At 42.6% G+C, this 72,089-nt stretch overlaps 1 long non-coding RNA gene across 1 annotated transcript; it reads left to right on the top strand.

Annotated features, from left to right (window-relative positions):
• The first annotated feature begins 42,505 nt into the window (after positions 1–42,505).
• Positions 42,506–60,507, top strand: LOC134164743 (uncharacterized). The gene is made up of 3 exons (XR_009965231.1): positions 42,506–43,188; positions 58,441–58,637; positions 59,894–60,507. It is a non-coding gene; the product is annotated as an uncharacterized LOC134164743 (long non-coding RNA).
• The last annotated feature ends 11,582 nt before the right edge of the window (positions 60,508–72,089 follow it).

The following is a 72,089-nucleotide window of genomic DNA, read 5'->3' as shown; positions in this document are numbered from 1 at the left end:
TTAAGCCTAAGAAAAGACAAAGGGAAATATTTGTTGGTTGACCTCTGGCCCCAGTACAAAATACAGAGAGGAGAGTGATGAATCTCTGCAGCCAGCTGGCACAGTAAAGTGCTTGGTATTCCATGAAAAACCCATCATGTATTCCCTAAATAGTTCATTTTGTTTTCGAAAGTTGGGGAAAACTCGCTGGATTGAAATGCGTGTTGTTGCATCGATTTTTCTAAAATACACCCTGTTATCTTTTCTTTGGTAATTGGTGACTGGTAATGACTTGGGCAATTTAACATGTTCTTGCAGACACTTTCCCCATTCCCCCAGATAACTGAAGTCAAGAGAGAGGGCCTGTCTGTCAATCGCTGATGCCTGTCAACCTGCTTGATTGACGGCTTTTGGTCCCACAATAGAGACCATTCCTGCAGCTCCCATTCTGTTATTTTCTTCTTTCTTAATACTTGTGGGGGATGGTGTTTGCTTTATAATCTGTGTTTAAAATCCAACTTGGAATGAGGCCAGTTCCTCAGAAATTATCACAAAGTCTTCGTAGCTTTGCCTCAAGAAAACTCTCTGGAGAGTTTCTCATAAGCTGTGATTCCACCTTCTGAAATTACCTTTGCTCCTAACCTAAGCTTCATTGTTCCTCCAGAATCCCCTTCAAAACCCGACAAAGAGGCTGTGAGGCTGTGCCTGATGTGTTTTGCTATAAGAAAAATAATTTGTTCACACTTTACTTTATTTGGGAAGTTCTTGCTCATGGGATAACCGGCATAGAGGTTTTTTTGCATGTAGGGAATGTAGGTAAAATATGTGAGGCTGCGAGCAAGGAAGGAGAGGGGGAATTTGCATTATGAGGGAAAACTCTCAACCAGAAACCAAGGAAAATGCCTAGAGGGGAAAAATAAACATGTTTACTAGTTAAAAAGGCCAGTAGTGAATCTGTCATTGTTCATCCCCAAAATTCCATGTCCTTATAAGCATTTTAATCAACTTGGCATTAATTCATTTCACCGTGAATTAGGACTGTGGCCTGGGATTGTTCCTGATAGGAGTTGGGCTTAAAATTTAAGATTTTTTTTTCCTCAAAAGCTAATTGTTTTAATTTTAAAAATAAGAAACAATTCAAGTGCATGTAAAGTCAGCTGCTGCTGCCATGGAAGTAAATGTAACTAACCCCTGTGTCAGTTAACTGTAAAATCAACAGCATGGATGTCCTTTCACTCAGTATAACTTGGGCAGGACAAGAAAGGAAACAAGTGATGAAGAACTGTCATGTTGGAGTCTGAAATATCTGAAAGGAAATACCCTTACCAAATACACTTATAAAGATAGAACCCCAGAATGCCAAGGTTATTCTGATTAATCCCAATATAAGACGTACCTGTTCTCCAGTCTCAGTACGTGTGCATCCAGGGTCTGACCAGTGTGCTGAGCAAATGCTAGTGGATGTTTGGTGTTGCCCATTGATTTCACATTCACTGTTTAGAGGCTGAGGATCAGATCCAGGAGAGTGATGCTTTTTGCTGGGAGAGGACTGTTAAGGTTTGTTGCATGGTTCTTTCCACACACCCCCCCCCCCCGCCCCAGGTGCTTACTGAAATGTAGGCCAAAAAACCCACTACCACACTACAAAGGATGTATTTACTACAATGAAGATCCTTCTCCTTTGGTAGCTTTGTGTTTGTAACGTCTGAGTTTGAACATAAGCAACAGCTAAACTTTGAGTTACTGTTTCCTATAATAACAAATAAACTCATCAGTTCCCAGCTAGAGTCCAGTGAGCTGGCAGGGAAATAATACAGTGTGTGGATGTGTATATGAATACACCCTGTACATCTTGGGGCTGTGTAGTTGACTCTTTGGATGTTGCTGATGTCTATTTCCAAAGAGTTACAAGGCTAGTTCAGGATGAAAAATGAGCTCATTCCATACAGTGCTTTCTGCATAAAGTGGCCGCAAGCCACTATACAGGGGACTACAAGTAACATGTAGGAGTGACGATTTTATGGGAATAAGAGAAACCACATCTCCACTGTCTTTTCCTTTCCAGGGGGATTCTTTCCCTGCTGAACCGTTCAGAATGTGGAGTTGAGGGGAAGCTGTAATTTTCCAAGGTCTGGAATAGGGGGCAGTAGGGTCACAGCATTCCTTGAGCACTTTTTGTTCTGTTACTGCTGGAGCACATAGTGTTAAAAGGATTTAGAAGGACAACATCTTTGCTTTTGAATCCAGACTTACCTCTCATGCTATGGTGAGCTGACTGTTGCTAGATGTTATGCATTTGAAATAGATCCCACTGTACAAAGAATGGCAACAATCCAAGTGGTGCTTGCCCATTTGAACACAGAGGAGAAACATCATGTGGCTTCCTTGCAGTCATGGCAGCCTGAAGGAAGAGTCTTCTTTATGCTATCAGTGATTGCAGACTTGGTACCAGCCTGATGCACCAGGCCCATGGAGATCAGTCCTTACCCTTCTAGAGAAGGCTACAGCATATGCTTTCTACATCTGTGGCATTGCAGTGCCCTTTCCTACACTGAACAGGTAGAGTAGTTTATCTGTCTCAGATTTCTAGAGCAATCACTTGGCCTGCCATGGCCCTGGTCTCTGGGTTGGTTTGGAGTCATCACAATGTCACTGGTTCCACCAGCCCTTCATTTGGACATGTTTTTCTTTATCAATTGCAATATCTCTTGTGTTACGCCCTACTGAATTTTGTGTGCAATTTCTTTCATTCTCAACCCTCCTTTTTATTTTAGAGATTGCATTAAAGGTACCAGTTGCTTTTCAGATTTATTTACCACATTCTTGTATTCCCAGATGCAGTAAGTAGCAGCTCTTGTTTTACCCCTTATGCAGTTTGTTGTTTTGTATAACTGCATGAAATCTTCTTCCTTCTGTACTAAGCAGCCCTATTTCTAATTCTGCCTTGTAGTTAAATTCCTGCTGGCCTGGCACCAGTTTAGTGACCTGTTGTTGAATTCTTTCTCTTCCCGCTGTGTTGTTTCTGAGATAAAGCAAACAAAACTGAAACCTCTATTCTGGGCAAGGCCACACTGTTGTTGTAAACAGTGGCATTAATATTAGCACTGTTGGTTTCTATCTCATTCTGGATGGATCCCAACAATTGTTTTGCTTTTCTGATTGTGCTGCACTTCAGCAGGAGACCTTGTAGAGTTTCCCCACAATGATGTGCAAAGCTGTTGCTCTCAACTGATAACTCTGAAAGGTAGCCAGGGAAAGGTGAAGGTGTAATGTTAAGACTTTACAGAAATGGGCAGTAAGGAGCAGATACCCAAGAAAAGGATCTAATTACAGGCTTTTAAAGAGTTACAAGTCTAGAGAGTTATGAGAGTGATGAGAGCTATGAGGCTAGCACAGGTCCAAAGAATCTGGAAGAAAGAAGAATGAAAAATAGCTGGTAAGTAAAGATATTTATATGAGAAAGTGTGTGTCTGTACTCTGCATATAGTGGTTAGAGCTTCAGTATCTCACCTTGGAACGTGGTACTTGCTCTAATACTGGTATCTTGAGCAGTGTGTAGCAGCATGACCAGTGCACTGTGATGGGGCTTATCATGCCTGGATGTGTTTGTCCAGCTCTTAATCTACTGAGGTTTTACATAGGTAACCAGAAGCCTGCATGGAATTGCCCAAACTGACAGCCCTCTGAAATAACTTTGTAAATTATAGCAGTTTAAGTTAAATCAATATGTTTTATAAAATTTAGCCTGTGTTAGTTCATCACAACCTGAACTTCAGATGAACCTGCCCTGTGTATAGATGAAATGCCTGATCTCACTGTTAGTTTCCCACATAGCGTCTTCCTCCACTCAGGCTAGATGAATCTTACGTTCATTTCTTGCAGAAGGTGTATTTAACCTGATTGTCACTGTGTGGAATGTGATGATGGAAGCCCTGATTTTACACACAATGAATATGTTGATAGATTTATCTCATTTACTGTCCTTGTCTGTCATGTCTAAGGACACTAATGAGTTGTTTTCAGGGCCGAATGAGAACTGTAATGGCTAATGGATGTTTATGGCATTGCTGTGTTTTATCGTGATAATGTGAACACCAGCTTGGTTCCTTCAGGTCTTTAATTGGCACCATCAGAGACTTTAATTACATTTCATCAGACAGTAAAAATCTCAGGGAACTCAATGAGGAAGCAATGGGCACTTCCTTTGAATGCTACACACTTAAGTAATAAATTCCTATAAAAGCCCTTGGATAACTAATTTTAAGATAGACCCAACTCAAAGCCAGGTTTTTCTTATTTGCTCTTTGTTTCCCATTAATTCAGCTGTGAAAAGAAAAGGTGACACTGCCAAGCTTTTAATTCTTTTAGATATCTTAAAACTCTGTTTGTTTGTAAAATAGAAAATACTAACTGGAAAAAAATAGTATTTTCCTTGGTCATAATAGTAGAAAAGTTGAGTCATAGAACTGTAGAATCCCAGAATGGTTTGGGTTGGAAGGGACCTGAAAGCTCCTCCAGCTCCAACCCTGCCACGGGCAGGGACCCCTTCCACTGGAGCAGCTTGCTCCAAGCCCCTGTGTCCAACCTGGCCTTGAACACTGCCAGGGATGGGGCAGCCACAGCTTCTCTGGGCACCCTGTGCCAGCGCCTCAGCACCCTCGGAGGGAGGAGCTTCTTCCTAATACCAGTATACTTTGAATACTGATTTTGGTGGACTGTTCGATTATTTCAGTCTTTCTTCGTTCTGTGCTATCTGTAAGTTATTCCTTCATTTCTTGAGGAAAGGCCTCTTCTCTTGCTTGCGTAATAGGGAACAGTTCTTCTGGGCAGTTATCCATCTGTGAGTAAAATGAGGTAACAATGTGTTGTACTCTGCTTGATGAACTCTTTCCGTATTCTGGGAGATGCACTGGCCTAGTGGTGGTGTCGCACGGACTTTAGTTATTAGTAATCTGATGTTCATGCCCCTACCACCATCTTCAACACTGATTGGGGGCCAGAGTTCTCCTGATTTCAGTTGGATAATGAATGCAGCCGGTGAACAGTAACAGCTTTTTGCTTTGGATAGAAAGAGTTTACAATTCCAATACCTCACACAGTGCTCTTTTCCTTCCTCTCTCCTTCCTCCAATGTTTTTGAGTGTGCAGATGGTTCCTAGTTGGTTATTATTGAAGTGAGCAGCTTCTTGCTAACATGTTAATTAAAACTCGCTGTCCGGAATCTCTTGGTACAATTTGCAGTGTAATCTGTAGCCTCTAGTGCATCATTGTATCTCTATTAAAAGGAATTCTGTGTAATGATGCTGGGATTTAATTAGTTTCTTTGCCGGTGTTGTAAAACATAGTGATAAATGAGCTAACAGGTCCATGGATCATTATTCTACTAGAGATGAGCTTATTAGCTGATTATGAATCATTAACAAAGTCTACATGGGATTTGCTTATCTAATTCAACACAATTTTGAACATTCAATACTCTACTTTCATTTCTTTCAACTAACAACATTGTATTTAGATTGTAATCTTTACATCCTTTATTGGGGGAATTTTCTTCTTTAGTGTGAATGGTAATTGCATTGCAAGTGCTGCGAGAAGACCTTGTGTCCATCTGTGGTGAATGCAGGGCTGTGTTGTAAGGTTTTACAGACTTGCATGGTTTTTGGTTGGTTTTGAGTATGTCTGATTATTAATCATTTGGCATTGCAGGAAAGCAAGAAGCTCAGACTGTGCTCGACTTACATATCTTACATAATACATAAGGAGAGAAAAATGAAATGGACTGTATCTGCTAGAACTGAATCTCACGTTTTTCCACTTTTCATTGCGTACCTGCAGGTATTTAAAGGACATTCCTGCCTTGAACTCCCTGATGCTCACCTTTTTAGCCGAGTCAGGCTTGGTTAGATAGACTTCAGGCTACTTTTTTGCTCTGCGGTAAGGTCAACTTGAATCATCAAATCCCAGACTGGATGCTTAGGTGTGCCAGGTATAGCCAACAGCCATGTCTTTGGTTCTCAAGAGTTCCATCTGTCTGTGTGAAGCTGTGCTTTAGGTGGTGGTCTCCTGCCTTTGACCCACAGCTGGAGAGAAATGACTATTGAGCAACAGGTCTTTAGTCTCTCTGCCCAAGGTTTGAGTGCTACATAAGTACATTTGTGTGCTCTCAGAAACGTGGCTGTCATTGGAAATGGCCTCTGTGGAATCTGCCTTAGTTGCTTCCTCATGGGAGACAACAATCCTTCAGAAGAAATCCTGGCAATAGTGTATAAAGATGATGATGGTGATGGTGGAGGTGCTGCCATCATCCACTGCTCTGTAAATACGGAGTTAAAAAATCAGGATATTCCTCAAAACTTGGCAGCTGAAATTGGATACAATCTCCTTGCAATTCCAGCAGGATTCCTCTCTTATGAATATACTATTTACAGAGCCATTAGTTCTAATCCTTGCTGATCTTTTGTTTATCATGTCAGAGGTAAATATGAGTTGGTTTGTCCCTATGGGAGCAAAGAGCATACTATTTTTGTTTCTATGTTATTTTCTTTCACTGAGACAGCCTGTTATTTCTCCCTTTGAAAAAGATTTGTGAAATGACAGATGAATTTCCAGTAACAGGAATATTTCTTAATAGTTAAGGGAACAGGTTTGCGTCGCAAAGATGCAGCCGTGAAGAAAAACAGAATTAGAAAGGCACGGTTTAAAGTATAATGGGATATAACATCAAGTGAAATGCTACACATTTCCAGTATCCGTCATGGTGCGACTGGAAAGGGTGTGTAAATATAAGCCCTTTACCTCAGCTTCTGTTTCCATGAGCCTTTTCGGTCATGTGTTATCAGTGATCATGAATTAATATTATTAATAAGTGTTAATAAGTATTATTGAAATTATTATAAGTATTACTAATTACTGATGCTATTACTAGTAATAAGTATTATTAGCTGTACTCAAATTTTTATTTAATTGCATTTGATATTGTACAATTATTCATTCATTCTAAACCACTTAGTTTCTAAATAGAGATAATTTTATGACATAACTGCATCTGTTTGATTTGATTTTTTAATAAACAATAAATTGGACGCCACATCAGTATAAACCCATAAAAATTGTATTCTTTATATTTAGGATAAAATACATGCTCTCAAAATTATTTTACCAAAGCAATGTTAATTTTGAGCAAAATACTTGAATCCCAAGAATCCTTGTGATTGTCATTTTTCATAGCTCTCTGTACAGCTCTGGAAGCAGAGTGACTGTGTATTTTGTAGAGCACATGCTACTTTCCTAAGCAGTAGGATATGGACATTTAAATGTATTGAAACAAAGCAGGTTAATTATTCAGGGACCTCAGACTAAAATAAGTTAAGTCACAAATAATGCCTCATGTGCTCTCATTATAACCTGAACATCCCTCGATCTCTGTGAGTATTGCCCCTCGCTCTTAGCCCTGTGTTTTCTGTCTGATTAGAGGCTTCTTTTCCTTTTTAGTATCCATTTTGCTATTTTCAAAACCAGGCTCCCTTTTCTGATACCCATTAGTACCTCGACAGGGGTAAATCTGTGTTTCTGCTAACAGTGATTTCTGGTTTGTAAAGACTGCGTGAAACGCGATTAGGCAACATCATGCTTTGAAGATCATTATTACTACCTCTGTAAATGCGTGTAAGAGCCAATAGCAGAGAATATTAACTTTTAGAGCAACATTTACAAAGCTTTATATTCTCAAGGTGATGCCCTTTACTAGAGGACAATGCGTGGTTCTTAGTTCAGCAGTTCTGTCAAGTCTGAGGCAGTCATTTGATTTCACTTTTATACATCTGCTTAGGTGTTCAGAAAATTACTGTATGTAGAAGAGAAGTCCTGAATACTATAAGGCAGGGTCAACAGCAGGGAGGTGGATTTCCACATTCTTATTGTTGATGTTTTCAGTGATCTGACTTTATTCTGACTTTGACTTAACTTCAAAAACAACATGCATGGTTTGGATTCCGATTTTAAAGGATCTCATGCTTGCTAGGAGTTGTTCCTGTGCTGTAAGCAAAGCAGTAATGCTATATGGTTGCATTTTTGTCTCTTGCAAGAGGAAAAGGGCACTTTGTTTTCGCCCACTCTCCCAATGGGCTGAATAGAAGCAAACCCCACATATGATCTATTCTGCCTAATGACTCGCAGCAGGAAAAGGAGCCAGGCCCACAGCAGCTCAGAACTGATGAGCCCTGGGTTTCCTTGAGCAATACTGGCTGGGCTTCTCTCTGTGAATATGGGGAGAAAATAGGTCCCAGATTTCTTACGTTAAGTGCTCTGGGATTTAACATCCTTTTCTTACAGTGTTTACCTGTTCTGTGACCATGTATGTAGCTTTCCATGAAGAGAGGCTTTCAGAGCCAGAGCTGCCTCCAGCTTTTCCACTCCAGTTTTTTCATCCTTATGTTTCTGAATTCCAGAATTCCTCAGAAACTCTTGGGCCAGGATCACATTTCACAGATGCTGGGCCAAATCCCTGAAACTACTTAGACATTCCTCATGCAAAATACTCCACTAGTGAACTCGGGGAGGTATTTGCTTGATTCAAGAAAGGAGAATTTTGCTCAGTGTTTTCAAGACTCAACTGATGTCAGTCACAGCATGAGTTAAAGGAATTGGCAGCTTAAAGCTGTCCATGCTTTTTCATTTTTGCTTTCCATGTCCTGTTTTTACAATAAACATAAAGTGTTAGGGTCTGAAGCATCCTTCTGTCCTTACCTTAACCAAGAGCAGCTCAGTGCAATAGAAATAAGCAACTCGCTTCCAGGCTTCTTATTTTTGAACTGCAATGTGCTTTCCCCAGGAATGGTGGAATCCTACATATGGGTTTTAATTAACTTCAACAGGTATTTAATGGAGATTTAATAAGACAGTTATTGTATGTTAATTAAATGTCAACTGATTGCTAAGAGGTTTTTGCAGTTATTGAAGTTTACTAATTATCTGATAGATAAATCAATTCTCCATGTGAATAACTCACATCTATGTAAGCAATAAATATGCTGGTAGATAATGTTTTTTGTCATATTGAAATGAGAGATGAGTTGTGTTGAGTAAGCTTCTTCCATCTGTCCAGTATAGGCAGGAAGAAACCAGCTTGCTCCTCTAATCCTTGACAGTGATCTTTGCTGATTGCAGGCAGGTGTTAGTGCAGAAGATCCAGGTCCCAGGACCTGTGAGTGAGTATTAAGGTGCCACAAGTTTTCCCTGAAGCATCTGTAATGAAACCAGACAGGGAGCATGGAAGTAGCTCACATCTCTCCCCCTAAGGTTTAAAATGAAGATGGGTCCTGGAGGAACTAAGGTATTTCTTCTCCTTTCCAGCCAAAGACTCTGTTGGGGTGTAGATCAGTTGTCCTTTGTATTGCAAATGAGCACTTTGGAACAGGAGTTTTGTTTTCAGAAGCATTTTTGGCACCAAGCGTGTGTTCAGACCCATAGAAATGCGTCAGGACGTTCTGTGTGTTACCAAGTATTAATCAGTACTCTATGTATTAATGAAGAAAGTAACTGCAATCAGCTCTAATTTATGCCACTTAAATACAACCCTCAGACTCTTGGTCAGTAGCCAGGACACTTGCAGGTGCTGAAAGCATGGATGATGCTATTTGTTTGGGAAACATGTTCTTACTGCTAATAAAATAATGTATAGATCTTTGACGAGCTTCCCCCCGACAGTCCTGCTTAAGTCCTAATTCATTGAACAGAATACACACGCTAGGCAGCTTTTCCAGGTGGATAATGAATCAGACCACCCGAGAGATGCCAGCAATTGCCTTAGAACATAAAGGTTTGGATTTTAAAGTGGAACATTTGCTGTTACTGTGTAACGAACTGTGTAAGGGACTGCAGCACAGAAATGGGTCTGAGAAGTGCCGACGCAGAGGGGAGTTACTTAGGAGTTACATCAAAGCTAACAGTATTTGAAGACTCGTAGCAACAGCTAAAGCAGGTTCTTGTTGCATTTCAATCCCCTAACATACCTTTAGGTACTTCAGGTAAACTGCATGCTTTGTCCATTCTTAAAAATGGATTTGTTTGCCATAGTTTACCGTTAAAAACGCAGCGTAGCAAAATCACTTCTAAGTGCAACAAAAAGATGGAAGCAGGCTCTTGGAGTACCCAGTTGCTTCACCTCCTAAATCTTGCATTCCTCAAAATCAGGGAGAAATTGAAAGTATGTCCTCCTCAGTCAGTGCTATGAAAAGAGCAGACTCATCCTGCAGTAGAAAAGAATGATCATGAAAAGAATTACTACTCCCAGCCAATGCCAGATGAAATAACACCCATGACCTCGGATGTCAAAGGCAAAGGCACTGCTTTATTTGTACAGGAATCTTTCTGGAGCTCAGCTTGGGTGGCAGGCATGCTCTATCCCGCTCTGTTCAGGATTAGTGGATTAGCTCTGCTTCTCTCAGTGTAGGAATTGAGCCCAGCTGCCCTAGGCCCTTTGTCATGGAGACTTTTTATGTCTTTGGTATTCTCCAGTCCTGCCTCTCCCCAAAAGCCATTGTGCTGCTCGCTCATAGGAGACAATAGCTTTGAGGTGCACATGGACCCAGAGTCCTGATCAATAATATGGTGCACATGGGTGACACAGTGCTGTCGATGGCTAATCAATAAATTCTTCCTGCTGACTTCTGTGCAGCTGGCATGTTCACTAAATAAATCCAATCCTTCTGAAGATAATTTGGCCCCAGAGCTACATCAATTACCTTTGGTTTATGGCTTGACCAGAGAGAGATTTAAAGCAGAGTTTCAGCTGATTTCATCCTTCTATTATGCACAGTAGCTACAGGAATTGATAAAACATCCTTAAGACATTTGGTGTGGGATAGGCTACAAGATCCTTTCGTCCCACAGCATCCTACCTTGTGCATGGCAAGAAGCGATTACAGTGCAAGGTGGATGTACTTGATACAACTTTAGGCTGTCTAGCTCAGGCACCTACCATGATTTAGTTGCTGTAGTATAAAGCCCAGTCTGGATTGATCTTTCCTGATGGGATTTCAGTGGAGGTTAAATGCCTTAATTCAATGAATACCTTAATGTGTATCACATAGTAAAGGAAGGATATTGGGGAAGGGGTGGAAGAAGTCTTTGTAATGTGAGCTGCTGAAAAAACTAAGTATCACTTAAATATCTGAGCTCCAGTGAGACTGAAGTGGGCTTTTAAATCAATGTTCACCATAAGGGGACAGTTCTGCAGTGTCTTATCTTAATAAATTCAGTGCTTTTCAACAGCAGCTGTTTACTGTATTCAATTTCCTTACATTACATTCCTCCTTAGTTGGGGATGTTTCTTAGTGTAATGCAGTAGCAATTCCCCCTTGTCCAGAAAGAATACTGCCTGTAGGCTGATAGTTAAGGATATGTTGTTATGGTGTTCTCCTGTATTTGAGACATTAGTAAAATTCTCTTCATGATTCGAGCTGTTCAGTGCTGTGCTGCTGGATTTAAAAGGTATTTCAGACTGTTTAGTTGGAGGAGAAAGTGTTTGTAGCCTTGTGTAAGAGAAAAGTAAATCTTTTAGTATGGACTAATGCCTTTGAATATTGAGAGCACAGTTCAAAGCCAGGTTGGACGGGGCTTGGAGCAACCTGTTCTAGTTGAAGATGTCCCTGCCTGTGGCAGGGGGTTGCAACTGGATAAACTTTAAGGTCCCTTCCAACACAAACCAGGGTAGGATTTTATGGAGAATTTACACACACACACACACACACACACACACACACACACACACACACACAGAGGTCCATGCACACACATAGACATGTTTATTCAGAAACTCCTGCTTCTGTCCTTGCAGCCTCTGCGCGGAGAAGTTGTACCCCATTACAATCACAGTTATAAGGAACAGTGCAGGATAAATAACTGCATTAGGCTAAGACGCCTGTAAATGCGGCAGTGTTTCTGCTAGCAGTCACCACACAGCACTGGGCACACAATCCATCAGTGCCGTCTTCCCATCTTTTACTGTTTGCTCCAGTGTCGTCTTTATTGTTCACCAGTCAGGCTTTCTGTATGCTGAGCACAAAATAGCTAAATCAGGAACTTGAGGCTAAAGTGAGGGGATGAATTCTAACCTGCCTGTCCAAGCCAGCCCCCAGTGATTGGTGAACCGACTCTTTGATTCTGCTATATCATAGCTTTCTTTCCCTTTGACTAGGCCATTGTCATATTGCTGTTGACCTCTAACCCCACATACACAAACCTGAACTCTGGATTAGGCTTCCCAGGGAATAAACTATGGGCAAAGTTGAACTACGAGCTAGAATGAGGGGAAATGGTTCATGCTACCATAGTAACGTGACCTCGTACTGTCTGCCTGGAACAAAGATGGTTTTCTTGTCCTTTTTTCTGCCCCTGTGAGTGTTTAAGCCCTCCTGCTGTTTCTCCACTTGGGAGGGGGTGAATGCAGTGTAAAAAGAGTTCCTCTCCCCTGCTTAAAATAAGGCCGTCATGGAGGAAACTGGGAATTGGGTGACTAGAAACAAACCAAACCCCAGCCGACCAACCAAAAACAAGCACAAAAAATGCCCACAGCATCCCCAAACCCAGTTTGGGTTCGGAGGTTGAATTTCACACAATCATCCCAGATCCCAGGTGTTGCAGATTTTAACTCAGTCATATTTCTTCCTCATCCGGAACTCCTCATGTTGTGTGACATTAATTTAGCTAACTCTGGGAAGCTTTAATGCACATTAGTCTTATGGAGAGAGATGGAGACTTAAGTGAGAAAACTGGGATGAGAGTTTATTCTGGAATGGGAGAAGAGAACCAAGATCCCTTTCATTTAAACTGGTCTGCTCACATTCACTTCCCTGTTTTCCTGCTGTTTTGGAACACCCGGTACATTCTTCATCATGATAGTTAATATTCTTACACCCCTCTCTTTCACCATGTAGAGATTGTAATCTTCCAACATAACGGCGTAACATGTTAGAAAGAGGCAGTGCTAAGAAAGGAGAGGAACAGCTTCAAAACCTCATTTGAAGAGTTTTCTATTTGTTTTTTTCCCAAAAGAGTAGCTGGACTCCTTCCCTGCTTTGAGCATGGCCCTCACTTGGCACTTCCCCCACTCCTATCTCATGTTCTTGTGCAATGTTTTGTGTGAAGCAAGGCCTATACCAGTGCCATGCTTCCTTCAGTGGTGAGCTGGGTGAAGGGAGGAGCTGTAAAGAGATATGTCTAATTTCACTGAGACTTACTTTGGGGAGCCAGAGAAGATTCCCTTTAGGGACTCTCCTGATGACCTGGTCCATTTTCTGTCTTTGTCTCAGCTTTTGTTCTATCACATTGTCACTTCCCATTCCTCTTTAAAGTGTGTGATAAGACGGAGCATTGAATCCTTCACCATCCTGCAGCAATGGAAAATCTCCTCTGGGGTACTCAGAAGAGCAGCTTCAAATTATCCTCTCATTAGTGATGATACGTCCCTTTTGAACACTGTGCCATTCCACCGTACGGTTTCAGCCTTGAACATTAGGAGATAACTGCCTGCACAACATATGTCATTACTCATTAAGGGACCCTTCCAGGATTATGGCTGAGGTTTAATGTCTTGTTAAAGATGTTTAACACTTAGAGTTTTGTTTTTAATTTAGGAAGCAGCATGATCAAAGTGTGCCCTGAGAATTTCACTCTGATTTTGTGAAATTTGCAGGTTGGCCTGTTCGGAGGAGGTGATCCTTAAATTGAATTGCAGCCCTCCAAGGCGTGTTTGGATGTCAAGCACTGCCATGATCTGACATGTTAATGGCTTTGAGAAAACAATGTGTTTCAGAGGTAATTGCTGAAGCACTGAGTTCCCAGCAATATTTTATTTAAAAGAAATGCGTTGCTTCTCCACTGCGAAGACTGGGTGAAGACTGGAACAATGCCACTGAGCAACCAAGTGATACAAATCTCTGCTTGCCTTTTAGTGGTCATTAAATTCTTCTAATAGACTGGAGCAGGACCTTTATCCCATCCATTGTTTGGAGCTGAGGATAGCATTAGAATCAGACATGAGGGTGTTGTTGTAACTGGACTTCAGCATTTATTTTATTAAAGCAAGAAATAGTTGAAACTCGGAGCATAAACCTGAAAAGAACTCCCTAAATGAAAACGTCTCCATTTGGCTCTTCCACTGAGGGGAAACCTCACTTTTACCAAGGTGAACTCAAGGAGGAACCAAAAATGGAAACAGTGTTTTCAGGAAGGCTGCAACGTGTTGAAATCACTGTGAAGCCCACGGAATTCATTAGCAAATAGATTCTTCTGTACAAAATCACTTTACATGACTTGTTAACGCTTCGTATTAAATGTATTGAAATGCTGATTTGGTTTTATACTTCCCCCCCCCCCCCCCCCCCCCCCCCCCCCCGAGTTTCAGCAATTGGGTAGGAATTCAGTTACCTACTCTTGCTTTTTGGGAACGTGTCTGTCTTTTCTGGTTCTTTTGAAGTCCGTGCATTCCAAGATGTGATCAATCTGCACTCTAGATGCAAGTGAGGGTGGCGGAGCCAGTGCTTCATTTAGCAAGACTTCCTTTTGATCATGTATGTGTGTCGGTACACGAGTATGTATTAAGAAGTTGGAGAATGTAGCTCCCTCTACCTTGATTTAATACCATTAAACGTGTCATTTGACTTCAGTGATTTCTTAGTAGAGGGACAAGTGCCAAAACCATGTCGCCAAGTGTCAGAATTACAGTACTTGTGAGTGTGACTGGGACTGTTCTGCATGGAACCTGGTATCTGAACTAAGGTGGCAAACTCCCATAGTGCCCCTGAGGAGTAATTTCAAGGTCAGTCATTAAAAAGTGAGATGGATTGTTCTAAAACTAGAGACTGGAAGCAAGATTATTGCTGGTCTTTAACGATACATGCAGTAAGGTTGGAGTCTAATCTCAGTGTTGCTCTTAGGAATTCATCTGTCTTTACAGAAAGAATGGTTTGGGAAGCTGTCAGTGAGAGCATGTGTGTGGCATTGGAAAAGAGGTTCGCTGGGTTAAGCGCAAACCTTAGATCTTGCAGTCTAAGGGAAAGAAAATGAGGATTTGGGAGTTGGTAGGGAAAGTGTGGGATAATAGCAGCAAGGGTGGCCCAGCGTGAGAAAGGGGAGGATCAAAGGAGGAAGGAAGGACTTGTCCCCTCAGAGTGCTCTAAGCCCAGGACTGGGGGTTGATGCCATCATACACATGATCTCTGCAAACCAAGTGAAACACACTTTATTAGACCCTAAGCAATTTACTCTTCTGCAACATGGAGCTACATTCTGCTTTTTCCTCACTCCTTAAACATGAGTATCACCTCTTGTGCCCTCCAGTGCACATTTGTGCCAATTAATGCCACTGCCACAGGACACTAAACTATAAATGCAAAGAGTTTTAGTAGGAGCTCACATTAAGCAGTATCTGGTAAGTCCTAGAGAATCTGCCTTGCCAACAGTTGGGATTTGACAACTTACCTCTACGTATTTCCTCTGGTCAGCAAAAGTTGTTTTGTTACAATGCTCTTCTTATCCTCATTTCTTAATGCGATGGAGCAAGAGACTCAAAATTATGATGATACAAGTAAAACAACAGTAAGAAGTACTGAGGGAGAAGGCAGTGCTTCCCCTGAGTAACTTTCCTGTATTGCTAGCCTTTAATAAGGAAGTAGTTTAGAACTGAGAGAGACAGATCCTGTTCTTGTGCTCTTGTCTGTTTTGGCAGCCATCACTCCCGGCGCACAGTATTGCAAGGGTAATCAGATTTTTTTGGACCAAAATTGGCTTTAACATTATGCATTGGATAAGAAAATGAGAAGATTTTCTGGGAATAGGTGTATTTTAAAAATACAACAGATTTAGATACCTTGTTTGCTTTCTGGTTTCTGAACTGCCCATATTTACCCCCATTGATTTTCGTTGTTTTCATGTGTGCATGTAAGAAACTTTATCTTTTAAGGAATATTACTTCGTGTAATAATCTGGTCCCAGTATTTATGCTTAAACAAAGCACAGGACATCAGAAATCGTGTGATAAAACCTGGTGCAGCTACTGCTGAAACTCACCTGTATGTGAAGTCAGCATCGATCTCTCACTTTGGTGCAAAGCAAATCTGACATCTCTGCTTTGTTTGATACTTGCATTGGCTTCCACCAATTTCAAATTTGATTTCAAGGCCTGTCTTTGCGTTTCCTGACCGGCTGGGATCAGGTTATTTCCTCTCATTAGCTTTGGGCCAGACGTTCTGTGCTCTCAGCAGCTCTCTGCACAGCATATTTTAAAAGCCTCTTTTTTTCTGTTGTTCCCTCTGAATGACACACCTGCAAAGTGCTGCTTCTGGTGCAGTTTGACTGCTTAAGAGGCAAAGCTGCTGCTTGATTCCCATCCTGACCTGTCATCTGACAGCCGCAGAATGATTAAGCGCAGCAGACTGAGTTCTTGCCTTCTCTCAGTCTAACTTTTATTATCTCTTTTCTTTGAGCTGCCTGAGGAAGAAGAGTGAAGAGATCTCTTGTAGCTTCAGCTGGACAGGGTGCTGGGACATCAAGTCCAGGTCATGCTTTGCCTAGAAAGGTTGGAGCAGCTGATCCTTGAGGTCCCTTCCAACCTGGGATTCCATGATTCTGTGATGTGTCTGCCCTCTTGTCTCTGGGAGAGGAGTGAGCACAAGGTTTCAGGATTTATTGCTTTGTAGGTGATAAACCCTTCTAAATCTCCTGTCTGTGAAGCTGTGGCTGAATTTTATGGAGACTGTTGTGTCTGTGCTGGTACTTTTCTGGAGGGTGGATAAACTTTGTAAGATTCCCTTTATTCTTTGAGTGCCCCAAGTTCACTTTAGAAGCCTGCACTAGTTATTTGGGGTGCAGGAAATCACAAGTCCAGTGCGTGCCTGTGTGCCATGGGAACGCAAAGGAGCTGAAGATTCTCAGTTTTGAGCGTGTTTGGGATGAACACTTGCAAAAGGGTTAAACCAGCAGCACCGAAACAATTCATTGCAAGTTCTTCAAAGCAAATCAGATTTTTTAATTATATCAAATTAAGGTTATTAAAAGTTAAGTTCTGAACTGCGAGCATTTTCCAATGAAAGGTGCTGCAACATCATTATTTCTCCCCAAAATGCACTTACTGTACATTTCTCAAAGCCATCAGCCTTGATTGAAAGCTAATGAAAAAGCTGTCCTGCGTCAGTTTATTCCTTGTATCCATTAAGAATAATTACGGCTGAACAATTTTTGATGCCTGTAACCTTAGCAAGTGTTGCTAATGGCATTATAAATTGCTCCTTGTCCAATGACTACAGGCTGAAGCTTAATTCAAAAGCGCTCTGTCAACAGGGCTGATTTGTGTGGTTAATGAGTGCGTTTAAAACAACAGCCTCGGCTCATGCATCCTAATGCTGATAAAAGGATGTGGTTCAATAAAGAGGCTTGTCCGTAATAATTAGCAGCAACAAATGCTCTGGATTAGACCGATCGCAGCATTAAGGACTGCTCTCAGGCCCTCACAGAAAGAAAAGTTTCAGGCTCGAAGTTTGCTGAGCTTGGGTTTAACTTTTAAGGAATGCTTTTCCAGCAGCCAGTGCTGCAGGTAACTAGGCAGGAATCTAATACACGCTGTGTCACTGGAGGCACTGAGCAGCCCAAGGCCTTGTGGCCAAAGTTAGCTTGCTCTGGTAACAGTGTTATTCCAAAATGGGACAAATCTGCTTTCCACCGTGTTTGGACTATTTTAATGTTCATGGGCATGATAGTATTTGTATGGCGTTCCCACATATTTCCTGTTCTGCAGTTTGCTTTTGCCTCTGAGATACGTGAAATCCGTGTTGGATTTCAAAACACATAGGGTCAGCCAGGTTGGAAAAGACCTTCATGACCATCAGGTCCAAGCTACCCCAAAAGAGGGACTTTTGACAGGGTCTTGTAGGGGCAGGACAAGGGGAATGGCTTTGAGCTGCCAGAGGGAAGACTGGGATGAGCTCTTAGGCAGAAGCTCTTCCCTGTGAGGGTGCTGAGGCACTGGCACAGGGTGCCCAGAGAAGCTGTGGCTGCCCCATCCCTGGCTGTGCTCAAGGCCAGGTTAGACACAGGGGCTTGGAGCAAGCTGCTCCAGTGTAAGGTGTCCCTGCCACGGTAAGGGGTTGGAGCTGGATGAGATTTAAGGTCCCTTCCAACGCAAGCCAGCCTGGGATTCTATAGTCAGACAAGCTCCCATAGGTCTTCTGAAGGGCTCTCCTTGAGACCTATGAGCGATACACAGAGGAGAGATGTGGCTGGATTTGGACAAAGACTGATTTAAATACTGTTCATGTCAGGCAGATGGTTTGGTTTGTTTGTTTTGGGATTTGTTTTAGTATTATAAGATAGAAGAGCCGCATTCTTTTACAGATGTGACTGAAAATGCTGCAAGGGAATGCCTGGAATATTCTGGTACAGGGAAGGGGCAAGGAAGTCTGGATTTAGCACTGTGGAAGCGCGAGTGGTGATGTGAAGTGCTTCACAGGAGTGGTCCTGGCTGCTGCCTGAGGAGAGGTGACAAGGACAGGTCAGGAGGGTGAGCAGGGGCTGCTCTCTGGGTGAGCTGGTGCACAGCACTGCAGTCAATGAGCTTTCAAAACACCGTTCTTGGCTCTTGCTCATCGTTTCTTTTTTTTTGCCTTTTTGTTTTTTCTTCCTTTGGCAAAAGCGTCAACTGACTCAAGGGAACTTTGAGAAGAACAGTTTTATGCCTGTAAAGTCATTTTGGCATGATTAACTGAGCATGGCGGGTAGTAACCCATTCATTTAGCCCTCTCTTCTCCACGTTAACACTTTGGAGTGGCGTGCTGTGGCTAATACCGAACAAATTGCTGGAATGGGCAGTTAAACGCTGAGGTCAGAGGTTAAATGAACATGGTTGTTTATGAGGACACAGCCCGAATCCATTTGCATTTTAATATTCTTTCTGTGAGACGAAAACCCATTTTGAGGACAGCTTGTTTGGAAATCCCATTAACAGGTTATTTATGGGACTCATGACTGCATGACCCTTAGCCTTGTTTTGTTAAACATGAACTAGACATGAATCAGATGGGCGGCTGGGCTGCTGCTATTGTTTTCCATAGCATTAAATGTCATTGAATTCAATTATTCTGAATCTGACACTTTCTAAGTTATTACCCTCATAATGCTCAATTTTCCTTTTTCTTTTGTCAACCTTGTTATTTCTATCTGCTTTCAAAAGCTGAGACACTCTAAAAAGGCCATTTCCTCTCTTATCACTGATCTAGGTGAGACTGGAGAGCTTCTCTACACAGCTCTTAAATAAATAATTGCGAAGACACAGTTTGAAGAAATTAGAAGATTCCGGCTACTCTCATGGTGCATTTTGAGGAATACAGAAAGCAAGAAATTCTCTCAGGGTAGTAGAATTCAATGTGTAAAGGTCAGGGACTAAATGCTTGGAAAAGGAGGGCTTTTAACCCTTTTTGGCAGGAGTGTAAACTGGTGAGTGATAAATCGGACTAAGATGATGATGTAGCTGTCAATCAAAATGTGAAAAAAAACCTCCTCCATCACTGCAAATAACAACTTTTATAAAACAAATTTGGTTTTTATGCCTTTTACCACAAATCTTTAATTGAAAGGTGACTGTAGAGGGTGACAGACTGGAGCAGAAATGAGTGATAATACATTGACTCTTCTAATACGAGAGGTGGGTGGTTGAGAGCATCATTGTCTTTGCTAAAGGCTGTGGTAAGTCCTAGTAATCGCTGTTTCCTACCTTACATATTCTTGTCTTGGCATTTGATCTCTTGCTGATCCAGTATTTATGGTACTAATCGCATATTCAGAGGACTTCCAGCTTTTTGAAGGCAAAAATCCCACCTACAGAGCACATCAGCTCACAGCACATAACTTCACTTCGGGTAGCTTTTGACCAAAAAGAGCTTCTGTGGCGCATCTAACCCAGGAGTGAGGTATGGGCTATGCAGATTCATGAAGGTTAAGAACAGGAAGAATTGCTGTGACCATTCAGTGCAGTTCTTAGGTACAAGCCACAGGATTTCCCTTGTTTAGTGTAGGTTTGAACTATAACATTCAGCTGGAGGGGAAGAATGCAAAACCAAATCTTCTAAGCCTGTGTCAGGTATTACAGGTGGAATTTTTACTGTATCATATTTTCTATTTTTAATTATTACTACACAGCAGGATGTTTTGATAGAAAAGGCATAAGTAACATTAGATCTCTAGAGACACTGGTCAGTATCACATTCCTTGCTGCAGCTTCATAGGCTGGTTTACAGGGCAGGAGCAAGCCCTCATGTGAGATCCCGTCCATTCTTAGGACTCCTATACCTTGAAAAATAGAGCAGCTTCTTAAATCATGTATATATGTGTATATATATATATACACACACATATATAGGTACACACATGTAAGCATATATATATATTTACAGTGAGGACTGTCTTCTTTTTCTGAATCCTGCTTGTAACAAGAATAGCTGATATCCTCTAAGAATGGTTTGCTGTCGTGTGTGCAGACTGCATGTACAAGTATGGTATTATAATGCATGTAATTATCATATGCACTCATTCTGCACATATTTGCATTCTTCTCTCTCTTTCCTTTCCTCTGTTCCCTTTCTTGCTTTTCCAAGTTTAAAATAGATTTCCAGTATGAATTGGCCATCAATGGAATTCTTTAGTGGTTAATTTATTCTTAATAGAAACTGGTGGGTTTTTTTTCCTGAAGAAAAAGGAACAATACATCTTTAGAATAAGTTTGTAAGTGTCATGATTTTTCTACTAATTTATACTACATAGTCCCCTTTTTAAATGTTAAATTACCTCATTGTATCTCTGAATATCATATATACTTGGGCCTGAAATTAAGCTTGCTGTATAGTTGTCAAAATGACCACAATTTACTCTATGAAATGTCCTGATTGCATGTGTAATTCAAAGCAATCCTAATCTCTGTATAAACCAGTACAGCCTGCTTAGGGGCAGAGTTTATGTATGCTGATTGGGCCTTCAGTTTAGCTGATAGTGAATACACCTGCATGTTGAAAAAGATGCATTGCAGATTTTCAAACTCCTAAATGCTAAAGAGAAAGGAGAAAGAAAAAAGAGACAAAAAGCTGTTCCATTACAGTAAAGGTTTCAAGAAAGGCTCAGGTTTTCATATATGTGTTTGTTCCCAGCTCTGTTGAAAGCTGCCTCAGTATTACCCCTGAAGTGAATATATTCATGTACCAGAAATTGTATTACAAATACGATGCCTGGTGCTAATTCCTGGTTTGTCCCATTTCTTACTGAAGTGTGTGATTTCAACAATAAAGATGAATCCTACTAGGAAAACCCTTCCTTGAAGGTAGCCCCATCCTGAAACTTTAATATTGTTCCCCTTTCGAAGGAATACTTTCTCTTCAGGTATTTTAGAAGCAGTTGGCTGTCGAGGAAAGTTGCTGTGAGTCTTCTGCAATGCTGTGTAAATCTGTGATGCTTTCTGGAGGACTCCATCCTTTCCTAAACGCTTGATGGGGTGAATTCTTTCACGTATGGTCTTTGTTAACCTGTTATATGGCGTAGAGGCATTCAACTATTTAATATTCTTTATGTAATACTTAAGGCAGATGTAGTACAGCGCAGGTAGCTCTAAATAAAATACTTTTCAATTGTGAAAGCAGTTTCCTGAAGGCACATAGGAGCAGGCGCCACAATGGAACAGCTTATGCAAATGCAGCCAGATGCCCTAATGGGAGGCCCTGTATGTTTTGCTACAAAGAATGTGTAAATTAAGGAAAGTTCCTACATAAACTGCATTTCTTGGTTAGTTGTAGATAATTTTAATGCTCTGCATTCTGCCATTGTAGGTGAAAATTACTGTTCTCCATTTAGTGTCAATCCTGGTTACTTTGAAAATGAAAAAAATACAGCACAGTGGATAATTTACTCAGAATTTAGGCTTTCCTCCTGTCTGCATCACACCTGTGCACAGAGCGTGCTTTACTCACACTCATACATGAATAACATTCTCTCTTGAAGATGTTTTTCTCCTATTTTTAATCAACCTTGAGAATGAGCCATCAGGTTTGACCTGTAAAGTTTAGCTGTGACTTAAATTCCTGTCTGTCATAAGATTATTGCTGTGTTTTACTGCATAAGCACAAAATAGTTGCAAGCAAGGGTTTCTTGCTCCTGGAAATGGTCCGTTGATTTCCACAGATGCCTCTGTGTGGATGGCAGTTTGGTTTTCATTAAGAAGGGATCCATCTCAAAGTTCCATTTCTCTGATGTTCATGAAAAATGAACATTAGGAAGAAGCAGAGGCACAACATTACCCGATCGCATGAGGAAAAAAGCAGTCCTTGTGGAAACTCTAGGTATCATTCTAGTCATTGAGGCTTCACCCTGAAGTGATGCTTGGAACCAAGGCTGAGCTGCTCAATCAGTATTACTGCTTCAGAAGCCTGTACAAGTCCAGAAGCACTTTTCTGCATGGGGACATAGCCTCAGCTAGGTTTGGAATCATTCTGCATCTTTTCCTCACATTTATTGTCACTGGAAAGTATGATTTATGGTGTTCCCACACCGATCATCCTGAAAAGTTTCTTCAGTTACAGCTTCCAAAGAACAGTTTCAAACAGGGCTGTGCCCCATGAGCACATTACTATATATGACATCAAAGGAGCTAATAGCAAAGTCTGACTGGACACAGCCCGGAGGAGCCTACTGTAGTTATCCCTGCTTTGTCTGTACATGTTCTCAAGGCTCCCGAGACCTGCCTGGGCACCCAGCTGTGGAATCATAGACTCCCAGGCAGATTGGGGTTGGAAGGGACCTTAAAGTACATCCAGTTCCAACTCCCTGCCACAGGCAGGGCCACCTTCCACTAGGGCAGGTTGCGCCAAGCCCCATCCAACCTGGCCTTGAACAGGGACGGGGCAGCCACAGCTTCAAGACAGTCAAGACAGACTGTATTTTCCTGTTTGTATCACTGTGAGGAATCCCTCCTGTGTGCAGCTGTCTGACTGATAGGCAGTGTCACCGTCTCTGCAAAAGGCAGCCTTTAGAGATTACAGCTGCCAAAAAAAGCACATTATTCAAGATAGCGCCAAAATAATCGATGCAGATTGAGCTCGGGAACCCCTCCGCCCCTGAACCCTGTGCTGGTTATATCTGAAGAGTCCTACGCAGATCTGCTGCAGTTCTGTTCTAGGGAGAGCTTGCTCTTCAGCTGCTATTCAAAGAAGAACCTAAGGAAGCATTTTAAAGGATATTGGCAGCTTTGCTGCTCATTTTAATGTACTGATTTTTCCACCTTGTAGGCACTGCATGAAAAGCTACATGTAACTATTGAGAAACAGAGAATGTTTCCAAATGAAGCATTTAAGCCCATGAGTTTCTATGCATCCTTTTAGATCCTCTGACTCTTACTCTCATATGGCTCTAAGGTATTAATATCCTTTTCCTAATGTTTGGACATAAAAAATGACCATAAATACATGTTTTGACTAAACAGCAATAATAATAATAATTTTCTCAGCATTGATAACCATTTTGATATATTGTTATGGAAGAAGTGTGTTATTTTACTTCATAAAGCCTGCTTAAGATATGTTGCATTGGTTTTGAGTGTGGTTCATTTGACATAACAAATGACCGTCTGAACAGAAGCTGGAATGCAACCAGTGTTTTCCCTGCTTTTTCATTACTTGTTGGGAATTTCACATTTCTTCCTCAAGCTTCCGAAAGTTCACAGCAAATGATCCTGGTTTCCTGAGCGTCAGTCATATGCTGAGAGCTGCTGGTTAAATATATGTGCTTAATAAGAGTAAATGAATTCTGACGTTTTACTCCTGCATAAAAACGTTCATCATGTTGGTGAAAATACGCAAGCACGTTCTATTTAACAGTGAAAAGGAACGGTACGTATCACCCTGCAGGAGCTGAGGAATCTATTTTCATTATAACAAACATTGATTTTGCATTAAAAAGTCTCATTATTTGAGATAATGACTGTTGGCTTTCTTAGTTATTCTTCTGGTTCCTAAATCATTAAAACTATAACAGTTAAAGAGCAAATAGGCAAAAGACTCCAAACTGTATTAAAAGCTCCTCTCATTTTGGCTTTAATTAAGGGTGCGATCATCTTTAAGGGAGATACATTCCATCCAAAAATGATCTTGTTTATTTTGAGCTCATTTGAATGGCACCTGTATTTTTGCCTGTAGAAACATCCCTGAGCCTGGATGTATTGATTTTTGGATTAACATTAGGAGAATTAATACGTGGACTCCTGGGGGCCTCATTCATCAGTGCACTACTCCAGGTTCCCAGCAGTGCAATTCCGGCTGCACTGAATCAGGGAAGCTCACCCCTGTGAGTAAATGTAAGACAAATCTCTGTAGCACGTGCATGTGTGAAGATGTGTATTATAGATGCTCTATCCTTCCAATAGCTCTCATTCTGGACCTGTCTTGTTTTGCTTTTTGTACATAGAGAGCTATATGGAATCATTCCGAGGTGGGGGTTATTTTTTTTCAGGGACCTGAAAGGCTCATCTGTCCCCTCTTGTGCTGTCCCCTTCCCCCACTGCTTTCCTCCGAGCTGGGGCTGTGTGGGCATTAATGTATTCTGGAGAACGTTAGGGGCTAGCTGAATGTACCTTCCCACCACCAGCACTATGAATTATTGACGGGAGGGATGCTCCCTAGTGTATACTTTTCCAAGGTTATACTCTCTGATATTAGATATTTATTCGGCATAAGGTAGGGATAAGAACCTCATTGCCACATTATGTCTGACACAATCAAGTTTTGGGGAATTTCAACAACATTAGAAGATTTGTATAATGTATTCTTTTAGAGGCAGAGGCTCAGCTTTAAACAAAGCATAATCCCCACTGCATATCATTTCCAACCTAATGCAAGGAGAGGAAGCGGGACCATAATGCTATCTGCATCATTTCTCTTTTGTGTTCAGTTGCAAGGACTATTCACCTAATGAAAAAAAAAAAAAAGTAAGAAAATAATGAAATAGATTTCCATGAAAGTGGCATAAAATTGAGCTATTACATCGAGATATAGGATAAAGTATTTGGAAATAATTAAATAGTTGATACCCACTATCTTTTCCGGTGCTCGAATGCTGCAATTTGAGTAGTTTTGATGCTACCCTTATTATTAATTTCTTGCAATATTGTTTATTTTTCTATTTCTGCTATCTGTAACCCAAAGCTCTTGTGAGCACTTCATTCATTGTGTCACCCAGTCTCCCCTTGTCTGCCGCTTTGTTAGCCAAAGCCTCTAGGGTTTGTATCCTGGGCACTGGACCTTTTGTACTCCTCATGCTGTACTCTGAGACAATAGGGGACAAAAATAAATCTTCTGTGACAAGTTTACTTAAAGGGACACTATCACATTAAATCGGCACAGAAATACACCCACAGGTAATACTTCTCTTGAAATTTGGGGGGGGGGGGGGAAGGTTTTTTTTCTTGGTGCTGTTAGTTAACACCTGCATCTGGTTGGGATGCCGTAAGTGGGAAAATCGCATCATTTTCCCACTTCAGGCTGTTCTTTACACAGCACTTTTCCAAAGCCAGGAAAACAAGTCAGTCCTTTTACGGTTGATTTTTAGTGAGCATTCAGGGGCTGAACATTCTGTGCAGCCCCAGTGGGAAACTGGGATGCAAATACCATAAAGGAGCATTTGGGCTCAAAACAGACAGCTCTATTTCTGGGGAATTGTTTATGGGAAGAGGCCAGAAAAGCATATTTGCTAATGCTGGGTGTTGTAAGTTAAAGAACATAAACCTAAACATTTTAATGAGATGAACCTAGGAGAAATTCTATTAAAATATGAAGTCCTCAGATCTGTCTGGTTCTTCCTTTCCATTTTATGCAACTTTGTAAATTCACTCAATGTAATTATCTTTGGTGAATAATTTAGTGGATTTTAGTGTGATAATAGAACTAGAGTGGTTTTATAGTCATCTTCACGTCTTATTAAATTGTGTTGTTTATCAGTAATTCCAGTTACTTGTTTATGAAATCCTTAGTAAAGAGAGCAAGATCTCATGATAAAGATTGAAGAAAACAGTAGTTATGTATTTAGAAACCATGCTGATAGAGACAACAGTGCTTAATTTGTTAGCTAACTATTTAAACTGTCTTAGTAAATGAGGTTTTGGTAATGTTTGTATAGCTACACACACACACTGGCACATGTTGGCATACATACGTGCATTAATTGCACGCACCCTTTTCAGTCAGCACTCGAATGCCAGGGAAATCCTCTGGAATCACAGGAGAAGCTTTGCCAGGCCTTTGTAGTGCCAAATCAATCTGTGTGGTAGTCATCATCATCACCATCACGTAAAGAAATCTGTTCTGGGCTGCAGTTCCCAGCTTCCAGCAGCTCTTGCCTGTCTCAGTAGCTAACAGGGGATTTCTCTGTGGCTGTTACTGTGCTTTCAGCTTCTCTGTGACTCTGTCTCTATATTAATTAATTACACTGAGGGTTTTGTTTGGGGACAGGGTTCTTTGTTGGGTTGTTTTGTAATCCTGGTTTGTTTGGCTGAAAAGAAACCCTCAGCACTGGGACGAGGGCTCGGGAGCTAATTGGATGTTAGTGAATGGAGGAGGATAAATACCTGACTAGGGCTAAAAAAATGCTTGCTATTTGAAGTCCACTTTCTCTGGTGATTCGGGGCTGGTTTTCTGTAGGTTTTGCCTCGGGTGTAGTCTAAGGTATGGTAAAGTAGTTAAATTAAAATACATATTGCCCACATGAAACTTGCTGTGTGTCTGACTCCCTCAGCTGAGGAACACACAGCTTTAAAGTATCTAGCAAAACAACTAATACCACCAAAACAGAATGGGGAGGTGAGTCCTTCCTGTGGTTCTGCAGTAGCTTTAGTAGCATGTCTTTATTATTATTATTGCTCTTTAATCCAGGTGGCATTAATGTGTTTAAACTTTATTGAGGCATTCTAGAGGCATTCATCGGCTCTGAGGATTTTCTGTGACATATAAAGCCTTTTGATGTGGCGTCCAGCAGAGTTTGAGAAAGGCATGGAGAAGATGATGAAAGCCTAAGCCACAAACCAGGTAACTATTTAACTCCTGTTCTACTTGCACTAATAATAAATCTGGTTATTTTAGCAAAGGTCTCTGAGCTCTGCATGAAGGAAGCTCAAGGACTGTGCCACTGCCGCACATCTCATCCTCACAGCAGCCCTCCTTGCCAAGCAGAAGTCATTCAAACTGTAATTGAGTTATGGTTGGGAGAAGGTACTTGCCTCTTGAATGTGAACATCCATAGTTAGCAGGAGCACATGCTTTAACAACCCCTTGCAGAACAGCAGTAACACTATGCACATAGTGGTTGCCTTTCTCATTTCAATGAGTATTTATAAAGCCTTTCTGAGAGGCTTTTGAGCCTAAATATTGACTCTATGTATATGTTCCACAGTGTGGTGTTCTAGGGCCTCTTGGCCTGAACGTAGTGCATTGCAACTCCACTAATGTGTACTGATGTGTATGTATAGCGATGAGAATATTGCATGTGCTTGCAGTTACTCACCAGAAGATCTCTGAACACTTCCCAGGCCTAGGAAAACTCTGTCTTTCTTCACACCTAGAGGAAACAGTAGTAAAAAGGACACCTGAGATTCCACAGTGAGGTAATGGCAGAAACATGATCTGACACCACAATGTCCCTTTTTAGTTGGTGGATAATGGGCTTATGTTGTTCTAGTAGCCTTTGCCCACCTCATTCTTCATGCCATGCCTGCAGAAAGGGGTTCTTTTGCAGCTCTTTGGCCTATTCCAAATCAAGAAGCCGGCCTCAAGCAACCTTTCAATTTAACTTTTCCTCTAGCCCTGTGACTGTTCAGGCTATGTGATGTGTCATTTGCTTTTCACCTGTGACGCAGTTCACACATATATAGGAGTGGTATTCAGCCACTCCTTCGTGGCATAACAGTATTGGTTAGCCCCCACAGCTTCCTCCACATTCTCCTCCCAGGTCCGGTCTCTGTCCACCTGTGAGGGCCACCCCCTGCCTTGCTTGCACAGTCCTCCAGAACTCTATGGTTCTGCTCTTAAAGTCATTCTGCAACATTCACCTGTACTACGCATGCTGATTGTTGAGGTTAGATGTTTGAATCACCATTTGAAACCAATAAGTGTGCCACCAGGCAACTTCCTTACTATTAGACCAGCAGCAGCTTGCAAAGACAAAAGAGAATATGAGAAAATATTAGTTAATAATAATATGAGAAAAATACTAATTAAACGATTGGAATCTTCTTCCTTCCTCCCAGGCTGCTCCAACAAAAAGATACACATAAATTCTTTGTAAGGGGCATGTTAAAAGGAAATATGGGTGGAAGCAGAGGGCACTGAGTGATGTCCCTCTCAAATGTAATGTCCATCATTGCCTTCATGGTCATCTTGTGGGCAGTTCAGTGAAGGGGATGGATATTGTGGGAGAACACAAAAGAATGGAAAGACAACTCTGTTGAAATCAGTGGGAGGGATAAAGTGAGTGTTGCAGTTGAGTAACTGTCACCCTCACTGTTGAAATAGGCTTCAGTTAGCACACCACCAGTCATGAGCTATAGAAGCTATCAACAGGTAGACCTCTGTGCCTGCTTGGCTCCGTAATCAAAGTCGCTTTCACATCTAAGTTACTTCAGTGTAACCTATAGAAAGGAGACACAACTCCAACAGGCAGAAATATTTGTGTTGCTGAGGGGAAGGAGGCATTTTATTTGTTTCACTTCCAGGAAAATACCAAAGAAAGTAAAAAAATGTTCTGACTATTGCAGTAATGGGAACCCGTGTGAAAGAGAAAGAGAGGCTCCAGGCACCAGGAAACACCTGGGAAAAGTAGCCCAAGGACTGGGGTGGCTGCAGCTGAGTACGGTCATGTTCCCAAGCTGAAGGCAGGAATTCATAAATCACCTCCCAAGCTCTCAGCAGTCAGCAGCTGATGATATTTTTTTCTGGGCCTGGGGAAAAGAAGCTCTTTAGTTGAAGAGAAAACGTGGGACAGGAACGGGGATGGCTTTCCTGAGCTTACAGGAGGTGGGAGTTGTGTCTGTGGAGTGCTGTCCCACACATGCATCCCTCTGTTCAGGAGTTACTGTGGCTGCTTTCCCTCACGCTGGTGTGAACGCTTTGTCTTCCCTTCTCACCTTTCCTTTTGTGTCTGGGACTGTTCCTATCACCACTGCTATTTGACTCTCAGACTGACCAGTGGGATCCAAGGTTTGACCAAGACTGACCAGTTTTTGTAGTGTTTCAGGCTCCAGTTAGGAGGGAGAGTAGAATTTCTCTCCATCTTGAGGGTGGGAGGAGGAATGGGGTGGAAGCCACCTATTAAAGCTTACAGGAAATAGAAGCGCAAAGGGAAATGGGTATGAACTAAGCATGAGCATCTACACTCCTGAGTAAATACGAGTGCACTGCAGCCCACTCATGGTACTTTCACATTCTCATACATATGTTTGTGGTTTATAGTACAATAACCAATAGCAGGTTTGTAAGTCACTTATTTTGAAGCACATTGATATGGGGTGAGCTGTATAAGGTAGGCCAGCAGCAGGAAAGCACTCGGAGCACGTTTCTGTTCCTGTGTCAATGAAAGGTGCACCCGCACTGGGCATTCAGAGCAAGTGTGCTCTTAAATGTGTATTTTCTACATCTGTCATTTTCTGTCACAACACAAAGGTTTCATTTGAGTGTAACTTTGCTGGAGAATATTCAGCAGGAAGCTGTTCTCCATGGAAACCTGTTTTGGAGGGCTGGGAGGGAGGTGGCGGGGGGGGAGCTATAGCGAATAATTTGGATTTATTGTGTCTTCTTTTGCAGTTTGTAACTGATGTCTTGTTTCTGGCGAGCGTCATGTTTGTCCTACGTGCGGTTTGAAGGAATTAGGCTGAGCTCTAATTTACACTTGTTTAACTACAGATGCATCCCCACTGCTATTTGTTTATCTCACATTTATTACACTCTTCCAAATTCAAGTTAAGTACTCAGGGGCTTTTTCTAGTAACACTAATGGAGGAGAATAGATGCATTATATGTGAATAATGTATTATGATGATACAATTTGGGTCTCTTAGCTCTAACCGAGACCAGTCCTGCCTTACATTATTTATAATTTACACACACCTTCCTGAACAGTTTTATGTAAATATTTAATACAGAAAGTGAGTTAACTCTTTCGTTTGGGAGGTTTCCAGTCAAAAACCAGGAGAGAATATTAGGAGAGCACGCAAACACCTCACCCAAAGCAGGCATCTGGCCAGTCTTGTTTATTTACACAAATTAAGAGAGCAACATGACAGATTATAGTGGGAAAATGTATGCTGGCATAGTACCAAATCCTTTTTACTTTTCTCCTTTCCAACTCCTCTTATTAAATTGAATGGATGTTGACTGCAGACAGTGTCTTTGTGGACGCTTGGCTGGTAGAATTTGCAGCAGGGTGATTTTGTTCTTTACTACTTTCAGACGTAATTTTGTCTTTGGGTGTTTTGCTCATTTTGTACCAGTCCATCCCTTGGAGCAGAGCAGCAGGGGTACCCCCAGACTAATCAGCACAAGCCCTTTCTTGCAGCCTCTGCAGTGGCTGAATTTCCCCACAAACCCAATTAGTCCTTTCCTGATGATCTGGATTGCTCCTTTCTTCTTCTCCTCCCTGACCACAGGTGCATGCAGGGTGACACTGATATTCCACCACCCCATTTATAATGTTAAGTCTTTTAATATGTCAGCTGGTGGACCCTTCTCTTCATAGAATCATGGAGAAGTTGTGTGTTGCTCTGTCTCTTTTTATTAAACAAAAGTATCGTCATCCCCTGAAAGTCAACAGCAAGGTAAGTCTTTATCAAACTATTTTTCCCCACTATCAGAGGGCTCTGTCGAGTTTTAAGAGCTCAGCTTGTCACCTTGAATGCAGTTTGCATTACTCTCGTATTTTGCTGCTGATGCAGCACCTGAAACCTTTATGAACTTCATGTGTTTTAGATTAGTTTTCCTCCTACTCTTTTCAGCTGCTTTGTGATGCACGATTACCCAAAATCGGACTCTCAAATGATGAAGACAAAGCGCCCTGTTGACATCCTCAGGCATAAACACTGGCATTAAGAAACAGGAGAATGGGGAGGAGTGTGGGTTTTGCAATATTATGGATTTTGGTGCACAGGACTGTTGAAATGCTATAGCTGCCTTGAGGATTCAGCTCATTTCACATCCAGAAAAAAAAAAAAGATAGCAAGACAGAAGTTAGGTGGGATAGACAGAAGTTGATGGATTATTTAACAGCATGACAGCTTTGCTGCGCGTTGGAATGGAGCACATGATCTCTTTTAACGTCCTTGCATTGATTCAGCATCTCCAGATGGGGTTTGCTAGGTAAGCTAGGCTAGGTCATGCTTTGCCTAGGGAGGTTGGACCAGTGGAAGTGGCCATAGAAAGTTGTACTCACACTCCTTGGACAAGAGGGAGAACAACCTTAACTTCCAGAATGAGCTTAGTGAAAGAAAAGCACAGAGATTTGAACACCTCAGGTAGCTTACGGGTAAGACACAATACACTGAAATGGTTTCTTTGTTCTGTTGGTAATTCATGCTACCCAAAATAAGGTACTCCTGCCTTACAGAGAGGGGTCTTTGGTTGGGGTCATGTGTGTAGGAAGAAGTCAAATAGAAGTATAGTTTTGCAGCAGACCTTCAGCAGCATTGGTTCCCCTGGTTCCCCTCTGTGCAGTCCCAAAGCACCCCACTTCCCTTCCCTTAGCACTAGAAAGTTCTATCCTCCAAGCAGGTAAGGCCATAGCAGGAATATGAGCAATCCCTGGCACTCCTCAGTGTCCTTCCCTGGGGGAGGGAGGTAAGGAACAACTTCTTCTAATAGATTTAAGGCAACTAATTTATTTATGCAACTCTGACCACTTCTGTTTGAACATGACAAGTACGTTTTCAGGTGGGTGCAAACGCACGTGTGACAGGGTAGTCTCAGACTACTTGATCGGTACTGTCTCTTTTCTAGTGCCTCCTGTGCTTTAGTGAGAGACGTTGGCTCTTTTCTGAGTTGCTGCTTTTGTTGTGTAAAAAAAAAATTAAAAAGCCATTTTCCTGTGATTTTTTTTCTAAGGAAAAATTAGCTCCAGGTCTTTTGAAAAAGATCATCTTATAATTTGAGTCCTTGTACCTACAAATTCCCAGCAGGCTCCGAGCCAAGGAAACACACAGATGAAATAAACATATAAAGAGCCGTCTGCATTTTGAAATCTAAGAATTGAGTTATATACCCTTTTGACAGCTTCCTGAATCACTGCCCATATCTAAGATGAGTAAATAGGTATCTGGCCCTTTAACTGGCTTCCATTTCACATAATTAAAGACTCCCAGAATTAAATGGCCTCTATGGAAAGTGGCTTTCAGTGGCCTAAATGCCTGAAGCAATCTCCTTGCCTGAGCACAGAAGTGACACTGGCTTACGGATCAATATCATCTCTGTTATTAATATCAAAAGCGCATTACTTTGTTTTTGCCTGGCTGCGCTCCAAGCCTTGGGCCCAGCTCACATCCAGCCATTTGCCCGGACCATAATTTACTTTGGTGAGTTTTTAAGGTATTGTTTTGTCAGGGCCAATCACCATGGAGTTATAAATGATGCTCGGGACCTGCACTCCCTGCTCGTGGCACATGCGGGGAAATGAATTCTTAAAAGTTCCACGTCAATTACTCCTGTCCTTGAGTTATGCAAAGGGACAAAAGAGCAGAGCCTTAAAGACATGAGTGATATCAAACAGATGAGGTAACGACAAACAGAAACAGCAGCTTGGGACCAAATCAGACATTACACTATCTTTAATTGATGCATTGAATTAAACAATGCTAAAGCTAAATAAATATTGACCACTTAGCAAAAGAACCATTGATTTTTATGATGGACAACATTTACATCACGTACTGCTCTGCTCTACAGGTTTTAGGCTGCTAGATTGTCGGCTCTGGCACAGATAGTCTGTCGGACAACTTGTGCTAATGCTGGGTCCCTTTCTGGAGTTATTGAGGGAAATGTTACCAGTTTCCTTTGCTCTTGGTTTCCAAGGACTTATAGGTTTAGTTTTGAAGGGTTAAATCCTGCCAGGTCTTTCTTCTCCAGTACCAGCTGCATTAGTGAACAGGTACCGTATCTTGCACAGGTAGAGTTTGGCAGCGAGTTATTTGGCTATGGATTGCTGACCTGGCTGAGGGCACTAGCTGTGTCTGTTCATCAGACACCCGCCTCCTCCTTTCTTGGTGAATGAAGAAGTGCAGATGCTCAATTCCTGTTGAGTGACCAAAACGGTCCCTGCATTGCAGTGGGCACTCCGCAATGGCAACAGCTTCCCTCATACAGTAAATTGCCATAAGCTGGAAGGGACTGATCCTGTGGGGCATCCTCAAAAGGGGTGACCTTTACAAATACCCCCTGTAGCTGCTTTGCTGAAGCTGACATGTTAACATTCACTCTATTAGTCTTGATTTAATTACTTAAACATGCCATATCTTAATGATACGCTACTTATCTACCCTAGAAACAAATTCCAACAACAAAATAATTTGCCTACAGAGCAGGAGTTTACATCTCTGTGGCTGTTAATGGTAAAGCTGCACACCTAAACTGTATTTTCTTTAAAAATAGCTATTTTGTAGTTCTTTAACATGAAATGTGCTGCTGAATGTGAAATTTAACTAAATGCCACTCATTAACGTTTTATATTCTCACAGAAGGGGAAAGTGTGAGGCCTCTTCCTGACAACAGAAGGATTTCATTGAGGACAAGTATATATGCTCAGTGATGGCAGCTTCGGTTACACACAGCTCCCGTGGCTGCAGGGACCGCCAAGACACCAGTTAATAGGTTATTGTTTCAATTAGTCCATGATTACTGCTGCTAATCTCTAATTCCTCATTGTTGTGGCTCCTTTTGACTTCACTCCAGTTATTAAGAAGCTTTTGGATTTTATTACAATTGACAGGAACTCCAGCCTTCTCCATAGATGAAACAGCGCCTGTTGCAGAGGAAATTCAGGAGTAATGAAAAGAGCCTTTTGAGTTTGTTTTTAGGGATTTTTCAAATTGCATCAGAAACACAATGTAGAATTCAATTAAGCTGGAAAATTATAGTGCTCAGGGGGAAGAGACTGGATTTCCTAGAGATAAATCAAAATGTCTTTAATTACTTTTCAGTTATAAACACAAGTCTGGCTTGGTAAAATGAAGAAAATCAACTAACACAAGATAAAGGACAGGCAGGTAGGTGAGGCATCCCTGTGCTCTGTTCCACACCTGTCGACTTAGAGATCTGTGCCCTGCACTAGTTTGGAAATCTCAGTGGTTCAGTTCTGATGAGCACATGGCACTGCTGATGCTTATCAGAATATAAGATGCAAACTGTATGGAGAGCAGCTGGAAGGACATGGTCACCTATGTCCAATCTCGTATCTACAATTGGCTCAATTTGCAAATGGGAGTAAATCTTCTAAAGCAATAGATAGTAAATAAGCATTTTCCAGATGGCCATTTGCACATTTTCCATGGCAAGCATTTACACTGACTCAGTTTCAGTTGTTGTCTTTCTTTAACACATGGTTTGTAGCTTTAATTGCTCCTTAATCAAAACTCTCCAGGTCTCTGTCTAAGCTTGTTGAAAGGTCAGGTTGAATTTGTCTCACACTGGGGAAGGAACTGACCTCCCTGCAGAATCAAGAGCTTAAACTGGAAGCAATACGAAGGGCTTCTTAGCTTGGGTACATACATCTTTAAACATCGAATTATGCCACTTTGTTACCTGTTGTTATACTGGGTTGATTCACACCAAACTGTATGTGCAAATGAATAGCCCAAGTATTACTTCTTACCTGATGACATGTCTTCTGATGCCATACTGTAGCTTTTGAAGAGATAGCAGTTGTCCTCTTAGGAAGCTTGCAGTTCCCCTGCAAAGAGAACCTGACACCACATTATAGATTTAACATCCAGAGAAGCACTTCATCTGTTACTTCAAAATGATGGGCAATTGAGTTTAAGATGATGATGCAAACCTTCCTTTCCTGTGCTGCCTGTAATGTGGGTAAGGACACCAACACAGGGCAGAATTAGAGGATGCTGCTATTAGGAGGACAGAGTTAAACTCTCTACAAGGCTAAAGGACTCTACTTTATGGATGTGCAGGTCACTGGCTTGTGTCTGTCAGACAGATTCCCTTTGCTGGGAATGGGTCGCCTAAAACACGTCCCATTAGTGTTAATGTGGCAGTTCATTGTCCTTGCAGCATGTGGGATCTTCAGTGCTGGGCTGGCGGCAGAGGAGTTTACATCTGTGTTTAAGGAGAGGGGGACACCTTGTCTTCAGAGTAAGTGCTGAAGCTCACTGCATAGTTCACAGTCTGGTTAGGAGGAACATGCCCTGCTTCGCATTTAAACAGTAGGGTGTTGTGAAATGAGTGGTTTAAGGTCACTCGAAGAATCATCATCAGAGGTATTAGCAGGAGTAGTTTTAATATGAGTTATAAAGGCACAACTAAACACAATTTGATGGCAAGGTTCACTCTATTATTTTATTACATGGATGGAGCTTACAAAGGAAAATCAAGGTAAAATCAAGCTAAAACCAATTGATACAGAGACTGAAAACAGAAAGGGTAAGGGAGACCCTCCTGTTGAGTTAGGAGGCTCAGAATACACCCCCTTGCTTTCTAAACTGATGGAGTCTGGGTGCAACTAGTCTTAGACTTGGTTAATGGCTTGTATCTAATTGAATGTATAAAAGGAAAATCGAAGTAGAATTAAGCTGAAAGGATTTATATAGAGACCAAAGACCCTAAGTGTAAGGGCCATGAGGTTCAGAGTGGACTCTCTTGCTTTCTAAACTCCTGGCAGAGCTTAGGTGCAGCTGAGTCTATTCTTAGTGCCACACTTGGTGACCAATGCATATGTAAAGGGTTACAAGTGCACCAGTTCTTCACAGAGAGGATTTTTACATGGTTTCAGTTAGCAGCAGTTTGTGGGTTTAAGGTGGCTCTTAGCTGGGAGGGGATGCACCACCACACAGAGTAGGGAATAGTGAGGAGTGTCTGTTCCCCTTCCCCCTTTCCCCATACGGAGACGCCCCCAGTTACAAACATGGCAATTTAAAAACATGTAAAAACCATAAACGGGGCAGGAGCTGTGTACAGCTTCAGCAGAATGCTAAATTGCTGCATCCCTGTGGACTCTAAATGACAATAAACCTTCCACCTCTCATAAATTAAGCAGGCTTTCAAAAAAAATGATATCTACAACTGCAACTTTTTATGGATGTTGGGTAACTTTAATCATTTTGCAAAACGCGATTCCTGGTCATAAATTCTCTCCCAAGTACAGATTTAAGGAGAGCTAAAGCACTGCAGTGGGTTGATAGGTAAGTTTTAATCTGACAGTGCCAAAAAGTCTATTAGATTTATCCTGAGGCAGTGGCTGCCCGGTAATTACAACAGGGCAGAGTTAAGAGAGCCTTTGAATAGCAGGAAGGTGACTTAAGGGTGTGCCAGGGGTTCAGGAGATGAACTTGGAATGCTCCTTACCTGGTTTTAGAAAGTGATTCTTGAGCCCACCTACTTCTTAAGAACAACTGCAGTGAAAGGCAGCCCTGTCAGGGGATAGCTCTTACCTTCCAGTATACGCTCTGGGAACCAACATCTTACAACCATTCAAGAGGAGTAATATAATCCTCCTTTCTTCCTTCTGTTTTTAATACAAAGATGACATTCCTGCAGCCATACGGCTGTGATTTTCTACCATGCAGCAGTACTTTCTTTGTTCCTCTGGTACTGGTCATTCAGGGATCTCAAAACACTTCACAGATTCAATTTTGTCAGTTGTTAGTTTAATTATTCCTGTTACGTGGCTGGACTGAGACACATCACATCAGTGCAGCAAGCTCAGGAATGAAATCTGGATTTTCTGTCTCTTTTTTCCTATGTGCAAACCCTCGACTAATGGCCCACTCCTAATGTGGAATATATCCACGCTTATTACACCTAATGGAAGATGGAATAATGAACTGCCAGAACAGTGCTTTGTGTTCAGTGCAGAAAATCGTGGCACTTGGGGTCAGACCATGGGGAAGAGGTGAGGGAGAAGCAAACCCAAAGCTTCCCGATATGAGCTGTCTTGAGAGGCTTAGAAGTTCTTTGTATTGAAAACATCCAACAGATAAACTACATCCAGCCATGTTTTATCTCTTCTTGGACACTGAGCAGCCATACTTCCATTAACAACAGGTATTTAACTTCTTATTAAAGCACACAGGATGCAAAGAGGTGAGTGAAGTCCTTCCTGAAGTGCACTGAGAACTGCAGGCTTTTTAATGTGCCTCCAAGTCCTCATGTGCAGGACTAGGGCACGAATACACGGCTGTCAGATGCCAAGAGCTGGAGCAGTGTTGCTGAACTGCCCTGGACAACTCGTGCCAAATCAATTGGAAATGGCACTCGTGATGAATTTCCTTGTTGGAAACCTGATTGCATTTATTACTGCTCAGCCTCTGCAACTGTAGGATGAAGAAATCAGTATTTCAGGACGCAAAATGATTTCTCTCAGGAACTGGTTTTGGTTTTCTGTTTGTTTGGGGTTGGTTTTGCAAGAGCCAAGTATTCAATGGTATCACAGGCTGTAGATTAACCATGCCTCCTTACTCTAGCTACTGGGTCTGTCCTGTATACTTGAGTAAATAAATTTAACCCGAACTGAAAGGCAGCAGACCGTTTATTTAAGGAGAAAAGCCTGAGTAGTCGATATTACAGATGAGAAATGCAAATGAACTAACATAGCTATTGAACATTGACTTTTCCCATTTATAAAATCTTACTTTCTGCATTCCAGACCTAAAAAAAAACCCAAGCCAAACAACTATTAGCTCATTGTGGCTTTTTTTTCCAGAGCACTTAGGAACGTTTTCCTATTGCCTTTTCATAGTAGGGGGTTAATAGCACCACTGAATCCGATTCATTGTCAGTATTGCAAACTCACCCGGGGAGAGGAGTCTCTCAGTAAGACTACATGCAGAGGGAGGTTCACAGAGCTTTCTCCAGCATCACTTCTATATTTAGACTCAAGAGTTCTTTTGTTTAGTTTATCACTGTGTGGGTACAGATCATGTTAATGCCAAGTTACATGTGCATATGGGTAGGATAGCATACACTCACCACTGGCTTTGCGTTCAGCTCCAGAGGCAAAAGCACAGATCTGAACGCTTACAGGAAAGGAAATCCTAGTTCCTAAAGTCACCTGGGGGAGACAGTGTTTGCAGTTCTATACAGTATCATTTGGCTCAGGAGCAGTTCTACCTTCAAGTGATAATTTGAGGTGACGTTTCCAATGCTGTGGAAGAAAAATCGCTTTCCTGGGTAGAAAAACGGGGAGCGAATGCTTTTAAAAGATATATATAAATGTGTCATATCAGCATTAGTCAAATGAAGTGAATGCTTCCAATATGTTTTAAAGCTTGCTCATATGAATCAACCATTTCTGAAGTTGTAGTATATCAAGTAAGAATATTATAGGTATAAACTGTCCAACGGCCGTTCTGATGTCTTAGTACTCTATGCACTAGGGTAGCATCTTTAGGATAAAGTTAACCTTGGTGAAATGTATCAGGGTTCACTACCGTATCTTCAAGTGGCTGATAAAAGGCCTTGCCCCCCCCCCGATATGAATATTTAAATGACTGTTAATTGTTTGTAGTGTATTTTTATCAGCACTGACTTACAGCACGGTCAAGTCACAGAGAAAGCTCGTTGTGCTTCGAGGTTGAGCGTGCGTCTCAAACAACATGAGTGCTGCTGAATGGAAGATAAGGTCCAGGGTTTTATCCTGTGGTGGTTGCTGTGAGAGTCTGTCTGGAAGAAGTCTTTGTTGACTGAGCTATTTTGGAGAGAGTTTTTAATACCTGGTGCAAGTTAAACTGAAAGTGACTGTTTCTGATGGAAACGTCTTGTGAAGTGCAGCGTCTCAGCGCATGGCTGGGGACAGTTAAAGAAAGCATAACATCTGTGTCGTGCCATTGAAGTCCCAAGTGGTGGCTCTTAACCTGGGATGCTCTTCCACAACCTCAGGTTTTTCATGAAATTTAACCTGTGTTTCTCCTGGTTTCATTTCATCTCTTTGTGCGTGGTGTGCAAATGCATTTCTCCCTCCTTGCTAATCGGATATAGTCTGTATTTGCCCCTTTTCTTGCAAGCTCTTTAACCCCTTCCTGACCAAGCTAAGAGTGCTGGTCAGCATTTCCCATCGGTTTTTGCAGTTCTTCTTTCAGCTGCTTCTTGGTTTTCTGTGGATCCTCTCTGAATTCCCTTTAGGTTGTTGTCAGTTCTGCGCTGAATATTGGCAATACAGACAATATAAATACCTGGATAGACAGGTATATTGCTAAGGCAACATATTACACACAGCCTAATGCAGTATTCCATATGAGCTAACAAGAAATCCCTATAAGGCTGGATTTAAATCTCTCTGGTCTGTAACACAAGGTGATGCCTCTGCATATGTTGACAAGATTTCATTAGCCTTTCCTGTAGCCCTATCTTCTTGCAAACCCATATCTAATCTTCAGTTTGCTGTCTCTGCTAGATCTCTTTCAGCACTGCAGCTTCTTTGGATCTCCTCTGTCTCTCACTGAGTGTCTGCATTGTGGATTATTTTCCCTGGAGGTATTAGTGTATATTTTTCCATATATGAAGATAATAAATGGAAGAAGCAGAGATGAAAAGAAAAACCATTACTTGAGAGCAGAAATAGAAAGAGATGCAAAGAAAAGACTGAAAGGGAGATAAGGGAAGAAAAATCAAGGAAGAAGAATATGGAAAAAAGAAAAAGGAGTTAAATAATCAGAATACATTAATTAATCAAAGTGCAGATCATGTGGACTAGAATAGCAAAGCAGCAATGCAGAGAACTAAAAGGAGACAGGGATAAGGATAATGAAGGATAAGTTGAAATGTAGTATGTGTTTTCAAAATAATGCATTTGAAAGTGCTATTTGACTTGTTAGACCTGACTTTTAGCAAGGCTGTCACATGCTGGGCACTGGAAAGCTCATGACAAGGGGTTATGAGAAACATCAAATTTTTCCCTTAACAAAAGCAGTGATTTTTATGATGATCATGGTTTTGTTTGCAGTTCAGACCTCCCTCATTTCTACAGCAGTGACTCGGGGGGTTTATCCCTGTATCACAGCTATGAAAATGAGATTTAGAAAGGGTAAGTGAACTGGCAAAGATTATAGGAGAAGTCATTGCAAAGAAACACACATTTCTAAGTGCCAGGGTCAGTCCACTGTGCGCAAGCTTCTGCAGCGCTCTGGTTAGGTCGCTTCTCACACTTTCTCACCATGTTATGGATGCTCTTTTAGCATAGGGGTTAACTATGATTTGTTGACCTCTTCTTTCACCATCTTGTTTCAGATGCTTGGTCATGCAGTGCCCACATCATCCCAAGTCATTGCCGAAATTAAAGGTAGTTGCTAGAGAACTGTTTGATTCGCTTCTCTTCCCCTGGTGTGCCATTGTAAGCTCTTGGCGTGCAAATCGGCCTCCATCCAGAGATGGGGGTCACAGACCACCACTGGGAAAGCACTGGCCTCAGTGCTGTTATTAGGGGGAAAAGCAGCCTGGAGCAAGCCCTAACCAGTTCCTAGAAAAGACTGTGAGTTAGGGAGGGGAATTACACTATCAGCAAATGAGGGTGGCTGGGGGGGGGAAGTGCAGGGAAGGACTTAGTTCAGTAACCAAGTTGCCTGCATTCAAAGAGCTAATGTACCAGATATTACTGCTCAAGGCATTCTCACTATTGCCAGGGGCTTAATATGATTTGCATAGCATGTATGGGTATTCCTAGGGGAGAATGACAGAGATCATTAAATGAAAACAAATAATAAATAAGCTCCTTACAGCCCCCACAGGTACATAAATATGACTGTACGTGGGGCACACAGGCGAAGACAAATGGCTCAGTGTATATAGGGTGAGGAATCCATAAAGCAGAGAGGCTGCGTTTTCCCCTCTCTGGCCACAGACAATGCATTTGCTCACTGCTGAGAAGGGTCAAGTGACTGTCACAGGCTTTGCACTGAAGAGATGTAACCTGTGTCACAGCTGCCAGCCATGCTGGCTTGAAAAGGTCAGCTCCCCAGACACAGGTGGGAATGTCACAAGTTAACTACCTGGGGATCTCTGTAGTGCATTGGGAACAGCAGCTGAGCGTCATCTAACCCCACCGCACCATCCACTTGTCATGGGGCTGTGGGAAAGGGGTGTGAGAACAAGCAGGCTTGTGTCTGTGCTGGAGCTGCATGGGTTTTCTTCATTAGGATTTTAGGATCCCAGTCAGCAATGCTGTGTTGCATAGGAGGATCAAGGATACTTGGAGATTTCATGGCTGTGGGTGTTGTGACTGTTTGCTTATTCCACATTTTGGGCTTCTGTCCTTTGAATCAAACTAAAGCTTAGGAAATTCTGTAACTGTGACCCTTCTTGTGACTCAGATCACAAAGATTTTCTGTCACGTTGATCAGGGCTAGATTTGAAATTATGTCTTAGAAGTGAAAGCCACAGTGAATGAATCAAACAGATTAAGCTGAATTATTGGCTCTGGTCGTGTAGTACGCTGTTTCCTACCAGAGATCACAAATAGACGTAAAAGCTGATTTGTCGTATCCCATCAAGCAGTTAAGTATTCCTTTAGTTATAAACATTATAAACCAGCACCCAGTTTCAGGCTGTTATATTACACAGCAGGTCGTTCTGTACCTCTCAGGAATTCAAGCCAGCTCTGTATCAGAATGATGTACGTTCGCCGCTGTCTTTATTGTTTAGTTACATAAATATCTAAAAAACAATGTTCAAAGAGAACATTTTTGTTGCTTTCCAAAGAGAAAGGATAAAGTTTATTCCTACTGACTTTCAGTAACTGAATTGGATGGGAAACGGGGAGAAATCTGCAATGTCAGATGAAGTCTGAAAGATACTAAGCTTACTGATTACAAAATGTAATTGTGACACCCAGTATGAAGAGAGATCAGAGAGCATCTTTTCAGTGCACAGCGTTATGACATGGCACCTCTTGGGGGTCTGTTTTATTGCAGTCTGTCTGTTCCATATGAGTGAGTCATTCATGCAATAGTTTTAAAAGTAGCTTCACACTGACTTCTACAGCCTTCAGTAGTATTAATTTCTGGTTTTGATATAGCTGAACCTGCAACAGATTGCAATGCAGTGAGGAAAAGAGGCTCCTCAGAACCACGGTGTTCAAGTAAGTGGTGGTCAGCTGGCTCAGCTTAGACCCCTGGTGCATCTGTAATGCCAAAGATGCCTTACAGGTAGTTTTGTGTTGGGGAGGGAATGTTTTTGGTTCTAAAGTGCTGCAAATCTGACATCTACAAAAAATGGACATTTAAGAAAGAACAAAAATGATCAGAGGGCTGGAGCAGCTCTGCTCTGGAGCCAGGCTGAGAGAGCTGGCCTGGTTCAGCCTGGAGAAGAGAGGGCTCCTTAAAGGGAGACCTTAGAGCAGCTTCAGTGCCTAAAGGGGCTACAAGAACCCTGGAGAAGGGCTTTTGATAGGGGCAGGTAGTGACAGGACAAGGGGGAATGGCTTTAAACTAGAAGAGGGTAGATTCAGACTAGAAGCAAGGATAATAGTTTTAGAAGTATCACATATTTTCTAAAAAGGCTTGAAATAAAGCTGGAATCTGCTAAAAGACAGGTGGAAGGCACAATATTGACCAAGTTGAGGCTTGTTCCTCTGTGATGACATTGAAGAACTCTCTGACATGTTTTGATTTCTTTCATATTTCTGATTCTTTATGGAGGCTCGAAGGGTTGAGGCCATTCAAAGAGTTGAGGGAAGCTGTGAATGAAAGTTCATCGGAGCAGAGGACGCCCTGCAGATGTGAGCCAAGCATTAAGTGCAGTTGTCTGCAGAGCTTAATTGCCCCTGCAACTTTTTTTGCCTGTCTTCTCATTTTCCCTAGGTTGGCATTTTTGTGGCTGAATACCACTGGGAGTTAAGGACTTGCTGTGACTCTCGCTCTTACTTAGAGGAGTTTTGCCTGCAGCAGTCACATAGTTGAAAAATACAGATCCATGTGACTGCTAAGAGACCACTGAGAAGCCAAGTAAGGAGGACTCATGGCCATTTTGCAATTCCACCTCATTAGACATGTTTTGGGGCTTATGATTGTGCTGTGAGGATAAATAAGTATAAATATTATATTTGCCTCCAGGTTATCTTTAAAAATGTATTTCTCTGTCTCCCTCCCCCTCTTTCTTTCTTTATTTCCCCCCCTCTTTTTTTTTCCCTTCTCTCTCTTCCAATTTCCAGTGTAGTCTGTCAGCTCCTGGTAGGTGAGTTATCAACTCTGTGGTCTCACAGTATGGTGGCCCAGCATAAGGTATTACATTATAAAGGGTTGCCTTGTGCTGCCAATTACCCGAGGTTCTGGAAAGCAAAATGTGCAGCAGTGTGATTAACTCCGTGTGCAAGTTGCAGCTCACATCACCCCAAAACTGCTGTGAGAAAAAGCATTGCAAAAAGTATTGGACTTGTAGCCAATGCTGCCTTTTCTAGTGAGAAGAAAGTGGCAATGGCTGTCTTTGATCATTTGAACAACTCTTGTGAATTGCCTTTGAAAGAGAGGGGAGCAAGACACCGTGGAAAACTTGGGTGAATACATATCTAAACTGATATTGTTGCCCAGATGTTGGTCTTTCTTAAACACACCAAGGGCGAGTTCTCTTTGTTGAACACGCTGATGCAGGTCACTCCCTGCTGCAGACCTGGGTATCTCCCAACAGAGTCCATGGAATTGTGCCAGTTCACACCAATGGATTTTCTCTTTTTCCTCAATTTGTAATCCACGTGTTCTCAAAAATGAGTGGACCAATTCCTGCAGGAGAAGAATTGAACCAGGGTGGGCAGCATGTAGGGGCCGCAGTGTTTCTGTGGTTACTGCAGTCTGTCTTGTGTGTATGTTATTAGTCTCTGTTATTCAAATTCACTGTAGTTAACACAGGTTTGGTGTAGTGTAAATGTTACCACAGTCGGCTTCAGTGGTTCCTGTTTCTTTTCCTACCCATCTGGGAGTTTGGAAGTCATTTGACTGCCTTGCTTCAATTTAGCTTCATCTAAAATGGCATTTTAAATAATGATCTACCTTTCAGTATCCAGCCCTCTTAATGACTCCATCATGAATGGTGCTGTAGGAATTCACAGACCCTCAGTGTAACAGATGCTGTCTGTGTATGGGAAAGCCTGATATTAGTGAGTTGGTCTTTTGAGGCAGCCACTACGTGATGCAACAAGAACAGCTCCTTTAAAGCAGAAAGCAGCACCAGGGTTTGTATAACTTACATGCTTATTTTGGCTCGCTGGTGTTTCTAGGAGGTGATGCCAGGAAATGCTGTTGCCTTTTCATATTCAAAAGAACGTTTAGCGTCTGGGGCTCATGTAGTTCTAGAATTTGGGGCTGAATTACCACGAGGTGGCAGTGTGCAAGGCCCAAAGTACATCTTGGTTATACCGCTTCCCTGTGACTTGCTTCCCAGACCAGGTAACACTTGGAGTAGATGATCGTTGTAGTCCCTTTCCAACTGGAGCTATTCTGCATTTTCCAGTAAATATTGTTGTTCAAAGTTCATGCATAGATCTTGAAGGATTTCTGGTTTTACAAAGGACACGTTATGCTGTTGTGCACTGTCAGTACATGCTCAAGTCAATACATGAAGCAAGTCTGCATGCTGCTTGTGAGAAGACTGTGGTCCTTTACTTAAGGAACAGAAAAGGGCTTTAGAAAGAGTGACCATACTGTTCTCCATTTCTTCTTATACTAACCCTCCACAAAGTACACATAACCCTTCACAGAGTAAAACACAGTGCAGAGAGTTTCTGCTGTCTTAAATGGAGTAGGGCATTCCCCTGTGCATGTGTGTGAACACACATATTGAACGAACAGACACAAGGCATCCAGCAGTAAGAAACTGTGCTCGTGTTTGTTTCTAAACCATTTCCACTGGGACCATTAAAAAAGCATTTAGTAATATTTGGGAAAGCCATATGCCTCTCCAGGAGGGACAGTCAGTGGGTACCAGGAGCCATGAGCACCAAATGATGACCAGCTTTGCCAGTAAGAGGTACTTTTTATTTTCCTCTCTTCATAAGTGTTTATCCCTTTGAATAGTTGTACAATGTCAGTAGGAAAAGTTCCATCAAAAGCAGTGGCTTAATCTCCATGTAACCCTCCTGGACAGTGTGAATTCATAAATGCTCTCCGAGGTTAATCAAAACCCAGTATGCTGGGAAGACATTACTGTTGCTGCAAAACTTGTATGAAATGATTCTTTATGGCAAGAATTCGGAGTCTGCATGCTCAGTCAGTAGAGCTCTAACAGTGAATAGAGCTGAAAAGAATCCTGCAGTTCCTCATGAGCAGATCCTATCCAGAAGGCTTCACATGTCTCTTTTTTCAGTAGTGTACAAAAGCTTTATACATGATGTCCACAGAAAAGACACTGGATATAACCCCTGGCAAGGAATAAGTTACTTTCAGTAGCAGTGCTCTTTAGCTAGAAGCCATATACAGATGAGGTTCATGCTTGGTCCTGTGGGAGGAGTATAATCATATTCTATCCCTGGTCAAACTAGGCCTTGGTCTTCTAATCACAGAAAGCTTCCTCACAGTTGTGGCAATGCTTTTGACTCGGTGAGGGACCCTCAAGGTGAATAAAACTGAGATGCAGCTCGTAGCATGTCCGCAGTGAGCTTTCACAAGTGGTCTGAGCTTTAACTGTAGGATCCTTTGGTTGGTTGGGTTGGGGTTTTTTCCTGTTTGTTTGTGTTCAAGGTCTAGTTTCAGGTTTTAAAGCCTCTAAAAACATTAGTGTCTTGTTAGGTCCTCATAGTGAAATAGGTGATGTCAGGCTGTTCGGATAATGCAAGTGACAGTGTTTTGGGGAGCTCTGTGGCATTGTGCTCTAATACATTTGCATTTATCATCTCCTGTTACTTCGAATGATTGTCTCTAGGAAGTCGGAGAACCTGCCCTCGGAGCTTATTTGACTGAATCTAAGTCTTGCAAAAGCAGCTCTTTGGCTATTTGTGGATGGTGGCTCTTCAAGTCGTGCTGTTGAAGAGACAAAACCTCATGTAAGCATCTGAGCGTTGCCTTATTTGTAAAAAGCTTTTCAGGGTAGAAACAAGTAGTGAAGGATACTAAAAGTTTCAGTGAAATGTATTAAACTCCCAGTGGCTGATTCCACACCCTTCCCATTCCTGAGAAACAAATGACGTGTTCCAAACTTCACATCTTCTCCCTGCTGCAGGTAAAGGCACAAACTGGTTTCTTTTCCTTTCCTGCACAAGGAGAATTCTGCAAACAATTAAAATTGCAAATTGTTTGCTCAAGATCACATTTATTCAAAGGGTGCCTGCTCTTTGGGGACAGGAAGAAGTTGGGTTTGAGATGCAGTTTGAACAAGGTAAGCATTTTTTCCGATTATTCCCAGCATAATTTACCAACGGGGATACAGTGCATTTGTTAGTTCCTTTAAAAAAAACCTAATCAATGACCTGAAACATTCCCTGCAGACCTATAATATTTATTTCAATGTTCTGTCAATAAATATAACAAGGTTAGTTTTCTATCAGATTACTTGGAAGAATCATTTGAGGGAAGTTCTATTTGGTAAGCTCAATTGCAAGAAGCAATCAATAGGAAAAAGTCCTCTTGTTGGTATTGGAAGAAACGAGGAGCTCTGAGGAGTCAGAGCAGATCAAGTATTTATGTCTCTGCCCTAGCATCCGAAGGCCAGTTTGCTTCCAAATGCCAAAGGAGGGCAAGTCTGAGACAGTGTTTGAAGGACTAGTGTGGCATGCTGAATACTGCTGTGCTAAGAGGAAATCCCTGTTGACTCCTTTTGTTCATCAACCAGACCATCATTGCCCTGCGTTTCAGAGCATGTGTAAAATCTTGACGTAGCACTTCTCAATTTCTGTGGTCCTCTCCAAAACAGTTTTATTGAGTAATGCAAAACTCATCCTGCGCTTTCACCATGTATTTGTAACACTGGAGAGGAGAGCCAGGCTTTCTGCCCTGCTCAGTAATCTTTCCTTGACATTACCAACTCCTGTTGAATGTGCCAGAGGCAACATTCTCATCGAGTGCTGTGCTGCAAGCTTGCTTCTACTGATAGAAGGAGGAGACAGTGTGGAGGTATGACAGCACAAGACACATATGAAAGGGCTTTCATGACTCCATTTGGCCCACAAATGGGGAGATTTGGCAGCTGGCTTGCAGGACTGGAGACAGTAAAGCCAGAATGGAAAGAAACACAAAATGGTTTAAAGTGAAAATGAGAAACAAAGCTGGGAGGATTCTACATCCAATCATCCTACTGTAACGTACTCGAATTCTAAATCCCATGTTTCTATTAAATGCATTTTCAGCTCAAATAGTTTGGGGGACAAAGAAAGATCCATGTAACATAATTTCCCATATAAAGATGACCTCTCCATTACTATCACTGATACCTGTGTATTCTACAGTACCTGTGGTAAGTTTTTGTTACAGGCATAACTACAAGCTGCATGTTTCCAGCCTGTCTCTGTTATGTTTTACAGTCCAGCTTTTGCTGGGAGCCTGCCTTCTGTACAGTTTGTTTTTACAGCACTCTGAGGACAAGGGGGGTTAAAACTTAACCAGGGGAAGTTCAGATTGGATATAAGGAGGAAATTCTTTCCTGTGAGGGTGCTGAGGCACTGGAATGGGTTGCCCAGGGAGGTTGTGAATGCTCCATCCCTGGCAGTGTTTAAGACCAGGTTGAACGAAGCCTTGGGTGAGATGGTTTAGTGTGAGGTGTTCCTGCCCATGGCAGGGGGGTTGGAACTGGGTGATCTTAAGGTCCTTTCCAACCCTAACTATTCTATGATTCTATGATTCTATCTTGAAGAAATTAATAGCTGATGATTGTGCTTCTGTAAGGACCTTTGGTTATCTTCACTGCTGGGATAAAATATATTATTTTAAATATATTGTTATAAACTATTCTATGATTCTATGAATACAGGGAAGGTACCTGGCTTCTTGCAAACGGAAGTAGTGGCGTTAAAGCCCCATAGATGTGTGGGAAAAACCCACCAAAACCCCTTTGAATTATGAAATATTTTGTCAACCAGGTTAAGGCAAACGTCCCACATGGAATGGTGGTGGCTGAACACCAGTCATTTCTGCAGTGCAATACTGATGCCATGTGAAAGAACTAAAAAGGGGAGAAAATGACTACTGCTGAGCTAAACGTTTAATTACCTGGTGTCACAGTTCTGGAGTCTCTTGACATGAGTGTGTTTCTGCTTATTTCAGCCTTTCTTCCAGTCATCCCACATGCTTGTTTTAAGCTGATTTCTTGAGTTCTACTGCAAAAATCACTGTGCATGCACTTAAACGTGTGCTGCTGCAGTATTAAAGCATTTCTAAAGGAGCTGTGCTCATACTGAAGTGGTCACCAGCCTGTTCACCTGTGTGCAACAAAGAGCAAACTAAATTCAGTTGGTGTCTTCTTTATGCATGGAAGGAGCATGGAGGAGCCGAATTGACTTGAAGGTTTGCACACTCCTCGTGTTCATTGTAAGTACATACAGCTCCTGGTGCAAAAATCTTCATAACTTTTCAAGGCAAAAAAAAACCCAACCCAAAGAAAACAGAAGTTGTGTTCCCCTCATCAAAGTGAAGCACTTGAAAGCAATTTCTTTGAGGTGGTGTGCATCAGGCATGAGGGAAACACAAATAGAGTCCCCTTCCTTTGTCCGGCTGCATCAGCGCAAGGCACTGACATAGCCCACTCTTGTGGGAGCAGTTGGCCAAAATTGCTTTTATAATATATGCTGGAGCAGTGAGTAGGGAGGTGCTAGAAGCAGCCCAAAGGGGCCAGGGGCTGATATAAAGCCTGAATGTAAAATACATTTCTGTGATTATATATGGTCACTGAAATGGAGCTGAAAAAAAGGAGGGTAGTAAAGATAAACCCAGTGCTCATAGCACCAGTTTTCCCTTCAGAATATAGTCAGAGGTTTTGGAGTGAATCCTCTTGGGATAACTGCATTAACATTAATGGAGAGTCTGGTCTTGCTAGAGAGCTGTTGGACTTCCAACATTATTGCCTAAAATGCCAGAAAACTTGAGAACTGCAGAAATTATGATTAGCTTAGTGATGGGGGTTTCTTTCCCGAATAACTACTGGTATTTAGAAAGAAGGGAGAGAAGGAAGAAAGACTTGGATCCAAAAATACATGGGTTTGGTCATTGCAGAACACTGATCTAAATGTTTCTCCTGATCTCTTCATAGTCATGAGGCACCACAGTTGCCTGTGGGGTTTTTGAATGCAGAGTTTTTACCCTTAGCTACCCTTCCAGGGCAGCACTGTGATAGGACAGGGAGCAGAGGACACCAGCTAACTTTAGTGTGAGTTGTGAATCTACCTACGGCTCTTACATTTTGTAGCCTTTAGAACCCAGTTTGGAAGTTTATTGAGCCAGGAAAAGCAGGTGAGGCTCTCCCAGCCTCAGCTTGGACATCACCTGATGAAGCCTCACATGATAAAGGCTCCATAGTACTCTTCAAAGCCATGATGGTGGGAGATGGCAGATGGTTCCCCAGCAGTAACTTTCCAAATTGTCCATTAACCGCAAAGCCATCAGGAAAATTGAAGCATGTGACACAATTATACAGGAGAGGACCTGCATCACGTCCCTCATGGGTGAGTCTCATCCTGCAGCACAGCCATGCTTGTAGGAGGCCACCATTTAGCCTTTTCCTTTTAGTTTGCCATTTAGAGCAGAAAAAGCTCTTTATAATATATGCATGCAAGCTAATGATAGACAAGATGCCTTTGCTGTTCTGATCTGATAGTTGGGTTGGTTTTTCCACAAATGGTGATGACTCTCTGGAAGATTTCTTCTCCACTAAGCTAAGAATGTGATCCACAGTGGCAGAAAAAGGAGAAACAGTTTTCATAAGGTCATGATCTTGTGGCCTGCAGAGAACTAAGAGGTCAGAGCCCACACAAGCTGACTTGACTGCACGATTCAGGGAGTCAGTGAAGAGAAACCACAGGGGGAAAAATATCACTCAGCTCTCCATTTTAGGTTAACTTTGTGGTTGACAGGGACCACCAGTGAAATTGTGTAATGGTGAATATTTAACATTGTTCACCATTATTCCTCTGTAGGCAAAGATTTTGAAATGAAATAATTAAGTCTTTTTTTATCCGTGCTGAGTTGTATTTTCTGTGTGCGCAGGTACACATCCAGGAAGGGGGTGAAAATAGAGCTTAAAAACAGCAGAAAGAAAACTCTCTTGAAAGCCCAGGTTGGCCTTTCATATGTTAGCATCTTCCAGCACGTTAGAGATTGCAGTGATGATATTTCTGCTTGTGAGTCAAGTCGGAGGATCTTCCTTTGTGCCTCCAAGTGTAGTGTGAGTGATGAGGTGACATCAGCTTTGAATATTCCCTAGTATGTTAATTAAATTGTAACTTTGGTTTAACCGAATACTTAAACTTGAATTTTCTTAGAAGCTGGTATTCCAACGACTGCAGATACATGTAGCAGAAATGTGTTAACTCTGTATTTGCCGATACCATTAAAGATAATAAGAAACAAATCTATGCAGATGTCCTGTGCTACAGTGGATGAGTGATTTTCCACTGTAACAAAAGGTAAAAGCCTATCCATTCAAGTGCAGCTAGAAATTATTTCTAATTGGTATGAAAGAATCCTTAAATCTGGATACTGCTTTTAACAGTTTGGGCTTAAATTACAGTTAATAGTTCCCATAAAAGAGGCTAAAGGAGAAATGCTAACATTTGGAATCCTTGCACACTAAATGCTCTCTGGATTTCTAGTCATAGCATCATCTCTAACGGTTTTACTGTCAAAAATAAGCAGAAAGTTGTCACAGTAAAGAATTTCTTCCTAATGTCTAATCTAAACCTATTTTAACAGTCTAACGTTACACTGCAGCAGCTGCCCTCCACCCGTCCCCATGGCTCGGCACCACCCTGGCTGGTAGTGGAACTTACGCCTTCACAGGTCAAAGAGTATCGCCAGTAATAGGTCTCAAAGAGGTTCCCTGTTCCTGGAGCATCATGGGGGTCCCAAAGGCCCCTGCAGAGTGTGTTTCATTGCTTTATTTTCAGGTTGTAGAGCTAACAGAGCCATTATGCATGAAACAAACTGGCAACAAAACAGGCACATGCCTAGGGCAGCAAGCGGTTCGTGGGGGTTTTTAATATCATTCCTCTCTGGAGTGTCTCAGTGATGCATAACGTGACAAAAACCTCATCCTTAGATACCAACGTCTTCCCAGAATAAATTAGCAAGAGCAGAAAATTCCCCTTCCTTAAACTTCCACAAAACGTGGCCACTGAGGCTCATTGGTGGCAGTTTGCAGCATAACGCTTGGCTTGGCCTAGGTCAGAGATGCTGCTCTCTACGTGGGATATGGGAAGTGAGTATGGAGAGAGGTCAGACCCAATATTGTTATTCCATGTTTGCCTCTTCCTCTCCTATTTTTGCATTGAATATTAATAAGCAGCATTACCTGGGCTTATCAGCACTTTAATTACAGGTGAGACACTCAGGGTTACTGTTGCTGCTCCCCTGAGGTTTTAGCTGTACTGTCAGGTTGCTTTCCAGATCGTTAAAACCTCATTTTCGTTAACGCTTTATTTCAGCACAGCCTACTCCTTCTAACTTTAAGTTCTGTCTGGTTACCCTAATTCAGAGGATGAATGGCTCAGAGAGGGTCGTAGAATATAGAATCAGTTCTACTTTAGCAAATCCGTGGGTTATTGTAATTATCAAATCCTAGAGTCTTCACAGCTCCAACTCATCACTAAGTGCCAGCAGTGATGTTCTGAGGGACTGATTGATGTCTGAAGGGGTGCCTTTTGCATCCCCACTTAGACAAGTGTGCCCCCTGGAAGCTTACTCTTCCTACAAAGATAACTGCAGCCTCAGACACTAGTATGACCATAGAATTGTAATGTGGGTTGGAAGGGACCTTAAAGCTCTTCTGACTCTGAAAGTCCCTTTATTATGGCTGAAAGTTAAGATGGGATGCCATGGGGAGGACTGTGCCATGAATGCCTTGTCTTTGACTCTGCACCAGGTCTCTGTGGAGCAGCCAGCCAAGCCGTGCTGCTGTGTTTTCCCCAGTGACTTTGCCCTGCTGGGGCAGAAGCAGCTCAACCTCTGAGTCTGGGTTAAGCCAGCTCCTTCCTGTTAGGCAGCTGGAGAGAAGGTAAAAGCTGCTGCCAGTGTGTCTCTGGCAGAAGACCAGTAGGTCTAGTTTGTTCCTAAGGAGTTACAGAAAGCTGGTATTTGTAATGTTTCATCAGCCCAGCGAAACTCCCTGTGGACAATTGTCCATTTGGTTTGGGGTTTTTTTCCAGAATTCCACGCTAGAAAGTAACCAGTATTGTACATCATTCTCTTGCTGTAAAGCAAACAATCCATGCTGTTGCTCAGCAAGCCTCTAAGAAACCAGTGGTAATCCATTTGCTGTGAGAATACCTTTTTTTAGCCTGAAGGCTCTTTATAGTAGTATTTTAAGTAATTCTAAGTGGAATCCTTTGTATTTGAGAATTCTCTGATTCTCAAGTTCTTTTGCTCATAAGCATAAGCTAATGTATACATGCAGTGTGAGCTTGCTCTGTTGTTTGTACTCATAGAGCTACTTCTCAGCAAATGCAGCTTTTATTCACATAAGTCAATAATAAAGGGTGGCCACTGCATGAAAGCTAATCTCAGAACTCCAGTAAGAAGAAAACTTCCCATAATTCCCAAATTGTATTTTTGTGGGCTTAAAAGAATGTTGTTGAATCTGCACTTGGAATAGGGTAGCTGCATCTTATTTATAGCTCTGTTCTGTCTGGTTCATTTCCTCTTACATCCCTACAGAATGATATGAATGAAAATGACACCACTGGCTATGAGGGTGACAATAAAAGAGCTTATAGAAATAAGATTTTTATAGTTTCAAGACTAAGAGAATCAAAAGCCTTAGAGTTATGATCTAAGAGGGTAGGAGAAGGATCAGGCTGTGCTGGTTGAAGAGGTCCCACTGGTGGATCTTCTGGGTTTGGGTGGGGGGGGAGGTTTGGTTTTAAGCACAAAGTCCAAATTCACATAAATGATGTGAATGTTGAGAAAGACTTATGTGGGCATGGAAACCCTGTGTATTACAGAAAGCACTAGAACTTGCAATCTAAATCAGTCATATTTTTATCTCTTTTCATTCCCTCAGAAGCCAGATTATGGCTGAATTTTGACTATAAATGAAGAAAAAACACAGTGCCTTCTTCAAGAAGCTCAGTGGTCTTCAGGTTAGAATCCTGAATACGGCATCCCAGCTTTAAAAGCATTTACTGTTTCAAGGGGGATTCTCTTTGTACAGATGGATGTTTTCTGCCCTAGACACCGCTGACAAATGATGACAGATAGAAAAACTTATATTAGAAATAAGCAAACACTATGACATCTTCAGGGTAATTTGAAATGAAAATATTCAGACCATTTGTAATAACTTACAGGTAAAATCATACACAAGAATATTATGAGCAAGGCTGCATTCAGTATTAATCACACAGAATAAGTACATATAGCTATCTTGTTGCTCCTGCCCTGGCATTCGATGGCATTTTGATGTACGTAACATATGAACAGCAAATATGTAAAAGAACATCAATATATAGAAGAGGGATTGTCAGAGTGATGTGCATGTGGCAAATAAAGAAGGGAACTTGAATTCTGAGAGAATGCAGGTAAAATATTGTCAAATAACATGAAAATTACAGCTTGATTGCTTATAATAAAGGAAAGTTTTACAGATGCTGAGGAGTTCTGTCAGACAGGCTGAGTTTCTGACGGTGCCTGTGAGACCAGGTTAGAGGGAGATGAAAGCTGTGAGGTGTGAGAGCACTCTTCTTACTGCTTGTCAGTGCAACACCTTGGCTTTACAGCTTTAAGTCATCCACTCCGTATTTACTGAAATGTGATATAAATGGCCTAAATTTAGCTGAATGCTTCACTACTGTATAGTGATGTGAGGGTAATAAAACTAAAAATGAAGCTAGAAGTGAGAATCAATAGCCCAGGCTGACGTGCAAGGCCTCAGTGTGGGATGCCAAGCATAGATTTGAAACTCTTAGAGCTAAACAAGGCCAGTCCTGGGATGTCAGCATTCACACTCCTGAAGCCCTGAGTTCATGGATCTTGATTACACCCAGCGGGGTATCATTCTTAGTGATGAGAGGAAAAAAAAACCTGAGGTCTGTCTCTTCAATAGACTGTTACTGCTGTGAAGGTGGAGGGAAAGCTGCGTTTGTGCATATTTTACTTCTCTGCGCAAGGAAACTTCACCTGCTGACATCTTTCTATTTGTGCATTCCTATTCAGCAGCTTACAATGAAGATTTGCATTCTTTAAGGTGCCTTACAGATTGTTGCTTTACTGTTAGCTAATAATTGGGTTTACTTTAAAGTTCATGGCCGGTGTGTGGTTAGTCCCCACGGAGAAATAGCCACTTCGCTAAACACAAACCAATTAATTGAGCAATGAGTTATCAGACAATAGACGTTCTGATCTTCAGCTGTGTATGTGTAAAACATGTAGTGCAGCAAAATTAGGTGGCATGTGGCTAAAAGAAATTATTCTCTATAAGGGACTGTACGGTCAGATAAACTTGGTGTTGCCTTTGTTGCAGTGTGGAGACATCTCCTTTTTTATTTGCACTTTGCTTTTTTAAGACACAAAAATGAAATTACATTTACATTACTGTGTAGCAATGTGGATTCCGAGCTCTCAGGCTTTCCTGCAGGTAATATGTTAAGGAAGGAGGCTCTAAGGGCTGGGAAATCTGGGTTTTTACAATTCAGCAACGCGTAATTCACTGCTTCACTGAGAAAGAGGTGGAATTTAGTTTTTCTTCACCTGTGATTCATAGGAGCCTGTTGGTGAGAGTTTGTGCAAGCAAACTTACGTGCTGTGTGTATGTGCCGTATTGCTGGTGCTCACGTTGCCTTTTTCCCTACTTTATTTCTACGTCTGGGAGGGAGCTCTGAAAGTGGGAGAGTGACGGAGCAGTTTGATTTGAGCATCAGTGCCTCTGACCTTATTTATGGGATGCGTTTCCCACAGATCCCCTCCAACTGCAAACTGTTCCCCATCACACCTCACCCCAATCCCATCTGGGCTCCATCCACTCCCCCCCTTTTCTTTATAAACCTAAAAAGCTCGGCTGCATTCTCTCGTTCTGCCTGTGCTCAGGCAGTCCGTGTACTAGCACCCTTTCTCTCAGACCTTCGCAACCTGGCTGCGGTTGCTGTAATGAATGTGTAAGTGACAAAAAGCAAAGCAGAGTGTAAAAGATGCTAATCAGCCTTTGTTCTTTTCAGACATGACATGCAGGACCTGAAGTATAGATTTTGTATGGCGAGAGATAGATTTTAATTAAGCATCTTAATAGAGAAATCCTTCTTGTTTTTTTCAGAATAAATTAAGGAAGTAACTTTGATGCAATATCATTTTCATCTAATCAGTAACATTCTGAAATTACCATGTTGTTTTCCATTAGAAATACCATCATCCAACAAATCAGATAAAATTATTTAACGTAGCTATATTGCAGCCTCAGCTAACATTAGCCTGGGCATGTGTATACACCAAACAGTGAGTGAATTGACAAATGTTCATAGGGAGGAGAGGGCAGAGTATCCACAGTTCTGTGTACTCCTTTGAGTAAGATGCCCATATCCGATCTAGAGTCACTAATAATCCAGCAAATGCTTACCAGGGTTTTGCCATCTGCATACAGAGAGTACTGATTACTAGCACCAATAAAAGACAAATGTCATTAGCTTTCACTTGTATTCACAGATTATTAATATCTCCATTAAAACATTTGACTTTATATTTGGCATGAGTTCAGAGGGGTTTGTTTGACATAAACTGACACGTTGACAAGAGTTCTCATACCATGGTGTTTGCCAGGTTTATAACATACAAAACAAAGTGCATGACCAGGAATCACCTTGCAAGGCTGCGACAGTAGTTATGATCTTAAGGTCCTTTCCAGCCCTCACCATTCTATGGTTCAGTGAGTCTGGAAAATCGATGGAGTCGCTGCTGCCTGATGGTGTCTTTGATAAATGTGTGTGGTGGTTTTGAGTTTTACACAACTGTAGTTTCAAAGTTCATATTCCTGACAGCCAGAGGCAGGCCGCAGTTTGCCCTGCACGTCCAAGCACTCGTAATTGTAATTAATATTTATTTTCTGTTATGATAGTGCCTTGAGGTGAAGTCAAGTGGGTGCTGTGGCTGCCCAAAGTGAGAGCATCACTGAGAAGGAATGGGCAACTGAGGCAGCTGGAGATCAAGTGGCTTACTCGATCGAGTGGCTTACTCAACAGCGTACAGAGAATTGTCGTGTCAGCTGGAAACTAAACACAGCTCATCTGGCAGGCTCTTTGTAATGGAAGGAGTTTTCCCAAGAATAAGGCATTCCAAATTGAGGTGTAGGGAGTGTTACCTCTTGATCCTATCATTCACTTCTGTCAAGGAGTCACATGAGGATCTGATTTAATAAAAAGGAAGCCTGAACTAATCACATGGCCCATTTTTTCTCCTACTGTAGAAACTGAGCTAAGGGCTTAGGGCATATGAATAGGCATGGCAAGAGCATGGAACCTGCCCTCTCAGAACAGTCTTTCAGGATCACTGCAGTTGGATGAGCTTCCCTTAAAGCTCATCCAGTCCCAACCAAAAGATGGTACAAGTCAAGAATAGTTGAGGATTGCAGGACCTGGGTATTTCTAACACCCAGCAGCATGGGTTTCACTTCCTGCTGCCTCTCTTACTGTCACAGACCAAATTAGAGATATTGTGCCTCAACAGGAGATGCCCCATTGCCAGCAGAGACTTTTAATGATCCTCAGGTTCACATGCTGCTCTGGGAGCAACCTCTGAAGGCTACTGAAGATTTTGCAACATACTATTCCTATAGAGAAGAATGTGTATCTCACCAGGAATGCATATTCAGTAGGCTTCCACATTTTAGCACTGTGGTTTTCTCTTCTGGATATGCATTATCTCTTGTTCAGGTCCTTTTAGCTTTTCCAGATACCTTCTTGGTCTTGTGAGCTCTGGCAAGCAGACTGAGCAAATGTCCTTTGGATATGAGTTGGTAACTAGCTTGGGTCATGAGGAAACTGCCCCTTGAGCAAGGAACATCCTAGCATCACAGATTGCTCCAGCCCTTCTCCTGGAATATCTCTGTTCAGCCACCTTGGAATCATGGAAATACAGGTTCATTCCACTTCTAAGGCACTTAGAGATGCATTGGGTTTGACTCCCTCTCAAAGCTGGACCAACTGTGAAGTTTGACCAGGTTCCTTAAGGTTATACTGCAAGATGCCAGGGGAGCATAAGTGATCGGTGATTTTGATGCAAAGACCGTACTTAGAGTTGTGAGATGAACTTAGATGAAGTTCTGTAGCCCGAGGTGGAGAGTGCTCAGCATGGATAACAAGCTCCCAGTCTTCCTCATGGTCTGTCAGTGGGATTAGCCATCTCCTCTGTCGAATTTTGTGTAAAAGGAAGACTTCTGGCTAAGATAAGATCATCTACAGAGCAACTCACTTGACAGTCCTAGTTCATTTCCTGCTTTGGCAATATCACAGAGGTCATCTCCACAGAACTCTCCTCCTAAGAGGCCTTCCTGCATTTCTAAGCTCATACACCTTCCTAAGGCTCTGTTTTCCTCACCTGCAAGTTTAGGCCATTTTTATTCCCTCTAACTTGGCTCCAGCACTCCCAACAGCCATTTGGGGTATTTTATGCTTCCCTTTTATGAACACTGTGCTTAAGCAGTATATGGCTAGCAAGCACACAGCTTTTGCAGGCCATCATGTTCTTTATTTTCTCAATGTGGTTCGTTTAGAGGCGCTTTAAGGAAACATTTTCCTGCAGGTTGCTTGTGAAAGGGGATTGCTTTGGGTTGGTTCTTTATATTCAGCTTATCCTGACTTTGACATGAAGTGCAAACAGACATTGATAATACATGGGAATGGTCAAAAGGAGCAATGAAAACTGCTTGCATATGCTTTTGGAAATGTGTTTCTGCTCTGAAAAGTAATTACCTGAATTTGACTTGGCTTCACGTCGCTCATCTCCTCCTTGAGCGTCAGGGCTGCTGACATTACTGGAGTGGTTACTGGTGTCAGAATGATCTTCCTGGCTGTTCTCTGAGAGACTGAATTATACTGGAGATTTTATGCATCATCAGGAGATTATTTCCCCTGTAAATTCTAATTGCAGGAATACCTCAAGCACTTCCGTGCCTTCTGGGTATGGTTGACAGCATTGCACAAGTGTGACTGAGATCCTGAGGAGCAAGGGAAATGACTTGGATGCAGAAGTTTACCAAAACCAGAACTGGGAGAATTTTGCTGGGGCAACAAATGGAGCAAAACTTTGGTGAATTTGGATGGAGAACGCTTTGGCGTCTGTTACAGGTAAGAATGCCCTGTAATATCCTATGGCTGGATGCACAGCGCACATCCATGCCCCTCAGACCCCATGAAGAATCCCAGGGACATGCATTTGGCCACATTTTTTTCTTTATTTCGAAATTTGGGCATGATTTTGAATGGGCAAACGCAGGCTCAGGAAGATGAGGTTTGTCTTTTCAAAAATCAGAGGCTGTTAGAGGAGCTTCCTTTTCCCCTTGCAAACTGCCATCGGCTACCCCAGAATGGCGCTTGGCTTGGAAATGTATGACTTGAATTGTAATTAGTGGTTAGGTTTGTATGTGGAAAGATGATATTCTCCTATTCTCTACCTTTCTGAAGGAAGAGAGGCCGATGGCCTCCTTAGAGCCAGTCCATCTCTAATCTACTCCCTATTTCCACCGTTGATGCTCCTACCTTTACAAAAGAAAGATGCAGACTCAAATGATTGTCAGAAGACTGCAGGTATTGTGATTTGTGTAGGCTTCTCCTTCATCTCAGCCTCCTTCACTTGTCTAAAGAAAGTAAAATATGTGAATTTAGAAGCACTATGACACCAGCGTTCCCTCCCTATATTTAATATATTCTCCTCTTTTCATGGAATCAGAAATCTATGCTCAAAACCCCAGATTTTATTTAAGACTAACACGCAGCTAAGGGAATTTTATTACATAAGAAATAGTAACATTAAATATGGTCAGTGCTTACAATGGTGCTTTCTGCCTGAAGTAAGTGATAAAACTTACTGCGTGGATAGTATTAGAGTGAGGTGCATCAGGCAGTGTGCTGCAGGATTTAGTGATGCTAATATCTGTTAAAAAAATACTTCTTTTGTTAGTCCTTCTCCACATACAGCTTCAAATCCTTCCATTGGAATCTGGTTGTGGAAGTAAACCTGCTTAAAAGAATTTCCTTCTGAGGCACAACATGCCTTAAAATATAAGCAAAAGTCAACGTGCTAAACCAAAATTGATCAGCTCAGTGAACACACTCGTTTGCCTGGAACTGAAATGTGCAGTCTGAAAGAGCAAGGCTTGGGAACTGGAGATCCAGGAAAGGAGCAGACCTGCTAAAAGGAATAACGTTTTGGTGCAACGAGCTCATTTGCCCAACAGCTTTCTACCTCAATTAACATACATGGGAAATGTGTGTATGGAGTGTGACAGGCTGCTCAAGTCACCCTCTCCTGAGAGTGGGATTATATAATCTGCAAGTGGCAGAGTTGCACTGAGATTAAAGTACTGAATGTCTTGTTTCTCCAGGCTGCTGGCAGCGCTGCCTGCTCCTTGGCTCCGTACTTCACCCTGACTTGTGAATGATCCGCCTGGGCTCTGGTGTCCCTGAACTAACCAAGTGTCTGGGAGCCCCGTTCAGCTGCTCTTTGGAACAAAAGAGAGAGAACCTGAAGGAAATCCTGCTTGCACTGTGAAGCACCCTGAGTGCAGCCTGCCCGTTCAGGAGCGCACTGCAGAAAATGATGAGGGACAAGGTAAGGAACCACATCCTTTCCCTTCTTAGCTGGCAAAGAAAACCCTTTTCTTTGGTCAGCCCTGGCAGAAGCTCCATTTTAAACACCTTCCAAGAGTGATTGTGAAACCTCTAGAGACCACAGTATCTGTCACTTGGGGTTTTCTTCTTATGAGTCTGGGAAACTCCTTGAGACATCCCCATGCCTGGAAAACTTCAAAGTATTCCTAAGAGAGCATAATGAGGCTTTAACTGTGAGGCACTGCACTTTGACATGGGGAGGAGGCTGTTTCCATTCTTGCCAGAGGATTTGGTAGTCCCTGCATCTCGTTGGGACTGTCACCCATTTCACTTTGAGGATGCAAAGCCTTCTTTCAGCGTGGTCTGTGTAATATGGGACATGCAGATGGGAATACGGACAATATGGAAGAAGCTTTGTTTGCATCTAGAGCACAAAGAGAGCAAGCAAAGGGTTCATTTTTTAGTCCCGTTCTCTCCACGTTGTAGAATGCTTGAGTTGCTAACTGGTGTTGCCTGCTGCCCAGAGAGCACCAGGTCACCTCTCAGGGCGTCACGTTGTCTCTTCTACATGCTAAGCTTGCAGACTCTTCAGGCTACAGCACCCGGATTTCCCTCAGGTGTGCTGAACATTTCAGGTGATGATTGACCGCTCTCCTTCATGTTTGTATGATTATTAGTCTCTTCTCTGTGTGCTATTCAGCGGACAGCAGTGCTCGTAAAAAGCAGATAGGAGCAAGTTGGGCTGCTGCCCCTGGTGAGTAGGGGAGAGGATGGGCTGATTGATGACCCTTGGCTGTTTTCTGATGTTGCAGTTGTTTTTTATGATGTCATTAGGAGGCTATAGTCACATTAAGGAATCCCTCATGACATCATAAAGGACTTGATATTTCGCTAATGTTATTTCAGCAGAGTGGAGCTCTGGCATTTTATAGTCTTTGCTTTCCCCATAGAATTAGGAGTTGTCTAACTACAACCTGGAAGAAATGCAAAAATAGTCAAATGCTGACTTCAAAAGTTATGGTTGAGGAATGCTAATGTATTTGGCTCTTTCAGAGCACACAGCACCTTTAGGTGGAATACATGATGTGTTTATAAAAGATGCCATCAGTGAATACAGATCCTCATGCAAAGGCAGAATCAGGCGTGCCTTCCACAAACACACAAAAAGTACTTTTCCTGGACACTTCTTGTAATAGTGTGAGTGATCAGTGGGCCCCAGGACAGCACTGTGTCACCATGTGGGCTTTGGCTTGAGAGGCCAAAGTCGTGGTGTAATGGTGAGATGGGGAAAACACTGCTACTGGAGCCAGGAGCTACCGTTTCCTAATATGGAGGGGAATGTTAAATCCTGTATTGAGCAGGGCTTCTATTTTGAACAGCTTGGTATAGGTGGAAAAAGCCCTGTGGGTGTTGTTGCCAATTGTACTGTAAGAGGGGTATGCAAGCACCAAGGAGCTCAGCATCTTCACTGCAGTAACATAGACATCTCCCCAGCTAAAACTGGTGTTAGGTCAGGGCAGGAGACTGGGAAAGTAAGAAGGAGGAGGTTTGCATACCAAGAGAGAAATCAAATTACAGTCTGTGTTACTGCAGTATTAAGGGAGCCCTTTACATGGCTTTGTGCTGGTTTCTCCTGCTTTCCTTTGCTAATGCATTCAACAGTATATAAATACTCTGTGTGGTACTTGATCTGTGTCTGGCACAGAGGCAGAGCAGGACCCAGTCGTGCTCTGCCTGTCCAGCCTTCCTTTCCCTTCAGAGTTTGCAAAAGGTGCACTATTTGTCTTTAAACAACATAATCTGTTACCAGGTGAATGTGCAATTTTGAAACAAAGCTCCATTTGGAGACTGGAAACACCTTTCAGTAGAACAGTATCTCTGATGATGCATCATTTATCCTTTCCATTTCAATGCCCTGGCCTCAACATCTAGTATTGCAGCAAGTATTTTCTTCTGCTGCTTGGAAAGAAAAATATTCTTCTGTTTCTGAAGAGGTTACTCTCACTGACATTAATAGAGCTGTTATTAAATGATATACACCATGTATAAGATTTGTCCTTTTTAACATGCTTGACATAAGAATCTCAGTGAGAGACCCTGGTGTAGCAGCTGCATTTCAAGAGGACTTCAGAAAAGAACTGTAAGGAGACCTTAACCTGCCCTAGCTGAGAGGGAAGAGGAATGGGACTGAGGAGTAAATATGTCAGCAGGCTCTGAAACATGTTGTGACATGTGCAGAGGATGATGTTTGACCAGTTCCTGTCAATGAGCTGGTCCTTTCAATAAAATTATAGGATCTTATACAACTTCTAATTTTGTGTTGGATTTGTGCAGCCAAGCAAAAAGCTGCATAAAAAGGCCCTCTAGATACCAGAGGACAAAAAAAAAACCTGTTGTTTCTACTAGTTTTCAAACCCTTCAATATATTCCTGCATAAGAGGCTTTTTGGGCTGTTTGCAAAGTCTTTGTGCAAGTGAATTCAGATCAGGTACCTCATCGTAAGCGTTCCTTGTGGTACGAGATGTTACACCACGTTTTCTTCAGGCACCCATGCCTGTGCCTTTGAGTCCTGTCCTTGGCTCTGAGGAGGGCAGGAGAGGCAGGTGAAGTGTATGCATCCCAGAAGCTTATCAGTAGCTGAAGCCACCTGAAATCTTGCTGAGGAGACTTCTTCCTTGTGATCCTGAAGCCATCTCCCTCTGGCAGTGCCAGGCTCATACTGATGCTGAGCCTGTGGCCTCTTGACAGTCATAACCCCCAAGGCAGCAGATTTTAATCCGTTTCAAGGGACAGAAACGTCTGAGAGCCTCTCATCTGCCATTACTCTGACTGCAGCTTGCATGGGATTGTGCATGGTTTGATCCCAACTGGAGCTGCCGGGGAGTGGTGCAGTCACCAGCTGACAACCTGCACTCCAGAGCCTGTCCCTGTTCTTCACTGGGTTGACACGAAACTCAGGCTTTGTATCAGAGGTGAAGGGGAATAGTGGACACTCCACACATGATGCAGTATCCTTCTCCTGTGGTCCATGACTAGCTGTGCCTGCTGGTAGGCTCTGTGTGTCTCAGGCATTGCTCACCACCCCTGCAGCTGTACTCTCAGTTGAAGCCAGTCCCCTCCGTGTGATATCACAGTCAGCTGCTGGGAACCTGCAGGTAGATCAGGACTTCAGATAGCAGGTGATGAGGAGCAGGGGACACAGAGCCCCCTGAGGAACACACGCTTCTACTGTTGTGCATTAACAGTGTCACGTACCCTGAAGATGAATACACAGGGAAGTCCTCAGAGGACATTCTGGCACCCAGCAATTCCCAGGGTCATTGGTGGCTTTGTGATTTCTTTTTTAATGTATAAATCACTGATTAAATATCTGTTTGCCAGGCTGCACCACCCTGGACATGCCTGGAGATGTCCCAAAGGAGGAGGTGGGAAAGGGGGAGAGTTGCCTGCAGCCTGGGATAGTTATCTGTTTGCTTTGAACAGAGCAACTGATCTACCTCTGGAGTTTTGCTTTCACACAAGTTCATCCAGTTCACCTACTTAGACTGCTCGTTATTAATAGAATCGTTAGCAGGTTCACTCCACAGCTTGTAGGGAAGGTGTGCACATGGGTGGCACCTGAAGACAGAAAGTATCTGATTATATCTAATACTTATTTGGCTCATCTTCCCAGGTGTGCTGTTCTCCAGATAATAAACCAGGCAGCTTCACAGAGGGAGGTACAGGCACACCCTAGCTGTGGGCTCCGGCTGTATTCCAGCATCAGCTAAGGAGTGGGGTACCCTTGCTGGTGAGGAGTTAGGGCCGTGCTTGCATATACAAGGCAACACAGACATGGACCTGCAGAAGTGTCACAGCTGAACCGATTTGTCACTAACAGTAGGTCTTCAGAGGCAGCAGTGCTCTCAGGCAAGCGCTGACACGGAGCTGCTTTGTTGCCTGTGAACTCATCCCTCCCGTTGTGCATCCCTCATTGCCCATTTACACGTAAACTCATCATGGCAGGACTTGCTTCCTGGAGGTGCAGTGCAGGGAGATGTGGTTGCAGCATGGGTGTATTTGAATTTGCTTGACTCAGGTCAAGATGTGACCTGCGTGTTGGAGTACAGTGTCACTGAACAAAACCCAGGTGTGACATGTGCATACGGGGGATGGATCATGCACACCCTTCGTGATGACAGGCTGCTCTGAGTCTTAGCACATACAAGGAGGAGGAGGAGGTCTGCCATGGACCGAAGGGCTGTAGGGTGAGCTCTCTGCTCTGTGATGTGTTCTGTGGCATCTGTGGTCTTACTCTGGCAATGAGGCTGAGCACCAAGAGGCCAGGTCCAAGGTTTCTGCTGGATGCAGCTGAAGAACTGAAAGGAAACAGAGGCAAGAAGGTCTCCTAAAACAGACTTCCTCACCTCTCTTGGTTGTGCTACCGTGGGTACATGGACTTCTTCAACTGGGTGCCCCTTGCAACCTGCTACACTGCATCTAGAAATGAGCGTATAAGGGTGAGCAGTTCATTATTACTGAACGCTCCATTCTGCCCTCACATGCAGATAGGGATCTCGATTTAGTTGTTCAGCCATGGATGCCTTTGAACTCAGACCTAGCAGAGAGGCCTGAATCTTTTCCATCTGATTCATATCCAGAGCTTCTGCTATTTACTCAAGCCTCTCGGGTGGAGACATTGGGCTGGAGAGCTTGTGGGAACAACTCCCTTCAAGTTCTAGCTGCAATCTGAAAGCTGTGGTGTAGGAAGAAAAACAGGGTAACCAGCCTGGCTTCAAAGTGAGCTTTTCTTCTCCCCTGAGCAAGTGTAGTTCTGACCCCATTTAACACCAGCTCTCTCACACCCAATAAAAGCTTGGTGCATGCAGTGTTTCAGGCTCATAGAAGAACTCTGCCTGAGTGGAGCAGGTACATGTGTTTAGTAAGCGCTTTCTTCAGTGCAGTTACAAGGGTGGCAAGGGAATTTTTCTTGCATCTGGACTGCCAGATTTTCGTGGCAGTCTTGCCATTTCCTGCAGCACTCTCTATAGCAGCATGTGCTCCATTCACTGCGTGACCCTTCAGCAAGTTAATGCTTCCAGATCTGCCTCAGAGTGAGCTGGAGACCTCTGGCCAGAGTAGCACTGGTTTAGCTCGACGAGATGGCTTCATTAGAATTTTCATTGCAAATTGAGTGCATGAAATAAGCTTGGCTTCCAGCCTGGTGACTTGTCTCAGTCACCTATTGCTTTTAGCCTGTGCTCAGGATGAGCAAGAATGTCTTACTCAGTGGTAATCATGTGATCTTGGATTTTTAAACCTCACCTTTATTCCTGGCAAACCAACACCTAATTACTTTGATAGTATTAAATGCACTGGATATTTATGTGTTATCAGTTGTTAATGTATGTTGCTGATACGTGGTTCTGTTTGACTTCCACAAAACACCTTTTACACTCTAGATGAAACAGGCATTACTTTGCCTAACTGCTGGGCAGATGGTAGCCTGATAGTCATCCCTCTGCCCCTAGAAAGCGTAACACCAGTGGACCAGTGCATCGCGCAATGCCTTTTTGTGCCTTGTAGTCAGGGACTGCCAGCTCTTGGGATATTGTCCTCACACGTCTTGGACCATGAGTTTAGAAGGTATCCTGGGAGCTTCTCAGACTGAGTGTATTGTATGGATTTGAGGAGTGTGGTCGTCATATCCATGAATAGGGAAATGAAAAGGTGGCAACACGCGTGGATTGATGCACATTCAGTGTAGTCCAAAAAGACTGCTCAGAGTAGATTGAGAACATTTAGCTATTGCTAAATGTTTTTATTAGCAATAGCTAATATTTAGCTATTGCTAAATGTTCACGGGCAGTCAGCTCAGTGGAGCTGTGCTGCAGGGATGCAGAGTCCCCCATAAGCAGTGCTTCAGGAGTTCTTTGGGATGTGAAGCAAATCCCATTTCCAATGGAATTCTTTAATGCACCCGAATGTCTGATAGTAGTAGGAGCATTCTGTAAAAGGCAGGAGCTCGACCAGATAAACTTTACAATAAAACAAATCTCAAAGCTTATTTATAGTGCCATGCTCTCCTTCCTGTTTATGAAACCTTGACATATTTATCTTTTATTTAGAAATTATTAGTCCCAAACTGGGCTCAGTTGCTTCATCTCCTGTTTGAATTATGAGCAAGAAAAAATAGGAGAGCAATGATACCCCTGGAGTGATGGCTTTACATCTTTAATCTAATTAATTTATGAGCATTTCCAGGGACTCCCTGTACAGCACGTGAACGCCTGGAAATCCTGCATTTTAAGATCATTTGTTTCCTTCTGCTAGTGTGGGTCTTGTGTTTCCAACCCTGTAGTGTTCAGTACACAGAAAAGCAGTGTTAATAAGTCTGAGTGCTTTTTATGTCAAATCAGATGGAATTCATCTCTCCTGAGTTGTTTGCTGGTTATGTTCGTCATGTTCTGATGAGATGCCCGCTGATAGCAGGGTAAGAGGTCCCTATTTGTGGCTTCTGCTGTTGGGTTTGAGGCCTCCCCTTTGCTTTGTCTTCTGTAACGGCAGTAACCAACACACTGATGTGTTTCCCTTAACCCTTGTACTACAGGGGCTGAGTTTCTCTTGAGCTACCCTTAGTTTTTGGAGGCTTGCAGGAAGCAGCGGTAGATGCGGCACTGCGTGATGTTTCACAGGTATCTCTTCCAAACCTGAATCGTGCTCCTCTTTCCCTCTTTGGCAGGTGTGAAAGAGATGCAAAACTCCTGAATTAGCATTTGCAGTCTGTCAGAGCTGCTCTCCCTGACAGAATCACCCTCGCATTGGCTCCTTTTCACCCTCCCTCTTAATTAATTTTGCCTGTGCTGAGCAAGCGGGCTCCAGCAGGCTCGCTGCCGTGGACTGATTTCCCTGTCTCCCTTTGATGTGTCTCCTGAGAGGGGCAGGGCACACTGGAGAAACTCATCAGAGAGCCCTGCTATTGCTTATTTTCATGCTGCCTTGGGCAGAGCTCTTCTCTGTCCTTTACTCTTACATTATTTCTCTTTCAACAGCAGCTACATTGTCATAATACGGCAGACATTTCTAAGTCCTGTGAGCTGTGGGGAGCCTGGGGCCCATTTCCCTCCATCATTGTGGCAGGAGTTGGTGTAGGGAGAGCACCAGCTGCCCAGGCTGGTGTCAAAAACTGAAAGGCTGGGCCTGGCTTCCAGAGGTGCTCAGCGCCCTTGCCCCTGAAGAGTTTTCCATGCCAAGTCCTCGGTGAAGGGCTGGTGCCAGACTGCTTGATGCTGTGCTTAGGCCAGTGGGGCTCTGCCTGTGTTACAGGAGATGGCAGGGGTTGGAGGGAGGGGATCGAGGAGATGAGGCACTGTGGCCATAGAGAGCCTGTGGAGGAGGAGGAGGAGGAGGGGTGCTGGGGATCCGGGAGCTTCAGAGCTGACGTTTTCCAGGGTGCTATCAGGGAATCTGCTGAGAGCTGGCTGCTGACACAGGGGAACTAAGGAGCTTTGAGGAGCGTTGATGCCTGCCTCTACGTGTACGGCTGCGTGTGCACGGAGCAGGCTCCAGTCTGCAGTCATGTGTGTAAGGCTCGAGTCAGAGCCGTGGGGCACTTGTTTCTACTGCACCAAAACAAGTAATCACAGCTCTGCACTTTTGGGCTCTGTTTTCGCTCTGTCTCACTCTTTTCTTCTTCTTCTTTTACTTAATATTGCCAAGTAGATGTTTGTGGTGGGTCGTCCCTGGCTGGACACCAGAGCTGCTCTGTCACTCCTTATGTGGGCAGGGGAGAGAAAATACAAGGCAAGGCTCACGAATGCATTCTTAGTTAACACGTCCAGCAACGCAGGATGGTGCACACTCACTTGTGGGCATTCGCAGCAGTATTGGCATGCTGAAGCCATGGGGATGTCTCTGCCCTTTGTGTTAGGATTTAGAAGTGAACTAGTTCACTATGCAAAATGGAATCTTGTATTTCATCAAGGTGATTCAGTCCTGTATCCATAGAAATCCTGTTTCGGAGAGCTCATGTTTAAAAACATAAGCAAATGGATCATTAGGTGGTTTAATTATGTCAGTCTGCTGTGGCAGTTACTCAGACTTTTTGCAAGGCAATAATAGAGCCATAAAACTGGTTATCAAAGATCACTTTTAATAGAAAGCAAAGCCTGTTGGTTACTTTTAGAGTGGTTGGTGTTTTGCTCAAGCCCCAGCTAGCCCAGAGCTCAAGGGAAGAGACAGGTTAGCCTGCATCATTCCACAGACAGAGAACAGTCTGAAACTTTCTGGATGCAGCAAGCCATACAGAGAAGAGAGAAAAGATGGCCAGGCTATGGATGGCAGCCAGAGAGGTTCTTGTTCCCAGTCCCCAAGAGGACTCATCTGAAAGGCATCCAGGTCAACCAGGTACTTGTAGCAGGTGAAGAGTGCCATGGGTTGTCATCCTCCCTGCACTGATGTGATCCAGATGTGCACTTACAGATGCCTCAGTGCCACATATGGATCCTGAGAGCCAGCCTCTGTCAGTGTTGGCAGCAGGTAAGCTTTTCTGACTTCAGACTCTATAAATCCACCCCACACTCCAGAGGAAGATCTGACCTCCCCTATTACTGTTTCCACTTTCTGCCATCCAGTTCTTTGATACTTAGGCTGCAAGCATGCAATGCTTGAGTTCAATAGAAGGACCTCCCAGCTTAAGCATAGATATTGTCCAGTTTTCATTTTAACATGAGAGTATTATTTGCACATCAAATATACCATTCTGCCCAGCTGCTGCTTGAGTAGCAGGGAAGGGAAAGAAAGGGCCACAAAGTCTGCCTGGTGCAGATTGCTTGAGTCATGAATATTCATCAGCAAAACGCAAAGACCTGGAGTTTTCACAGCAACTCCACCCACCAGACTGAAATAACTGTTACAGCCTTTGCCAGTGCAATGCCAAATGAAGTGGAATGTGAAGCAATTAGATTGTGTTTTCCATGCTGAATTCAGTGGACAGAAACAAAAGTTTTCCAGCAGCAAAAAGCTCTAAGTCTTGTGATCAGATTATCTTTTAGCAGACACTGAATGCAGAGAGTGTGCATGGTCTGGACTTTCACTGCCACTGCCTGCACGTGTACAGTGTGCTCCTGAGCACCATGTGGGCACTCCAACACGGGCTTTTCCTGGGGCTCAGTTGTTTCCTGTGGCTGCAGTAATCCCCTCCTGGGAGCTCTGCTTGCTTTCCATGCCAGTTCTCTTGTATCAAAACACCTAAAAGTCCTTCACTGCTGGTTTTAATTACAAGTGTGTTAGCTGCTTCTCTCCATGTAATTACTAAAATGAATGGGGAGAGCAGAGATGGGAGAGTGTAAATGCTCTTCACACAGAAATGCAATTACGTCTGCGGGCATCTTTCCAACTACTCCGTATGTTATGTAAAGCCCTGTGTATGTATGTGTGAGTTAATGAGGATATTTATGTTTTCCCTTCTTACCTTAACAATGGATTAATTTCAGACATATTTTATAAGGTATTTGGGATTGTTATGGAGACAGATCAGTATCTCCTTCGGGTACAGTCATATCTGCCTCAAAAACCAAAGAAAAGAGATTACATGATTATTTCAGCGTGTGTGCACTATAGGCAAATACCTGATCTTGGGTGCTCAGTGTGCTGCTAATCTTGTAAAGTCACTCTTCAGTGCAAAGAGCTTCTGAATAGCCTCCTGAAAGGTGTGACATTAGGGAAACACCTGCATCTGGGCATCATTTCTTTAAGGACTTGCCTTTACTGGGAAATTAAGTCAAGTTGTCTGCACCTGAGTTTCTTCTCCCCATTTGGCCTCACTGGAATAAAAGCAACTGCATTTAACAACTCTAATTCTTTGGCCTGAGACTCGCTAAGCTGCTCTGTGAGCTGTTGTTAACTCTTAGTCCTTTTGGGATGCACACTAGCACTTGGAAGCAAAGCCTGGAATACAGTGGTACATGAGAAGACCTTGCCTGCATGCACATGGTGGAGTGATTATAACAGTCTCTGAGTACTTAGCCAAGCTTTATCCCAAGGTAAATCAGATGAACTGTGTGTCATTGCATCCATGCTAAAGAGGTTCTGTGAAGCCTGAACGTCTTTGATGCATAGTAACTTAGAACTGGGATCAGGAATGGTGATGGCATGTGGCTTGTGTGATCCAAATGGCAACTTCACGTGTGGACCAGAGAGCAAGGGTAATCCACGGAGGGTGTCGTAACATCATTAGAAATACTAAAGTGTTTGGAGGTAGATGTGTCTCTCTGTCTAAATCCTACAGACAGAGATGAAGGAATAGATGCATTATTGTTAGGAGGCATTTTAATATGTTTTTCAAGAAATTACTGCTGTCCTTCCACTGGGTCTATTCAAATACCCTTACACAGGCAATGCTGAAATAAATGCAAGGCATAGGAAAACTTTAGAGACCGTAAAATCACAAATCATTTTTATCACTCAAGAGAGAAAGCGAAATCCAGCTCCAGTGAAGTCAGTAGCAAATGTCTTTTTGCTATGGTACTCTTTGAGGAGGCTCTTAAATAGAAAAGGCATTTGGTTATGCACACAGGGAATGTTTTAGTGGTATTGTTCTTACTAAAACATTCCAGAACTTAATATACAGCAACGTTCCTTTCGAAGAGTGGAATATTTGAAGAATATTCCATTTGAGTGGAAATCAAATGAAAACGGACTTCATTTTAAAAAACCTGCACACTCTAAGATGCATGATAATGGATCACAGAGGGGGAAAATATACCTAATAAAATACAGGAAGTTGCTACCAGAATGCAAGCAAGATTTTTCAGTCGAATGTGCTGTTTGTGCTGCCTCTGGTTTCCAGGCTAGAAATCCTTGTTTCTCGTTTTCGACCTAATTTTTGGTTGATGTCCTGACTCCTCAGGAGTATCAAGAGGAAGTTTTTATGCAAGACGGTGGTTTCTGAGATTTGTGTGACAAGCCTGGGTAAAATTCAAATGACTCTGTGATTTAATCCATTTGGAGCTGTTGCACTAAATCACTGTTGCCGTTGCTGACATCCCAGCCCACAGAAACCTGGAAGCCGATGATATAAGTTTATCTGCATATCTACAGGTGAAAACTCAGGCAGCCTTGAATTGCAGTGAGAGGTGTTTGCCTCTGCTCTGAATACATTTGGGGATGAGCAGGGTCTGCTGCTCTGAGCACTCGGGAAGGAGTCTGACTGCGCTTTTCCCCTTGAAATAAATTGTCCTCAAGGTCATGCTAGCTTTCAGAATATACAGCAGGAACTTGCCCTTTTATTCCGTGATACAAGACACAGTGTGATTTATTCACGAAACACAGATCAGGGAGCCAAAAATATTCCTAAATTACCTATTCTCAAGTAAGGATCCACTTAAATCTGTAGCTGGCCTCAGTCTCCTGCAGTGGGGGTTCAAGTTGGGAACTTGTGTTTGCTGCAGTCATCCCTTCTGTGTTCCCTCCTGTTTGCAGGAAACACTGGCTCTGCAGGCTAGGACTCAGCTTACAGGTAGAAGGAAATAGAGATGAGGGAGGCTCTAGTGGTCTGTTGTAAACCCTTTTGACATGGCTTTGGGAGAGGGAGCAGGAGCCTTAACCTTCCACGTATCCGATTCCAGTTCCACATCTGTTTACAAATAAACGTTGAGGTCTCTGCCATACCCCTTTAAGCTGACTGAATGTGTTGCAGGGCAAGTGCAAGCTCAACAGTGTCTGGAATTGCAAGTAAGGGGATGGATTTGGAGAAACAGTTCATAGAAGTGAAGATTGAGAATGTTACAATACAACAGGAGGTAGGATCAAACAACATGTGTCACTTTCTGAAAGAATACAGAGAAGTCAGAGTTTTCCATTCTTGGTTCTCCTGTCAAGACAGCAATTTATAGCATCCTAAAAGGAATGGGCACAGGGATTAGGACCCTTGGCTTGTAAGACAGTATGAAATGGAAATGGAAGCACCAAGGGGCAGAGAAGCACATGCAG

This window comes from Pezoporus occidentalis, unplaced genomic scaffold (assembly GCF_034315485.1).
Source record: "Pezoporus occidentalis ecotype Australia unplaced genomic scaffold, CSIRO_AGI_Poc_V1 ctg223, whole genome shotgun sequence".
Taxonomy (NCBI): domain Eukaryota; kingdom Metazoa; phylum Chordata; class Aves; order Psittaciformes; family Psittacidae; genus Pezoporus; species Pezoporus occidentalis.
The sequence above is the reverse complement of the archived record's forward strand: the minus strand, read 5'-3'. Positions and strand labels throughout refer to the sequence as shown.